General features: G+C 46.0%; 1 protein-coding gene across 1 annotated transcript; it reads left to right on the top strand.

The window, feature by feature from the left end:
* The first annotated feature begins 19,786 nt into the window (after positions 1-19,786).
* ADRA1D (adrenoceptor alpha 1D) lies at positions 19,787-71,579 on the top strand. The gene is made up of 2 exons (XM_054825490.1): positions 19,787-21,331; positions 67,130-71,579. The coding sequence occupies exons 1-2, from the start codon at positions 20,365-20,367 to the stop codon at positions 67,696-67,698; spliced, it is 1,536 nt and encodes a 511-aa protein (XP_054681465.1). The 5' UTR covers positions 19,787-20,364; the 3' UTR covers positions 67,699-71,579.
* Positions 71,580-72,089: the final 510 nt, after the last annotated feature.

Raw genomic sequence — 72,089 nt, 5'->3', positions numbered from 1 at the left:
CCTCTCCAGCCTGTCCACATCTTTTTTGTACAGTGGGGACCAAAACTGAACACAGTATTCCAGGTATGGCCTGACAAGCACTGAGTGGGATAATGACTTCTTTACCTCTGTTGGTGATGCCCTTGTTGATGCAGCCCCACATCCTGTTGGCTTTCTTTGCTGCCGCAGCACACTCTTCACTCATATTGAGCTTGTTGTCCACCAGGACCCCTAGGTCCCTTTCCACGGAGCTGCTTTCCATCCAGGTGGATCCCAGTCTGTGCTGCGCTCCTGGATTAGTTTTTCCCAGGTCCAAGATGTTATTGTCCTTCATAAGGTTCTTGTTAGCCCACTCTTCCAGCCTATCCAGGTCTTTCTGTAGGGTGGCTCTCCCTTCCAAAGTGTCTACTTCCCCACTCAGTTTGGTATCATCTGCAAACTTCATCAGGGTGCGCTTCACTTGATCCCATCATCCAGATGACTTATGAAGATATTAAACAGCATTGGGCCCAATATCGATTCCTGGAGGGCCCCACTTGTGACAGGTTGCCAGTTTGAAAAGGAGCTATTTACCAGCACCGTCTGGGTGCAGCCTGTCAGCCAGTTCCCCATGCACCGCATGGACCACTTGTCTAGACCATAAAGCATCAGTTTCTCAAGGAGGATACTGTGGGAAACCATATCAAAAGCCTTGGAGAAATCCAGGTAGACAATGTCCAGTGCTCACCCCACATCAATCGAGCAGGTTACTTTGTCATAGAAGGCGATCAGGTTTGTCAAGCACAATTTGCCCTTGGTGAATCCCTGCTGGCGTTTCCCAATCATGTGCTTTATTTGACTTGTGATAGCCCCCAGGAGAATTCATCTTCCTTACCATCTCTCTTGGTTTTCAGTTACATGAATGATATCTACAAAGATGATAATTTTATTTATAACTTATAAAGGACCCAACAATGTAAGGCAGACTACAGTAAAGGAAGAAGCTTGTTCTCACGTTTTATTCTCCATCCTTTTGTTTAGTGCAGGATCAAGCATGTTTTTGCAGCTCTCTTGAATTTTCCAGACTGTTAACTGCCCACAATAATTTTTTCGAAGTGCATCTTGTAACTTCTTTCGAAAAAAATCCACTATAACTTCTTTTACATGTCCAAAGACTTTTTTTTTTCCCCCCTCACAGAAAATATCCTAAATGGTGCAAATATGGGTGGCCAGATATGAGAGACACTCTGTGACTGCCCTCACCTTTTTCTTCACCAGCAAAGCAAGAAGTTGGTCTCCTCTCCTGCCTCCTCCCATCTCTTCAGCTATATCAATGCAACCACAGCATCAAGTTCTCCTGTGTTTGTTTTTCATACCCTCTGCCTTTCCCTGACACTCTCTATCCAGACTGCGGGCTAAGAGGTGCTAACATTTCTTGATGCTTTCAAAGCGCTTTTTTTAACCCATGTTCTTATTGTCTTATTGCCAGTATGGAAACCTAGATTCTCACCTTTTATTTTTTCCTTGGCTTTACCTTCTCCACCACCACCCTGCTTTGTTTTCAGCAGGCTACAAAGGCAATATCTTCTGCGACCAGCACTAAAAATGCCCCCCATGGCCAGCTATGGGGTAAAGCATAAAACCCTCAAGGAAAGTTGTGCTTCATTTTCTTGTTTGCTCTGACTTTAATGCCGTAAAATGTTTCAGCATGACCCACGTCTGGAAGGCATTTTACCGAACAGAAGTGTTTTGCTGCAGTAACTCGATCAGCTGGTTATTCCTGGTGCTATTGCAAGTTCTGTCAATGTCGGTGCAGTATGGCTTGCATTGGGTGATTATGCAAATATAATCCATAATTATTAAATTGTAATCACAGTGCAAACACTATTAACACCTGATTCATCGATCACTACCTTATTAACCATTCTGATTAGCATGAGCTGTGAGAAAACCCTCTGGGTACCGATGCAGTGATCTACATCTAAATATAGCCATAATTTTGGCAGTCCAATATTGAAACCACACAGTTCAAACAATCACTTCATAAGTAAAAGAAAAAGGCAGCATGTCATCTCCTGCAGCATTAGCCAGGTTAGAGATATATCACAAAACAAACGGGCTAAGATACCTGTTTTTATCACTGCCATTGTTTGGGAAAGCTTTCCTCTACTATTAGATATATCTACTGCAAATGTAAGCTGGGTGACACATCCCAGAAATGAGCTGATCTTTGTCCCGGAAATCTTTAGTATTTCCAAAATGCCATGTGGACACTACAGTTCTTGGCCTCAGTGAATTCCAGTTGCTCTTTTGCCATTTTTTCCCAGTTTCACAAAAAATTATTTTGCTTAATGCAATTTATTGTAAATCAATCCAAAGCGAAAATATATATACTTTTAATGCATACATAAATAAATATATATAGGTATGTACATAAATTCTTATATGCTTTGCTGGGATTTTCAACATGGCGGTGGGGAGCAAGAATGACTCTTCCTGAATTCAGGTTCTGCCAAGTTATTGTGATATTTTCTGGATTCCTGGATTAGAAGTGGATTCTTGACAAACTCTCTCTGAACAACTCTCAGGTATTCCAGACACGACACAAAGTTTTTTAATAACTATGGAAAAACACGTACAAAAAACAAGGGAAAAAAAAGCATTTCAAACATTTGTAAATTGTTTGTGGATCAAAAAATATTTCAGGCAACTCAGGTTACTTCCTCTCTTTAAAAATCCAGAGAGTTTTTATTCATTTACGCATAGCATTCTTTTTTCCCTGCTAGACAGCTGATGTATATGATTTGTGTATTTAGGGTAAGTTGGTTTATCTGAGAATTTTAGAGGGAATCAAAGGGCAAAATGTGTTCTGACGCTTAATTTTACAAGTACATTTGTTCTGCCAAATAATTAATTCTTTAAATTCTTCCAAATGGGAAATCATGCTTTCTGGCCCATAAGCAGACTTGTTATTCCTAACCATAGAGTCTGAAAAATAACAGCCTTTTTTGCAGATATCAGTCTACGTGGCACCTACAATTTACAGCATTTGTAAATACAAATGGAATTAATGCCAGGTAAGGTTTCCAAAGGGCCTGGGAATCGGATATGCTTTTGAAAGACTGTTGACCAAGGATCACAGACTAATCTGTTTAAGGGACATGCCTGGCACACTGTCTTGAAAACTTTTCTTCACTGAAGTAGCGGTGTTGAACTCGGCCGTTTAACATGTCTGGGTAAGTGCTGGCAGGATTCACCGCTCCTTAAGTTTCTACATTTCTACAGAGCTGTCTGGACATGTAGGAACAAGCTCTAACTATAGCTGACTTATTTATGTTGTTCATGCCAATCAAAATATTAAAGGACTTGAGACATTAGCACCCTGTTATCTCTTTGTCTGTACATATTGCAATCCATACAAAAGAAGAATTAACTCTTTCCCCCTTCCCTCCCATCCTTTCTCTTTCTTTGCTTAAATTATTTTACAGTTGCAGTTCATTCTTTTCAGCGTCTTCAGCTTGTAGCATTTGAATTTTGGCTTTCAGAATTATCATAGGATTGAAACTACCTTCATTTTCACCCCTTCAGTCCCTCTGAGAAACACTGAAGAACCAGAGGTACAGGTGATAAAAGCAATACTCCGTCTTTGGAGGTGTTCCAGAGTCAGCTGGGCATGGTCCTGAGCAACGTGATCTAGTGAAACCTGTTTTGAGCAGGGTGTTGGACTAGATGACCTCTGGAGGACTCTTCCAACCTAAAATTTGATGATACAGTTCTATGAAATTCCAGTTGAACTACATTTCCCATGATGACCAATATCAGTATACTGGACAGACTTCATCATTCCACCAATGCTGTAACCCTGTCGTAGAAGGCCACCAAATCTCTCAGGCACGATTTGCCCTTAGCGAAGCCATGTTGGCTGTCACCAATCATCTCCTTATTTTCCATATGCCTTAGCATAGTTTCCTGGAGGATCTGCTCCATGATCTTGCCGGGCACAGAGATGAGAACTGGCTGACCTATAGTTCCCTGGATCTTCCTTTTTTCCCTTTTAAAAATGGGGGTTACGTTTCCCCTTTTCCAGTCAGTGGGAATTTCACCAGGCTGCCAGGACTTCTCAAATATGATGGACAGTGGCTTAGCAACTTCATCTGCCAGTTCTCTCAGGACCTGCAGATGCATCTTATCAGGTCCCATGGACTTGTGCACCTTCAGGTTCCTCAGATATACTTGAACCTGATCTTCTCCTACAGTGGGTGGTTCTTCATTCTCCCAGTCCCTGCCTTTGCCTTCTGCAGCTTGGACAGCGTGGCTAGAGCACTTGCCAGTGAAGACTGAGGCAAAAAAGTTGCTGAGTACCTCAGCCTTCTGCATATCCTGGGTAACCAGGTCTCCCATTTCCTTCCAGAGACGGTCCACGTTTTCCCTGGTCTTCCTTTTATCACTGACGTACCTACAGAAGTTTTCTCTATCTTCCTGTCCCTTGAGTTGAGAAACAACTGTGTCATGAACGTTCATCTCATTCTTCATATACTTATCAGATGTTTTTTGTTATTCTGTCTATCTGATTTTTGTGCCTATATATTTGTGCTTGTCTAATAAACTTGTCCATAGTGCTTTGAAGTTGCTGAACCCTTCATGTTTTCTACCTGTCTCTTAGATCCCTAACGTTCTGTTTAGCCAAGTAAGTTTCTTTTACAATTTTCTCAAGCCTTTTTTTTCATGTTGATATAGTGTGTATGCCTTCCTTTAACAGAAATTTCTTAAGGCATTACCAGTTCTCCACAATTTTTCCCCTTAAAATAGTTCCCTCATGGGTCTTAACTGCTTCCATTTGAGGAAATGCATTTTTCTGAAGACCTTTATCACTATCTTTTCTTCTTTTCCTAAGACTCATCCATACTGTTTCAGTTTCATCCAAGCTGTCCTCTACCTTCATGTTCTCAGTCCATTCCTAATTATTCTATTAAAAGTCATAACATCTCCTTTCCTCTTTGGTTGGGTGTTCCGAGGTTTTTCTAGTTGCTCATCAAAAATTTATGCTTATTAATGTCTAGAGTTTTTTGGGTTCTTTACATGCCCTGCTTTACTCTTCTTTCCAAAACATCTATGTCAAGGAATTCCTTTCTTACATCTCCACTTGCTACCAATAGATATTGCTGTGACTAATTCTGTTAATCTTCCAGAAATGGATTCAAAGTTGTAACGTGAATCTTTCACACTGAGAGCTGGAAAATGCTTGTGGCACATGACCAAGATATAATCAGTGTTTAGCAAAGGAGTGAATTGTTGCTATACAAGAGGCCTTTCTACGAGCATATCGGTTATGGCATCTCTCATAAACACTAAAATGAAATGAAACATCAAATAAAGCCAACTGGCGCACACAGCAGAAAAGACTGCTTTCCACAGCGCTGGGCCATTGCTGGAGTGTTGGGATCATTCTCATCCTAGCTTTATAGGAAACCCAAAGACTGTTCCAACTCCAGGCATCAACTCTGATTGTGGTTCTTGGAAACATGGCTTTACATAGACTGTGGCCAAGCTCCATGGAGAAGAGCTTTTTCCCAGTTTATTGGCTGGATTATTTATATTCCTTACGGTTTATTTGTCTACTTAATTAGTGCTTGAATCTCTTTGCATTGTATTTCCTCTAGAAGCTGATTCTAGGGTATTTTAATATCCTCTAGGAAATTTCTTGCAATGCTTCAATTAGAAGCTTTCTTACACTTATTTTAATTTAGGGCTCTGCGTTCAACTGATAGAGGAACAATAAAAGGAAAATTGGTTGGATCCTGCTATTTTGATAGGTTTAAAAGGTGAACATTACTGATTGCATGGGTTATCTCTTTGGTTTCTTCTTCTATTCTATATGCTCATCTGTATCATGCACATTTCTGTTGTGTCTGAGCACTTCTTGGTAATGCATTAAGCTATGTGACTTACACACATTATTTATATGGTTTACATTATTTATATGGTTTACATTTTTTATATGGTTTACATTATTTACATTACTGTTCTCATCTTTCCCCTTCCACTGTGTGCATGGAATCTTTTCCTAGTTTATTAACTTATTTACTAAATATACCATTTGTATGAGACATATCACTATGCATTGATGTTTAAAATGTCAGGACTAAGGAAAAGAAAGACGGTGGTTCTTAGCTCAACAGCCTCACTGATAGCTTTTTGCTATGAACAAGAGGAGCTTTACCCGGTTCAAGGAAAGTTCATTGCGTGAGAAGAGTGAATTAGCCAGAATTCTCATTTGATGGATATTGTTGATCTCCTACATATTTCAGCCCAAAGCCATCTTCATCTCAGAATCCATTCACTAATTACCCCTTTGTATGATATAATTAATCATAAATGTAAACCTCCTTTTGAAGCTTCCAGTTTACATTCTGCTAGGGAAAGCGTTACTGCCTGTGAATTTTGTTAAAATCTTGCAACTTCATGAGTTTGCTAGGTGAGCCATGCTTATATCTTCTCCTTGATTTGAATGCATCTGGCTGACAAAAAGTAGTTTGAGTGGGGTGTCTATGATGATTCATGGTTGTGATTGCCAAGAGTTAGAGGCAAGCATACAATGCAAAAGTACAAAATAAATCAGCAAGTATTGGGCTGGTCAGCGTGCTCAACATCATTTGGACGAATGTCCCAGAAACCTAGATACATATCACACCCTGCACAGGGCTTGCCAAGCCTGCCCTGCTTCGGCTACGCATCTCAATTAAATGACCATCACTGTGATTTTCTACTGTGGAGTTGACCCAGTTTCTGGAGAGAAGCTCCAATTAAGCAAATACCTCAGCTCTGTAGTTTTTCTTAATAGGAACATGTTGCTTTGAGTACATTGTTTTGAAGGATATGGCATTGCTTTGGGAAAATCACTACTGCAAAGAATCCACTCAAGCTGTCCAGCAGATACTTAGGAATTAAGTATATCATATGAGAAGGAAACAACACATTTTCTAATCTTTGCCAGCCACATGGAGATTCATCTCTTTTACGTTTCATGTCCTGAGATAATGACCACGATAAGAATTGACTTAAATCCCCCAGACCTTGCTTTTGCTTGCAAATTGGCTTAAGCTCATCTCCTAATCAGGTAGTTGAACCATTTATGTTTCTTGGCTGAATTCCAGTTTGGGTTCATCTCTTATGAAATTGTTCCACTGCATTAACCAGTCTGGTGATCCTGAACTAGTCATTATGCGAAAATACAACACTTACAGCCAGAAAAGGGAAGATGACCAAGGCAGATTTCGGATAAGAATTTTAGACCCTTGTCTTGTGACAGATCTGGAAGGCTGCTTCCCAGCAGAGTGTCCCAGATCCTACCCACCTCCTTCAGCTTGGCATATAGAGCTGAGCACCCAATGACCCTGTCATGGCGTCATGAGTGATACCAGTACGATGGTCCACCTTCCTTCTTGCCAGTGCTGGCACCCACAGCCTCAGAGCACTGTGTCCATCGCTCTTGCCTCAGACTATTATTTGGGGTAGATCAGGGGATGGATGCGGCAACACAGTTTAGTGAGGCACACCAGTCCTAACAGGGCACCACTGAGGGTAACAACTTGGTTCCCCAATGTGACAGAGAGGCATCAAAGGTGTGTCTTTGGGAAGGACTGTCTGTTGGTGATGTTCCTGGAGCTGGCTTTAAAATTACCAAAGCAGCACACGGTTTTCAGTCAGTCTTGTACAGAGGGTCAGAGTATGGCACAAAACCATGACGCTTCCCTTGTGCATTCCCTCGCCTACTGTTACTTCCAGCTCAGAAGATTTCCTGAATCTGATGCAATTTTCTCATTTTGTAATCTATTTTTTCAAACACTTGTGCAATCCCTCAATTGAACCATATAAACTCCCTGTACTACAACATCCTCTGGCAGGGAAGCCAGTTGCATAAATGGCCACCTCCTCTTGTCTTTTTCTTAATCTGACATGCACCAGTTTCATAAAATGGCCCCTAGTTCTTACTTCGGGAGAGACCAGGAATAGTTGGTTCTTCTCCACCACCTCTATTCCCCTGGATTTTTTAACCTCAGCTTAAGTGTCTCTTTCCCAGACTGAGGAATCATAACCTACTTAATCAGACTTCATAGAAAAACTGTGGCTAACAGCTGCATGGATTTGTTGCCCTCCTCTGTAGTTCTCTTATAACTCCTTTGAGATAAGGGTGCCAAACTCACACATAGTATTTGAGATGTGGGAAAATCCAAATATTAAGGATTTATGCAGTGTCATAATGTTCTGTGTTTTCTTTTCCACTGCTAACTTTTGTGGTGCTTCTTGTTTTACTCTATTGAGCTTTGGGCTGTTTTATAGAAATCTTAGGTATTTATGGAAGTATCTAGCATAATCCCAAGAGCTCACCACATTTTTCGGTATCTGCTGTGAAAGCAGATAATTCCTGCAGTTCCTGCAGCTGACACCTGAAGGCATTCCTTCAGCTGAATGTATCACACTATTCTCACCACATTCAACTTCAGCTCTTCCAGTATGCTGTAAAAAGAACAAAATTAGTTTTGCCAAGGAGGTTTTCTTAATCTGAATCCAGCTAGTTACTTTTAAAGAATTAGGTGATGCCCATAGAAATATTCAAAAACAGTTACATGGACTATAAACATAAAGAGCTTTTTTACACAAAATTGTTCCATCAGCTCCCTTCTTTATCAGCTTTATATATTTTAAGTTTCATTGCATAAATACAATGAAAAGAAGATGAAGTCTCTTGGAAACTCAGGAGACCAGAAGTCTGTTCTAAGTGTTACCAGAGTCCTGCTGCCTGGCCTGTGGCACGTTGTTTTATCTCTGGTTTCTCTCCAATTATTTCTTGATTCTGTTTTCACGGGAAATCCTTGGGGGAAGAGGTTAGCATATCTTCTCATGCAGTGGACTTGCTTCTCCTCTTTCCCCAGTACAAACATGAAGAGTGGCTTTGCAGTGACAAGAAAAAGATCTAGAGTCTTTGACAGTAGCAGGCTGCCTAGGAAAGAGAGTAACAGCAGAGCAGGTAGGTAGTAATACACCTACGTGCTGCCTAGGCTATACAGGTGTATTACTCTTTCTCCAACCAGAGGCAGAGGTGATATCTCTGTGTTTGGTAACTGTAACAATCCTTTTCCCCTCCTTTAGTTAATTTCTTGGCAATTTTGGCTGCATTTTAACAACTAATCTGCAGCCAAGAGGATATCCATCCTCAGATACTCACAATCTGGTGGTTGTGCCACAACCATCGCTGCCAAGGTGTAGCCATTGTGCAAGCAAACCCAGAATTTCTCACTAGTACAGTACTGCACCCAGCTATTTCATAAATTAAGAAGTGATCAGAGGTGGGTCACTGTTATACAAAGGGATTTTCATACATGGTCGTGCTGAAAATACAGGATGGGTGCTAAGAGCTCTCCTAGACAAAATATTTTCCTAGCATTCAACAAGCTATTAGCGTCCTTGCTCACATTCACCCTCTCTCCTGGCCCCTCTCTGCTGTGTTATGGTACTTCTGTTGCATGGAATTATTTGGATTTAGTAGGCACCCCTGGATGGTGAGGACCTGAGTTTTGGTCTTTGTTGGCTCTACCAATTGACTGTTACATTCTTCATACACAAATATAACCTAAGGCAAACATTTTCTTCTCACACTTTCTCCAGCAAATATGGCTTTAAATGTTGGGGGGGGGGGACACAACATGACACAGGACAAACTCTAAGACCACCTCTCAGCTTCTGATAACTTCTGCATTCATTTTTCATGTTTTGCTTTCCCTCATCCTGGAAGTAAAAGTGAAGCAGTAGAAAGCATTAATCTCTAACCACAGTAATTTCCTGAATACCAGAGAACTGCTGTCAAAAATGAGGATTCACTTACTGCTGAAACATCTGTATTAGATTACTGCACTTTCCTTTTTGCTCCTGCATCATGGCCTGCCATCAGCCACTGCTCCAAACCAGAAGCTGGAAGCAGCTGCGGACTTCAAAACCGTTCCAGGCTTCCCCTAAGTGTTGCAATGTAATTTTTACAGCAAAGGCATCTCTTTGGATTTTATGGATGCTTCTTTATCCAAATGCTGAACAGCAAATAGTAAATCTTGTTTCCTTCCTGGAACAGAGCTGGAAAATATCTGCATTGGGTTCCTATCAGTTTTTAATGTGGCCTTACTAAGTTCTGTCTGCCTCATTTTCCAGATTGCTGCCTCTAATCTGTACCATTTTTTCCCACTGACTGTCAAGCTGCTCATAACACACACTTTTCTGGAAGTGGATTTTTCTTCTTTTCCTCTCTGTGTATTTATATTCTAATGCCTGCTAAAAATAATGATGACAGTTTTAATAATGACTGATCTTCCTTGACCTGATTTAGCTCTTTAGCTAGCTGATGCAAGATTATTCATTGTCTTCTCCGAAGTAATTTCCATAAGTCTTTGGGAGTCATGTCTTCTCTCTGATTGACTCATTAGATTTCAAGATCCCAAATAGCCAAGATCAGAAAGATTGATTTGGATAGCACCTTCTGGGAGTTTGCTCCTGACTTGCATGCCAGATCTGGATTTCTCTTGAGAGGTAGCAATGCATACAGACCCCACAGATTTATCACCAGAAGAAAGCATGACCCTACCAAGTGCCCTGAGATATTTATTTTGACACCTGACATGTTGCTGGCATGTTGTGTGACAACCACCTTCTGCCAGTGTCCCATCAGCAAGGACTCTCTAACTTCCCAGAAAATGCTCAAAAAGGAAAAAGGAAGGAGGTACATGTTACAGCCCCAAGCAAAGACAGTGTCTGTAAAATGGTGGCTGTTTGCACACTGAACGTTGCCAAGATGTCCTCAGACTGAAGTTCAACTCTCTCAGCTTTTGCAGCCTGCAGCCTTGTGGGGCGACTGAGTCTGCTTCACCAGGGACCACGGTGATCCAGGAAATCTAACAGTGGAGACAGAAAATTTGGCTCCTTTCCCTGAAGGATCTTAGTTAATACCTTTGTTTCTTTATCTTTAACTGGGGAATAATATGTAAAATATTTCTGAAATTTATCTCTAACCCCTTCCTTCCAATTGGGATGTGTAATTTGAAATACGCACTCAGTAAATGAGGCTCTGTTCACCAGAGTGAACAGAGATCTAATCACACATTTGGGGTTTGGATCTCCCACCCTCCTCCCTGGGAGATCAGGAAATAGGGTATATGCTACAGTTACCAGGTGGTTTCTTGAAAAGTTTCAGCTTCAGAAATACCCTGGTAAAAAAGTTCACCCAACAGTGCTGTCTAAAGCACCTTGGAGCAGCACAGCAGAAGAGATGACTACCTCCCCTTCTCTAGAGCAGCCAGGTGTCACAGCCACCAGTAAGGATTCTGAACTTCCATGGGGTTTGGGAACCACATGGAAGATTTCCAAACCCCATGGAAGTTCATTTGCAGAAACAGGGCTCGTACTGAGATGTAAAGCCACCAGTGAAGAAATTTGGGAACCGCAGCTCGGTACCATTTCCCATCTGACGAGACATCCTTACAGTGGACAACAGGTAAGTCTGATTTAAGGCATCTCATCAAAGCCTAGCAAGCGCATCTCAGTTAAGCCTAGCAAGGGCATCATATGGGTTACAACCCGGGATGGGCATTCACCTGGTATATATACATCTGCATATGGTCACTGGCTCCCGAAGCAGTTGCTATTTCAAGCCCTGGAGTCCCAGATAGTGTTTATCTATCGCTGCCCATTCTCCTCCCTGGCTCTGCTTGCTAACAGAAAGCCCTGCCCTGGAAGGCCAAGTTCACTGACTGAGATGACAAAGCAGCACAGAATCACTTGGGAACAACTAATAAGAAAATGATGCTGGCATCCAACTAGCCTGGCCATTGCAGTAAGGTCATTCCTTTAGCAAAACTCATTTTAATGGGGCTATTCTGACCTAGTTCACCTCCGAACTAGTGAGCTATCAGCAATGTTTTCTCGCTTTTGCTAGCCAAGATGAAGCTGATTTTCCCTTCTGGCCTCTAAATGAGAATGCAGTCATGCAGTCACTTTAGAGGCAGGGGGAAGAGAACCAGCCTATCCTGCATGTGTCATGCTAAAAGCAAACATCTGGTTAATGCTTTTACATGCCCATTGCTATGCCTGCTGCTAAATTTATTACCACTTTTAACTCTGTAGGTTGCACCAGGTTGCAATACTTGGACTAGCAGCTAGAGATATTATTCTCCTTTTCATCAATAACTTTGGATATTTGTATGTGTGTGATGTCTTAATTGGATATAATATTCCCAGGCTAGGAGACTGTCAGGTTACCATCACTGATGGAGACACTCTTTGTTGGGCTAATGGGGAAACTGCAGGACCCAAGCTGAACCACGTGAAGGTCCAAAAAAAAGGACCCAAAAATGCATTTCCTACCTTTCATGGAGAGGTCAGGGAAGGCTAAGCTGATCGACAAAGTGTTAAAACAAGGATAAGGAGGTGTCCTCCTCCTGCTCTCAGTGCTGCTATAGGCTTCCACTTTGCAATGGGCTACATTTTAGCAGAAGGAAAAAGTGAGGCATAGAGAAGAGCTGTAACTCTCTGAGACCCTATTTACCCATGCCATAGACATAAAAAGGTCCTCGAGATTTTGAAGCAAAGAGGTGGCCGAGGCCAGTCCAGCCTTTGCACACTCACAGGTAGCACGCAGGTTCCCAAAACAGCCACGTTTGGAGCACAAGCTCGGGGTAAGCAAGCAAAGCCCCAGCTGGCTGGCGTTGCCTGTCACCAGAACCAGCAAGACAAACCTCTGCCAGGAGGGATTTTGTTTGACCTGGATGAAGAAGAAAGCCAGCTGGACAGCCTGTTGGTATATTGGGCCAAATTTCTCAGAAGATGTAAAACAGGCTGGTGCCATTATTTCTGTGGGGGAAAAGGTGTCCAGATTTATTCCCAGAGTGCTGGTAAATGCCCTTATTTGTACTGAGACAGACTACAGGAACAAGCCTCTGGTAGGCATTGCCACTCGCTGTTGGCATTAAAAGCAAGAAAAAGAACGATGTATTGGGGTTGGTTTTTTTCCCCACGCCCCCTTTGCTTTGCAAACATTTCATGGAGACAAGACACTCGTGTACTCTTATCTAAGTACAAGCCCAACTTGCATTGTTAAAAATTTGATCTCTGTAATATGTATGGCATTAAATTGAAAAGGGAACAAAAAAACATCACCAGCAAATAGGAGACAAACAAAGCTGGTGACTGAGGATATTAATGCAAGACACATTTTCTTCCAGGTGAGGTTTTCACAGCGAGCCACCCTCAGGTCATGGCTGTACCTAGGCCGTGTGCCCTTGCCCACAGGAAGCCACCTTCAAGCACACATGTGGTCGACACACTGGAGGGAAGGGATGCCATCCAGAGGGACCTTGACAGGCTGGAGAGGTGGGTCCATGTGAACTGCATGAAGTTCAACAAGGCCAAGTGCAAGGTCCTGCACATGGGTTGGCACAATCCCAAGCACAACTACAGGCTGGGCAGAGAATGGATTGAGTGCAGCCCTGAGGAGAAGGACTTGGGGGTGTTGGGGGATGAGAAGCTCAACATGACCCAGCAATGTGCATTTGCAGCCCAGAAAGCCACCCGTGTCCTGGGCTGCGTGTCCACCAGCGTGACCAGCAGGTCGAGGGAGGGGATTCTGCCCCTCTACTCCACTCTCATGAGACCCCCCTGCAGTGCTGCATCCAGCTCTGGGGTTCCCAGCACAAGAAGGACATGGAGCTGTTGGAGCGAGTCCAGAGGAGGCCACGAAGATGATCAGATGATGCGAGGGCTGGAGCACCTCTGCTATGGAGACAGGCTGAGAGAGTTGGGGTTGTTCAGCCTGGAGAAGAGAAGGCTCCGCGGAGACCTTAGAGCCCCTTCCAGTCCCTACAGGGGCTCCAGGAAAGCTGGAGAGGGGCTGGTGACAAGGGCAGGGAGTGACAGGCCAAGGGGAATGGCCTGAAGCTGCAGGAGGGCAGATGGAGATGAGATGTGAGGCAGAAATCCTTCCCTGTGAGGGTGCTGAGGCCCTGGCCCAGGTCGCCCAGAGAAGCTGTGGCTGCCCCTGGCTCCCTGGCAGTGTTCAAGGCCAGGTTGGATGGGGCTTTGGGCAACGTGGGCTAGTGGAGGGTGTCCCTGCCCATGGCAGGGGGTGGAACTACATGGGCTTTAAGGTGTCTTCCAAACCAAACCAGTCTATGATTCTATGATTTTATTGACTCCTACCTCAAGGTGGACATGAGGTAAGGAAGCCAGTCAGGGGGTGAACTTGCTTAATGCCACAGAAATAAATGAGCCCGACGTTTACTCCTCATCCTCTAATATTTTAGGTGTCTTATAAAAAAAAAAAAGCCAAGCCTCACACACATTGAACCCAGATCTTTTTAATCTGTCACAAGGTAGCTGCTAAAGTATCTATGGTTATTTCTAACTGAAGGCAAAGTTGAGGAACAGCACCCAGTTTGCAGAGTTTAATTTTAGTCCGAGCCTATGCCACTCATTTTCATGCCATGTATTTATACTTGTTTGTACTTACCTGTGCTAAATCAGACGGTGGAAGCCTGGCAGGCCCCTGTGTTCCCTTAAAAAGAAAACAAGCTACTGGGATAAATTACAGTGTGACTTAAATTTATAGAAATAGTATATATTTATTTGTATTTTTATATTTATATTATATTTATATTTTTTATAGGACAATGACTTTCTCAAGTTTTATGGTTATCTTATGGTTGCTGGGATGGAACAGCATCATGACAAATTTCTTTGTGGGCAAAGTCCTAGTCTGGCCTCCTTTTCCAAAAGCTACTTCTCAGGACTTTTATTTATGAGCAAAAGAGTCAACCATGAGAGGGGGACCTTCACAAATCAGAGGGGCTTTGGTTCAGGGCTCTAACCGTACCTGCCATTTGCGACAGCTGATGGTCTGAATTTCTAACTGTTAGGAAAAAATACAGTAATGGCAAATAAATGCTGACATTTGGGAGAAGGGAAATTTCTCAAAGAAACAAAACTGCCAACAGAAATATTTTTCTGTGATAATAGAGAAACCCTTCACTGCAATTCTGACCTTTTGTAGCATTTTTATTTATATATTTAGTTCTGCTGTGATTTATCTTTTATGCTATTATTTATTTTATTCTATAGATCAGTGACTGCTCTTTTTACATCATCATTAGCAATTGTTCTGCTAATTACTAATTCTGTTAGTAATTTCTGAAGTAATTGGCCTTATGATTTGCTCATCCCCCCCCCCCCCAAAAAAAAAAAAAAAGTGTTTAGAAATGCAGGTCTAAAATATTCTGCATGGTATTGAAGTTTTTTATTATATGGCTCTTAAAAGAGAAAAAGACAAAAAAAGCACATCCCTGTGGAACGCTTCATTTTGAACACATCAACATTCCCACTGAAATAACAAACACGTCCAACCAGCCCTATAAACCACACTTATCTGCTGGTTCTATGGACCCATCCCACCCGCCTTGGCTGCCCAGGTACCAGCATGGCACTCAGGGCTGTTCTCCTTGCACACAAAAAAATCTGCCCTCTTTCCTTGGCTCCCGTCCACTGTACTAGGCTGTGTCTGAGATTTGGGGTGGAGGCTTGCTCCTCCTGAAATACCCGTAGCCCACGCGTGTCGACAGGCACTGAGTGCAGACGGCCTGAAAGATGCTTTTCCACCTTTTATGCCACCTCTCGCCCTGAGTTCGGAGGGGCTCCCGTTAGCTTCGGCCTCGTTCCCCCACTTGCTGTGTCAGCTCTTGCACCCGGGAAGCCAAAATAATTTCTGCTCCTGAGAGTCTTCACTGTTAATCACAGCCAGGGTCTGTAAAAGCACCTTCATTGCACTAAGAAGCTGGCCAGAAATAAGGAGTTAATTTGCTTAGTAACCCTTTTCCTTTCCTTATTTTTTTTCCCCCTTTACTTTGCCTTTTTCTATTCATTTGCCCCAAAATTAAATTAAAACCCATAAGAGGAAGGTAATAAATTACTCTCCGCATTAGCTGGCAACAAGCCATGAAATAACAGTAAAGAAAGTTTTGGCTAGACCTGGGGAGACTTTCTAACCGAGAGGATCGGGGCCAGATCCCCACTGTCCTTCCCACGTGTGGTCTGGGGACGACTGATGGCCACCACAACTGCAGGAGGGTAGCGAACAGTTAAAAACCAAACCCAAAGCAGATGCATTCGCAAAGGAGAAAAATAGCAAATGTAGTAAACATAGTAATGGTGTCGATGTGGTAGCGGCTGGGATGGTTTGGGGGACGGGGAAGGCAAGTGGAAAGGGAAGGTATCATACCTGTCTGGGCAATTTTAGGTAGGTGTTACAAGACGATTGTCTGCTTTTCTTTTCCCCCATCTTTATTAGTCAGCTAATAAAAGCTATTATTTCCTCTCCTTATCCTTCTTGCCTCATTAATTAAGACATAAACATTCATTTTTCCTAGACTTCAACAAAAATTGCAACAATATAACAATATCATTAAAATATACATTCATCACACAATCTTCACAAAGCTCACTTACATCAACAAAAAGAATTCCCACGCCAAAGTCAAAATAACACCATCACAACACCGACAAAGGTGGAAAATTTACGCACACTCCACCCTTCGTCCCTTAACCACAATCAAACGAAAAATTCCCCACAATTGTAAAGCTCTCTGGCGATGTCCAGTCTATCTTTTGCCCGTTACATCTCCCAATTACTGTCCTTATCTGGAATTTCTCCAGAGCCCCATGTTGGGTGCTGCAAAGGACAGGTTTGAATCATCTCTTGGAATCACTTCTATCATACTTTTAACGTTTGAAGACCGTGGGTCAGCCGGACATAGGAGCCAGCAGAACTAACCGACCTGCAGCTGGATACGGCCTCAGAGGGACGTGCAGCAAAGACTGATCCCATCTTCCCAGAGGATCGTTGAACCGCCTGCCCACGGCAAGGCAAGCCCATCTTTACAATCACTTAAATATTATCATTTCAGCACTACTCTGCACTGAATGTGAGCAGGATCCATCTCGCCCAGCTCTGGATCCAGGAGATGCTGCAGGCAGCTGCACCTCGGCTTTGGAGAGCAAGGGTGCACCCGGGACATGACTCGCCTTGGTGTGCCTTGTATAAACCTGGAGTACACGCAAATGTTGATCAAAATCCTGTAAGCTGTGGTCTTTTGCACCAAATAGCGCTCTCCCTTTTGCAGACTCAGGCGTAGCATGTAATTACAGTGCGACAAACACTGTTCATCATCTTTTTATTTAAAAAGTCCTGTTCACATCACTACATGGCACTACCCAAGTCTTAGAACAAACTCTGTCCCAGAAGGGTAAAAAAGGGTAAAAAAGGGGGAGGAAAGAGATGTTAAAGGAGAAGGAGCTGTACCTCCTTCCAGCTCGAGCCCGACAGATTGGCAAGGTCCCAGGTGCTCGTAGATCTCCGTGTCTGTTTACTTCAAGCCCTTCAGTTCCTCCATGCAGACCTACCCGAACACTTTTATTTGAGTTTAAGTGCGTTAGTATAAACCTGTTCTTCATTAGCTTAAATTAACCGTAACAGCCCTGGTTTAGACTGAAACAAGGAGACAGATGGAAAGCAATGAGATAACTGGATCTTAATGAGCTGATGTTCGTTAGCGGAGCTGCGGTGACGGCACGGGACGTGCTCCCTCCCTGCCATGGTTGGGAGGGGAAAGGCATCGGTGTGACCCCAAAGGTTCTGTGCATCCTTGGGGCAGGTCCATCAGTTCTGAGCAGCACACGAGGTGGCAGCCTCCAGCCTTACCCCCACCAAAGGGTACAGCTTCAGCTCGGCTCTCCCATCCCTGTGTCCCATTCGAGCCCTGCGGTCCAAGCCAGCTCCAACCTCTCAGCAACGTGAGCAAGTTGTCTTTGGAGAGGTCAGGAGAGGAGAACTCACCCAGGGAGGGCAAGCTGCAGGGCAGATGCACATTTCACCCTAATGGCATTTCCTATCATGTCATTTGGGAGAAACCTTTCTTTTCTGACCAAAAAGGTGGTTAAAATCCCCCCGTACATGAGAAGCTCAGTCCAGCCTGAACTTTGCAGAAAAGCACGTGTTTTCTTTATCTCTGTATGTCACTGGATAGATTAGAGGAGATATATTTATCCAGACAGCAATCTGTGTAGCTGCAAAGATACAGCTACAAAATTCCATGGGTTGAGATCATCCCATGCTGAGTTTAGCATCCCAGTAAGAAACAATACTTCATTTTGGTGGTTGACATGTTTTCATCACAACATAAGGAAAATGACTAATTTGACCTCAAGTGTTGGGTGTTTGGTCTTTTTTTTAAAAATTTACATTAAAAAAAAAATTAAAGGCTTTTTTTGGGTGGGTTTTTTGCTTTTTTTTAAGCAAAACCATCCTTTTGAACAATTTTCTTTTACAGTATTTGCTCCTGTTTGCTTGTGTTTTCCAGTTGCTCTACTTCGCTTGTTCCCACCAGCGTCAAAAACCCGGCTCTAGGAAGGAGTGTGAAATCTTAAGGAAAAGAAAAGTGCATGAAAGAAATAAGGAAAATCAAAAAATGCACCATTTCCTGCAATGACTGTCAAGGAAAATAAGGGAATAAATATATTATTATATTTTTTTGTCCAGTCTCATATCCAGTGAATCAACAGATCTCCCATGCTCTGACAGAACAGCAGTTAAATCACCTCACTGTCCACTTGGACTGCCCTTTAAAGTCATTTTTTAAGAATGAAAAGTTGAAAAATCATGGATAAACACACTCCAAGGAAATATTTCCTGTGTACAGTAGAAAGGAGCCAAGGGAGAGCCCCTGTTCAACACTGGGGTCAGTCCCCATTGCAATGTATGGAGGCAGGAGGGTAGGGTCACCGGGAGGAAACCAGTGTAAACAGGATCTGCTTTTATCAGTGGGAAAAAAAAAACAAACAAACCAGCCCTGTTTATATTAGCCAGAAATATGTGCCTATATGTTTTAATCACAGGATGCTGTTTCAAAGTCTTGCAGCAGGATTAAGTCACAGACGTGGAGCTGCCAATCACACGCTGTCCCTCAATGGAAGATCCTGATTGTCCCTTCTGCTTTTGGAAGGACCTGGTGAGGGGCAGCCCATACTCGCAGCCCGAGCAGGATGCCTGGGCAAGACAGAAAAGAGATCTGCCAGCCTTGCAGAGCATCCCTCCTGGTGTGAGGCTTCACCTGGGGGGTGACCTGCCTGCTTTGCAGAGCATCCCTCCGGGTGGGACACAGGGGCTGGGGGGTGACCTGCCACCCTTGCAGAGCATCCTTCCGGGTGGGACATAGGGGCTGGGGGGTGACCTGCCACCCTTGCAGAGCATCCCTCCGGGTGGGACACAGGGGCTGGGGGGTGACCTGCCACCCTTGCAGAGCATCCCTCCGGGTGGGATGCTGGGCCCGCAGCACGGCCGGTCTGCAGCAGGCGGTGCCTCCCCCCCCCCAGCGCAGCGCCAGGACCCCGGGCCGGGGGGACCCGCCGGGCCGCGCGCGCCGCGGGGCAAACCCTGCGCTCTGCTGCCCCCTGGCGGCGGCGAGAGAGACGGCTGCACCCCCGGGGTCCCCCCCCCACCCCCCCCCCAGGGTGTCTGCACCCCAGTGCTGCGTGCCCCCCCACCAGTGGGTGCCTGTCCGTCCCTGGGGGTGCCTGCTTCCCCCGAGTGGGTGCCTGCCCCCTCCGTCTCTTCCTGGGCGCCCCGGTGGTGCGTCCCCCGCCGAGGGGTGCCTGCCCCCCAAGTGCGTGCCTGCTCCCCCCCCCACCCGCCGTTTGCCTCCCCCAGCCGCCGTTTGCAAGCGCCCGGCGCTGCTGCCGGCTTCACCCTGCCCCGGGGCTCTCCTCGTCCCGCAGCCCAACGCTGCTGCCGCCGCCTCCTCCTCCTCACCCTCCTCCTCCTCCTCCTCCTCCGGCGGCACCTGACGCGCGGGGCTCCCGACACCCCCCCACCCCCGGCCCGGCCCACCCCTCCCTCCCTCCCCTCGCCCCTCCCGGAGCTCTCCCGTGCGAGCGGGAAGGCGAGCGGAGCCGCCGAGCGCTGCCGGCCGCTGCCCAGCACAGACCCCCGGAGCATGCGAGGGCAGCGGGGGGGCACCCACCTCGCTGCCCCCCCGGGCGGGCCGGCGGCGGGGCTGAGCGGCGGCGAGAGCCGGTGGCGGGGAGGGGGGCAGCGCGGCCGGCCGGCGTGAAGAGGACTGGGGGCGGGGGGGTGGCGAGGAGCAGCGCATCCCGCCTGCCCTCCATCCCTCCATCCCGGCTGGGGGGACCGAGCCTTGGCCCGGGGCGGGAGAGGGAGCGAGGTGCTGAGCGAGTCTCGGAGGGGGCTGCGGGGATCATGCCGGGGGGGCTGCGCCTCGGCATCGCTTTCTCCTCGCCCTCCATGGAGCCCGGACCTTTTCTACAATGACTTTCCCTGAGCTGAGCAATGGCAGCTTGAGTGGGAACCGGACGGGACAGGGCAGCCAGAGCGGTGCCAACCGGTCCTGGGGGCTGCAAGGTGAGGAGATCCCCGAGGGCAACGGCACCACGCTGACTTTCGTCTTGGACGTGCAGGCAGTGGGCGTCGGGGTCTTCCTGGCCGTCTTCATCCTCTCAGCCATCGTGGGGAACATCCTCGTCATCCTCTCGGTGGCTTGCAACCGGCACCTGCAGACAGTCACCAACTACTTCATCGTCAACCTGGCCATCGCTGACCTGCTGCTCAGCACTACCGTGCTGCCCTTCTCAGCCACCTTGGAGGTGCTGGGTTTCTGGGTGTTTGGGCGCATCTTCTGCAACATCTGGGCAGCAGTGGACGTGCTGTGCTGCTCCGCCTCCATCATGAGCCTGTGTATCATCTCTGTGGACAGGTACATCGGTGTCAAGTACTCCCTCAAGTACCCCACAATCATGACCGAGAGGAAGGCAGGGGTCATCCTCGTGGTGGTCTGGCTCTCATCCATGGTCATCTCCATCGGGCCACTGCTGGGATGGAAGGAGCCGCCACCGCCAGATGAGAGCATCTGTAGCATCACAGAGGAGCCGGGCTATGCCCTGTTCTCCTCTCTCTTCTCCTTCTACCTGCCCCTCATGGTCATCCTGGTGATGTACTTCAGGATCTACGTAGTGGCCAGGCGGACCACCCGGAGCTTGGAGGCAGGGGTCAAGAAGGAGAGGAACAAATCCATGGAAGTGGTACTGCGCATCCACTGTCGCAGCGTGCTGGAGGAGCCTCTCTCCAGCACCCGGAGCAAGGGGCACAACTTCAGGAGCTCCCTCTCCGTGCGGCTCCTCAAGTTCTCCCGTGAGAAAAAAGCAGCCAAGACTCTCGCCATTGTCGTTGGTGTTTTCATCCTCTGCTGGTTCCCCTTCTTCTTTGTCCTGCCTTTTGGTAAGTGATCCTGTCCCCCATCCCAGCCCCGCTGCCTGTGGCTGAGCCCCTGGGGACCTGCTCCTTGGGACAAACAGTCAGGACACAACTCATGCATGGAGGGGAGGGATAGGTAACTGATAGGTGAATAAACCAGCAATGCATTAATTCAATTAATTAACACTTATTCAATATTTATTAATCAGAGTCATATAATCAATCAAAGTAAATAGCAAATGAATAAAATAGCATAATAATTGGTTTAATTAATTCATTCTGCATTCAGCAGTTTAATTAGAAGTTCAGGCTGAGGAGGAAACAGCTCTGTTTCAAACAGGGTGTAATTACGGCACAGTGGTCTCCAAACAGCTTTGCCATCCCTGCCCCCAGCCTCCCTTCCTCCCAGTTTGGGGGAGGGCACCTGGACCTGCCTCCGTGGGCTGAGGGCTCCCACCCCTGAACTGGTGATGATGCTGGAGATGAGTGAGGTTTGATCTAAGGAGCGTGTCAGAGTCTGAAACACAAGTCCCACCAACTTCCTGGGATGCCAATGTTGTGCAGGGACCTGGGGCAGGACCAGGTCTTACCTACAAGGGTGATGGTCCTGTGTGATTTCCCATTACTGATCCAGCTCCTGTAGGAGTTGTGCCCTCAGCTCCTGGTCCTGCTGTGGTGTCCGTGTCACTGGGCGCTCATTTGGGGCTGTCTGATGGGTTGTCCTCTCAAGTTTTGGCAAGTTGTTTGCCTGGGAGAAAAAGCTGCAGCCCCCCTGCGTGCAGAGGAGGCTAAGTGGGCACAGAGCCCACCGGGCAGGGGGCTACGTGATGTCCAAAGCAACGTCCCTCTCCAGCACCAGTGCCACCCGTGGCCCATGAAGTGCAGAAAAGCCAGAGCTCCTCATCTCCACCTCATCTAACAACAGGCACCCAGTTCAGGGGACCGGATTAACCCTCTGGAGTGGTGTAGCTAAACCTAGGGAGGGGAAAAAGATTAAAATAACTTCTGAACAATGGCCTTTGTGCACAGCTCAGCAAAGCAGAGAGGTCTGTCACTCCATCTGCTGGGTGGGACCCACACGTCCCACAGCCTGCCGGGGACTTGTGTTCAAGTAACCCTGCAGCCAGGGAAACATTATAGTTAGTTCTGCACTTTTTCTCAGGATTTTTCAAAGCCTCTTGCTCAAAGCTGCCTCCCAAGTCGATGGAAACAGAGCATTGTGACCACAGGACTGATTTTGACTTGCTGAGGTGTTGATCCCCCTCCAGCATTGTGGCTCTGCACCTGGGGACAGCTGGAACCCAAGGCTTAGACACCGAACCGAGGCCACTCAGTCCCCACCTGCCCTCCAGTGGGATAATTCACCAGGACCAACGTGCCTTGGGTGCTGAGGTGTCCCTAGGGTGGTGGGTCAGGGTTGTGGGTGTCTGGTCTCACCATGCTGCTGCACCGTCTTGTACTTCGCTTCATTTTCTCTCTCTAGGTAAGGGTGGTATTTGGTGAATTTACCTCAGCTCTCCATAAGGGTGAAGTTGCTGCTGTGAAGAGTTTTCACCCTATGTGAGCAGAGGAGTTTGGGGTATAACTCAGGCAGGGAGCAGTAAGGCTGCAGTGAACTTCTCTCAGTACAAGACCCGAGGTTAACTATCCTGTCTGACCGTTCCTCAGTTTCCCTTTCATTGATCAGGTGCTTTGGGGGATTTTTGTAGCCTGCAAATAAATAGTTTGGGACTTGTGGGACTCAGGGAGATGTCAATACCTGAAGGGTGAGCTCCCTGGGCAGCTTGACATTTGCCTCCTTGGCTGATCAGAAGGACAGGAACCAGCTCCGAACCTCATTCACACCTTTACACCTTACAGCTAATGAAGCTGGGAATCGGGATCCTGTTCCTCTAGGTCGTTCCCAATACTTGGAAGTAGACAACAAACAATAGGCAAATACTTTTCAGTAGAAAAAAATATCTCACTTTGTTTTACCGTATCTGTCCTCCCTTGAAGCCAACTTCTCCACTGATGTAAATCACTACCCTTGCACTGGAGTCAAAGGAGATACGCTGATTTACAGCAGCTAAAAATCCAAATTTCATTCTTTAAGTACCTCCCATGAACCCATTTGCTTCCTCCAAGCACACAACTTGCCAAGTTCTTTATAAACATGGTTTTGATCTTTACTTCCTGCTGTATTATACATATAATATAAACACAGCAAAAGTTCATTTATTTTATGATTATGAAATATGCTGCCTTTGATTTCACTCCCTTTTTATTAATTGCAATTTCCTATTCAAATCTGAGAATCATTCAATGCTACCTAGAAGGAGAACAGAAACTTCTGCAAGGTCTGATCTCTGATTTTACAGCTCGGGAGACAGGTCTGAAAGTCAGAGAAATAGCAAAGTTCACTGTAAATCCACAAACTGAAACATTCTGGGACCAATTCTTCTTGAAAAGAAGATTGTAAATGGTTAAGTAGAATGGCTTTTTTTATTTGCTTGTTAGACAAACTTATGTGAAATAATTTGGGGCCAACTGAAATTATATTCACGTTCATTTTAAATTAAAATGAAACACTGGTGAGAAACAAAAATCACTTTCAATTGAAGTGAAACGTATTGTTTCAATTTAAGAAAAGAGTGAATGGAAGTTTATTTAAAAACGAATACTCAGATACATTTCAAAATGAACTGTCACATTAAAATGAAATGAATAAGTGATCTATTTTATTCTGAAAATATTGAAATGTTTTGACTTTTTTTTCTGATTTGACATGAATTTGCAAGAAGTTGTAATTGGGTGACTTACACTGTTGACTGACTGTTGTCTGATTATACTTTTTAGGGATAAGTAAATTTGTCAACTGAAAATAGATTCCCAGCTCTACTTAGCGTGGACTTAGCAATCAGAAACTTCTGTACTGGCTCTGTCACCGACGTCTGTGTGAGTCTGCACAGATCTTTGCAACTCTCTTCAAAATAGCTCCTACGTTAGTTACGCGGGAGTAATACTTATCCCATCAGCGCTGAGAAGCTGAAATAATCAAATTTTTAAAAAACAGGACCCATGTATGTGCTGAGTGTTGTCAGTCATTTCTCCGTGCTTGAATCATCTACAAAGATGCTTTTTTAAATCAGCTTTAAATCAGCTCAAATTCCCCAATACCTCCACAGACTATTTATCAGCTGAGTAATTTAGCTCACTCTTGGGTTTGTGATACATGTCCCCAAGCGCAGGATGCCATCACCAGGAGTTTTGACACAATTAACAATTTCTGTGGCTAATGAGACTCTTTAAGTAGCTGATTGTTCAACAAGAGATGAAATCCTAATTACCCAGATAATTCTTGTCTGGGTTGTATCTTTTGCCAGCTGTAGAGCTGTACCAAGCTGCTTTGTCTGGGGATCCTGGGTGGTGGTTGTGTGGTTTATGCCTGGGTGCCTCTTCCCTTAGCAAAGACCTGTCAAGAGAACATAGCTGGAGGCTTCTCAGAGATGTGCGCCAGGAGTTTAAGGGTGTTTTTTGTAGGATAGGATTCATCTCCCTTTGGTTGTCTCAGATGTCTGTGCCTTCATCTCAGCTAGTCATAGCATCATGGAGATGCTAGTTGGAAGGGACCTCTGAAGGTCCAACTCCCTCTCTGAGCAACACTAGTACCAGATCAATCAGTCATATTATAAAATCACAGACTGGTTTGGGTTGGAAGGGACCTCAAAGCCTGTGTAGTTCCAACCCCCCTGCCATGGGCAGGGACACCCTCCACTAGCCCAGGTTGCCCAAAGCCCCATCCAACCTGGCCTTGAACACTGCCAGGGAGCCAGGGGCAGCCACAGCTTCTCTGGGCAACCTGGGCCAGGGCCTCACCACCCTCACAGGGAAGAATTTCTGCCTCACATCTCATCTCCATCTGCCCTCCTGCAGCTTCAGGCCATTCCCCTTGGCCTGTCACTCCCTGCCCTTGTCACCAGTCCCTCTCCAGCTTTCCTGGAGCCCCTGTAGGGACTGGGAGGTGCTCTAAGGTCTCCCTGGAGCCTTCTCTTCTCCAGGCTGAACACCCCCAACTCTCTCAGCCTGTCTCCATAGCAGAGGTGCTCCAGCCTTCGGATCATCTCCATGGCCTCCTGTGGACTTGCTCCAACAGATCAATGTCTTTCTTGTATTCACCCAAAGCTCACTTTATCTTTCCGAGGGGAGTGCCTGAAGGTGTGACTCACCTGACCTATTTTGGAAATCGTTCTTAGGATGAGATGAATTGTGGTGTCAATCTTCCTCTTCCTCTCCCTTGACTACAAAAGCAGCCAGGGGCAACTAACCAGCTGATGGTGTCTGCAGTGCTGGTATTTGCAGAGAGGTGGGGTATATCCTAGTCTGGATCTTTTTAAGTCTAGTGGAAGTGAGATGCCCAGGTGAGAGAAAGCTCAATCCTGTGTCAGCTCAAGCCTTTATTGGAGAGAGAAAATAGAGAAACTCTCTTATGTTACACAACCACAGAGGCTTCACTGGCTCTTCTACTAATGGAAAACCCTGCTAAAAGTTAGGTGCTGGATTCGTCCTCGCAGTAGAACATCTATGCAATGGGTCAAAGTACCAGAAGGCCTATACAACACCTATAGATAGATAGTCACCTGCTTTCTCAAACCTGATCCAGGAGGAAGTAAGAACAGGAGGAGGGATGGAGCCCTGCTCCCCATCTACTCTTCAGTGGCTGGGGAGAATGCAAAGACAATGTGGGACCCCAAATTGGGACGATCTCAGGCATGCAGGCAAAGACCTTCTCCGTCACCATCCCAGAAGCATCTAAGACAAAACGACCATCCCTTGGGATCAAGGATGGACTAGCTAGTGCCCAGGATGGCGATTTACATACCTCAATGGCCTTTGTTTTTTAGGAAGCATAGTGTAGTCTGGGTGCTGGGCTCCCATGTTCATTATTCTTTGGAATGGGTTAAAAACCAAGACCAGTGTGAGAAAGGCACAGCAGAACCCATAGCTGGTGCCACACAAGGGTGAAGGCCACAACCCAAGACTCCCTTCACTCTGTCCCTCCACAAGCAGCAGGTTATTGATACAAGAAATGAGTTAAGAGATCCCTCAGTATGAGCAAAACCCTCCATATTTATGGTCCCATGTTTGCCTTGGGATGGTGACTTGCCTGTGTTTGCAGTGGAAGCTGCAACTCATTTCCAGCTGTGATTCAGAAAAACAGTGCACTGGCTTTTTACCTGCATCCTGAAGGAAAGGCAGGTGCTGCACAAACCAGGCTCAGAAAGGTCTCCTTCAAGCCAAAACAAAAATATTTTTGTAGATGCTGTTTTTCACAGGGCAGAAGTCCTTTCGTAAAACATTTTGGAGAAGACAGATTCACGGAGGCATAGCAGTGCTCAAGCTTCGGTAACTGTCACTTGTAAAATAAATGACGAGGAAGACAATGCAGGTAGAAGCACATTTCAGATGAGACCAAGTCTGTTCTGGTAGAAGTGAAAAATCTAATTCTATTCTGGTAGAAGACCATTTAGCATGGTTTCCTTAGAAAAAAATGGCTTACGTCATCACTCTGTGCCTGTGTGCAGGTAAGCTCTTCCCCGCTACCTGATGAATTCTTTCATCAATGTCAATCATATCTGAGAAAGTGCTAAAAGTCCTCAATATACCAAGTCCCTATAAAAATGGGCAGATTGGTAAAGGAGTGGGAACTTTTATACTCTCCCTCATAGAAAGAATGTTGCAGAGTGAGCTCAGCCCCTGGCTAGAAATCAGAAAATCCACTGAAAATCCATCACAAGACACAATTCCACAGAAAACCAAACATCTTTAGTTTTCTTGTGTACAGGAGGACCTGACCAAAAGTGTGATTTAAAAGGAGGAGGTTGAAAGATAGACCATTCGATTACTTTGATTGTCAGGGCAATCTCTTGTATCTCCTGAAATTTTCTGAGTCATGGTGGAAGTGGCAAAATTGGCATGGAAAAAGGAATGGGCAATTGCTTTGGAATAATTATCTATGGCCCAGAGCATCAAATCAAACTGGAACAAGAGCAGTTGCAATGAACTATTCCATCTGCAACACATCCCCCATTGATCCTGGCCCACAGGAACCATACATTCATTAAAAATGCCAGCAAAGACAGAGACACAGAGTCTCAAAAGCTGCTAGGTACCAGGCTCCACTTTGATTTACTGGACATCATCCAGGCAAGAGGCAAGATTTTTCTCATCTGTTTTGCACCACAGGATGTTTCTATCAAATGGGCTCATGTCAAACTAGTATAAATTTATTAAATCATATGGGATGGATGGGTCTTCCAGCCCATCTCCCTTTCTCAGGGAAAGATCACTTGGCCCCAAACCATTCCTGACCTGTTTTTCAAGACTATTCTTAAAGCATTGCAGCGAGGGCAAATCCATTGCTATCCCAGGCAAATTATACTGTTGGTTAAGCAGCCCTCAAATGTGATTTCTGCTTTTCTTTTCCAGTTCAGAGTATCTGCAATAACATTAGGGCTGTGTTGCAGCCTATCAGAATGTCATTCCTAGGGCATGATAGCAGGGATGCATGTGGTCGGCATGGCACAGGGACACAGGGGGGTGTACATCTGCTGGGATAGCACTGGAGGAATAGTCCAGGCACAGGGGACCCGGCTGGGAGTCATCTGCATTGATTGTGTCTGTCTAGAGATAATACTGTGGAAAATCAATCTGTGAGCTGGGTTTCTGTCCAGGGAGAACATGTTGACATCCTGCAGAAGGGCTCAGGAGAGAATTACAAGTAGGCACATGGGTAACGAGCCTGTGAGTAAATTATATAGCTAAAGCATTTGACGGTGTTGATTCACTCCTCATGTCCTAGTGCAGAAGCCACAAGAGTGCAGAACAACAGGGAAACAGTCAATGTATGTTTGGAAATACACAGCAAAAAATTATTATTTGGAGCCCAAACGAGCGTGCGTGGTTACCTTCCTGCCCATTACCCCACGTAGAAAGACAGAGACAGATGGAGGGGTTTAGTGCAGTTTTTGCTGTTACAAAAGATGCAGCGTTCTGGACACCAAATAACGATTTGGACACCCAAGTTTGAACGTATGCTTTGCCTCTGCCTGGCCAAAGGAACGCAGTGATTCATTGAAGTCACTGGGAATAGGACCCAGATCTCCCATGACCTATGTACGGGATTGCTCTGCTTCCAGTCCACCCACCGCACTACCACATAAAACTATTTAAAGCCAAATGTCTTGTTTTTATATCGCAGTGTCTTGACGCATCTGGAGGGAGTTGCTATAACGGATTTACCACAAACAGGAAAAAAATAGATCTTGAAAAATTTAAAATGTTATAAAATCTCTCAGCAGGAGTTTTGGAACCAATACCAAAATACACCATATAACATTAAATGCATCTATGTTAGGCTGGGTCTGATGGTTTTGTTATATTTGCACATACGAAGCTTTGTCCTGGATATTCTGGGAAGGAGCCTTTAATTAGCCTGATCTATCTTCATTAATTTATATTTGGATAAATATTTGCTCACTAATTCTGATAATCTGGTTAATGAGATGTAACAAAGATTGAGTGGAAGGGTGGGGATGCTTTTGGTACCATCGCACAAGGTGTTTGTTTAATCCCTTGCTACCAGCTGGTTTTTAATTGGTTTTGCCACAACAAACAGCATGAACTAGGTACTAGCAATAGTGCCACGTTAGCAAGTAACAGTGTAAAACTTTATGCTACCTGTAGGGTTTTAATTAGAAGTTTGCTCACTTTAGTGAGTACATAAAGCACTTTTGCTCAAGGCCGTTCAGAAAATGAGTATATTACCTTCTGATTGATAGATCGTGATTTTTACTTGATCTGATTACTGTGCTGTGTTCTAGGTAGGGTTGATAGTACCTATTAACATTACAGGACCCTTCTGGAATAAAGCCCCAGTTTCTGGTGCCAATCATTATCTATTAGGTAAAGTTTTTCTATTCCATGTCTTTATAACAGGCTGAATTTGTTCTGCCAAATGCGAGACAAAATGACATAGCTGTATCTGAGAAAGATGACAGGAAAAACCCCTGTGTTCAGTTCCTGTGTTATGGGGACAGCCTTGAGTTTAAAAGGCTCTGACAGTAATATGTGTCAGAGCAGAAACTGGACATTTTACTCCATCGGGGATGAGGGTGCTTTATGTCAGGACAGGGCAGGAATCAGACAAAGCTGGCCCAATATGGCCAACTTCTGTGAAGAAAGCACATTTCTGAGGTGTTGGCAAGGATGGACAGATTGGCAAGACTGGAGCTTGCTGAGGAAGGGTTTTTACGAGCAATGACCTGATGGTGTCTGATGGGCATTTCTGCTCCTCTGCAGTCCTCTGTACTGCTCATTCCCACATCGTTCCCATCTTCTCTAGTGTCAAAACAGTCCCTGGCATTGGATGCCAACAGTGGTCTTCAGCCAATTGCTCTTCAGCTTTCTACATAACTGTGGTGGGTTGACCCTGGCTGGAGGCCAGATGCCCACCAGAGCCGCTCTCTCACTCCCCTCCTTCACTAAACAGGGGAGAAAAGGTATAACGAAATGCTTGTGGGTCGAGATAAGGACAGGGAGAGATCACTCACTAATTGTTGTCACGAGCAAAACAGACTGAACGTAGAGAGGAGATTCCTCTCATTTATCACTAGGCAACACAGAGTAGAGCAATGAGAAATACAATCAAGTCTTAAAACACCTCCCCCCACCCCTCCCATCTTCCCGGGCTCAACTTCACCCCCGGCTTCAACCTCCTCCCCCCCTCAGTGGCACAGGGGGACGGGGAATGGGGGTTGCGGTCAGTTCATCTCACGGTGTTTCTGCCGCTTCTTCATCCTCAGGGGGAGGACTCCTCTCATCGTTCCCCTGCTCCAACATGGAGTCTCTCCCACGGGCTACAGTCCTTCATGAACTGCTCCAGCGTGGGGTCTCTCCCACGGGGTCACAAGTCCTGCCAGCAAACCTGCCCTGGCGTGGGCTCCCCTCTTCACGGGTCCACCGGTCCAGCCAGGAACTTGCTCCAGCGTGGGCTTCCCACGGGCCACAGCCTCCTTCAGGTGCCTCCACCTGCTCCAGCATGGGGTCCTCCACGGGCTGCAGGTGGAATCTCTACACCCCCTCATCCTTCCTCCATGGGCTGCAGGGGGACAGCCTGCCTCACCATGACCTTCACCACGGGCTGCAGGGGGATCTCTGCTCCGGTGTCTGGAGCACCTCCTCCCCCTCCTTCCTCACTGACCTTGGTGTCTGCAGAGTTTCTTACATCTCCTCACTCCTCTCTCCAGCTGCAAAAGCTCTCTCTAACTTGTTTTTTTTTCCTTCTTAAATATGTTATCACAGAGGCGCTGATGGGCTTGGCCTTGGCCAGTGGTGGGTCCATCTTGGAGCCAGCTGGCATTGGCTCTATCAGACACAGGGGAAGCTTCTAGCAGCTTCACACAGAAACCACCCCTGTAGCCACCCCCCCCACCCCCGCTACCAAAACCTTGCCATGCAAACCCAACACAATAACCAACAATGAAAAATAGATATTTTGAGGCTGCAGTTCATCTCATCCTAATATTACTATCTAAACAGGCAGATGAGTCACACCTCAAAAGTATCAGTGTCTCCTCAGTGCCTCTGAGGAAGACCAAAGATCACTGTCTCCAAGGTGCACAGTACAAATCTAAACTAGCTGAGATGAAGCTCACTGTGAAGCCGAATACGGGATTAGTTTTGTCAAAGTCCGACACACTTCCAGCTGGATCTGGAGCTGATAGGAGTTACACTTTGAGGATGTGAAATGCTCCATAACATCAAGGGCTCAGGAATCCACACTCAAAATATAGACATATTGGGGTATTGCTCTGTAGATGGGATGGTAAAATGGCTCTAAAGCACCCTTTTCTCCTTGGAGAGCTGTGAAAAGAAAAATATATTTGTTTGCAAAATGTTTGGCCATAAGTGAGCTAAGCACCTTCAGATATCCATGAGGAAACAAGTAATTCTGTCATCAGAGCTGAGCTGAGCAGGGTGAATTTGTAAACTGTGGAGCCACATACCGACCAGTGAGGAGATACTGAATAGCTCAACCAAGCTATTATTTAATTGAGCACCCACCTTTCCATGCAACTGGTGTCGCAGGGACACCGCAGAGACAATAGGGCATGATCCTGAAATTAAACTCTTTAAATGTAAGAAACTAAAGTTTTCCAAATTGGATTTTCACTTTGACTTTGTCAATCTTTTAAGTTCGTAACTCTGCAACTTCCTTAGTGTTCATTTAGCAGTTTTATTGTATAGGATACAGTATAACTTGTCTGCAGGCTATTGTTCATGTGTTCAGTAGAAACCAGTGTTCACCATAGTGGTAGAGTTAAACAAGACAATTTTTAACACATAACCCAATTGCAAAGCAAAGAATGTGAAAATCTCTTAAAATATTTGTTCTATGTACGAGAAAATAGAACTTTACAACAGCTGAAGCCCAGAATCGGCAGTTACAAAGGTTGTGGTTTATACACTGCATTTTCAGCAATCATCTTTCCGTGGACACTGGTGGGATTTTGAGTGGTGCCTGCAGCAAAGTCTACTTTTTAATATAAACTCCTAAATTCAAGTGGCTGATGAGGACAGGAGCTGCCTGAGAAAACAGAGTTTTTCTTTGCAATTTCTCTTTCCACATAAATTCAATGCAGGAAAATACAGCTCTACCCCTGGATATTTCCATACGGTGCATGACACCATTGGATATATATTTTCCCTCTCTCTTACTCTTCTTGCCCTTTACATGCTGATCCTCCTAACTGGTCTACATTTCCTGGTATACCCCACTGTGTCCCACTTAGCCAAGATACAAGTGATAGCCTATGTTGCATCACAGGTTACACCATCCTCCAGAGAAGTAGTAATAGGAAAGTGACTGAACCGCAACTCTCAGAAGAGTGACATTGTCGTTGACAAAAGAAAATATTTCAGGGTTTGTTTAGTGTTTGGGCACAACAAGGCTGTAAAAAGCTTCTGGTATGAAACATACATTGTGAAAAATCCAGTTTTCCAACTAATAGATGTTTAGAAGTTTTTGACCACCCCAAGTTGTTCCATCTCCTTATTCTTTTTACATGCAAAATTTTGAAGTCGTCTTAAGGTATCTAGCTTTGAAGGTACAAAGCAGGTTTTTTCATCCATCATTCCTTACAGAATAACTTGACCCTTCTTCTGTTGAGTGGGTTCTCTGGAGGTTGTGAATCAGCTTTGTTCTCTGAGCAGACCTTTTCCCAGGAAAGCCTGGTGCTAACTACACTTTGTAAATGTGGTTTTCTGCTCTGCATTGTGAACTAATTACCTCCTTTCCTTGTCATGTGATAATGAGGCAAGTCTAAGTGTGGTTTCATAACACTGAGACTGTCATTTGCTTTCTCTTGGGTTGACATCAAGGTAGATCTGTTGCATGCACCAACCCAAAAGAACTCTTCTGAGGATAACCAGTGCTTTATTCTTCTGTACATTGGCTCTTAAATGGTGGTGCAGGCATCGGCGACTTTTGCTGATGGTCCAGGCCCTAGAGGAGGATGGCTGAAATAAAGTTCAGGGTGCTGTTTTTTTGTTCTTCACAGCAGGTGCTACATTGGGTTTATCACTATGGCTACATCAACTAGATAAATGCACCCGTTCCAGGAAGCAAATCCTGCACTTTCCCCAGCAAAGCAGTGCAGAGCGACTCACAGATATAACTCAGGGCTAGTCCTCTCTGGAGGAGACTTGCACATCCACATCGACACAAGGTCTTCTCCAGATTTCACAAGGTATCTCAGTGGCTCTAGGACTTAATTACTATTTTGAGCTATTTTTAATGCAAAAGGGTCTCCAATAACATACAAGTTGTTGGAAACCTGTCAAAGAAGGATTTAGGTAATCCAAGTGCCCTATCTTTCAGGAGAACCTCATGTATGGGGCCCATCCAACCCTCTGTCCCATCAGGTTACCATGCAGCACCTGTTGGGTGGTAACTCCCTGTGAGCAAGGTCTTCTCTGTGGAGTATGTGAGAGCACTTATCTCTCTGTCACAAGAGACCTCTTGAATGTGGCCATGGGGTCAGACACAGACAACCCCCTGTAGCTATGGTGGAGCCCCTCATCCATCATAGCTTGTTTCTATGCAAGATCTTGATGGGGGGCAAGGAGAGGAGGTGGAGATCTGGAAAGCACAGTAGGAGGTGAGGAGGAAGAGGAGGAGACTTGGGCTGCAGTGAGGTTAGCAAGGTGCTGGGAAGGCTGAACTAGGAATTCTTCTTGTCTCCAGCAGCCCTGAAGTGGCAGAGCTTCAAGGTTCCCTGAGGTGACCACACAACAGAGGGTTTGCTGAGCCCCAAAACAGAACTGTCCCCTCTCTCTCCTAATGCTCATATTCACAAGAGTGTTTCCAAGGGCCAAACATGTTTTATGGTCTGTTTTTTTTTTCTCCCCACCTGCTCTTAATTTGGTTGTGGCTGAAAGGGCTGGGGATTTGGGAGTGAGGGTAGTTCATGAGGAATAACTTCAGTATCAAAGTTCAGCAGCTGGCTGCTTTCACAGGAGAACTGCTTTCCGATTTGGCAGCTAATTGCCATTCTTCTTCGCTATAAATATTTCCTTTAAAATTCTCTTAGGAACACTGAGTGACGAGGTCTTCCTTCTGAAGGCTTTGCCTTTATGAGCACTTCCCACCCAGAGATCTCTGTCCTTTTCACCTGTACCTGAACACACATCCCCAAATATCCTCATCCTCCTCCTTCCTCCAAAGCAAATTCCAGCTACCGCTATGCAAAAAATGAAGCCTCTGGCAGGTATTGATTTGTTGCATTGACTCTCTGCTGTCCAGGCTGGTGAGGAAACCTGCCTGAGTGGCAGAGGTAACATTCATGTCTTCCCACACAACATGTGCTGGGGACAAACTTATCCCAGTGGTACCAGGTCCATAGTTCAAAGGACTAAATAGGAGGAAGGGGAACACACACAAGTGTCATCAGGGCAGGAAACAACCTATCTGTTTCAACACTGCTTATCATCACTTTTGGCTAGGGAAACTGAGGCACCACTACATACCTGTGGTCTCCAGTATTGCTAACACACCAGCTACTTCTGCCTGTCCTGCTTTCTCTGTTTTGGTGCTGTATAAAACTGTCACATGGAAACAGAAGACTGTACTTATCCCTCCACCATAATTTATGGGTGCCATTAGCCCAAGGATGGATTTACTGGAGTGGCTGGGACAGGATATAGCTTTTTAGCTACTCCTAATGAATAGCCTTTCTCTAAGAAGGCTCCTTAGCTAATGCATTTGGAGTGGAGCCAGAGAACCACCAGGTCTGGTGGCAGAAAACCAACTGCCGGCTCGCTAAAGAGAGGGCATTTCCTCCTCCCGGGAAGTTTCCAACCCGAGGCAATTCACAACTCGGTCATTAAGGCCCCTGAAATGCAACTTATATTTTTACCCGCTCCAGTAGCTGAAAAAAACCCAAACCCAAAACCAAAAAAACCCCAAACATTTCCAAGAGATTCCTGCTGGGAGAAATCCCTGCCCCAGACAAGTCCAAGCTGCCTTTCCCATTGCTCACAGTGAGTACACTGGTAGCAGTCAGTAAAGGAAGACGGGCAGGAGATAGCAAGTACTGGACTGGCCCCAGCCAGCTCTCTCCAACACAAATCTGCCCAAGAAGTGTGACTGGAGCAGTATGAACATGAGGTGGTTGGTGCCACTTGGATTCAGGACCTGGAATCAGACCTGCCCCTCTTCTGTTCAGCAGTTCGTTTATCACAGTTAATGGAATCTGTATTTCCCCCAGAGAGTCGAAGTCATGAGCAAATCACAGGAGTTATCTCGCCTGATCTCCTGAATTAAAGAACTCCAGGCTTCATTCCCCCGCAAGACTGCTGCAATGCAAGGTTGCAAGTGCTGAGAAGCCCAAGACAAGAGCCAGGCTGCAAATCCTCCAAAAGAGGTCCATGATGGGAAAAAAAAAATACAGAAGGAAGCCCTGCAAGAGATCTCCCATGCAAGGATCAATTATGCAAACACTGAGCGGGGGACAGCCCCCACTGCAAAAGAAAGCTGCCCCAGCCTTTGCTGGAACAGCTCTTCTGGATCTTGGTCCAAGTCTTCTGCCATGGACAAGACCTTTGTGAAAAAATTTAGATGGGGAAAAGATAACAAAGAAATTTGTTTAGATGGAAATTCATATCCTAAGACTAAAACTGGTGAGTTGTAGTACAGAAACAGTGAGGAATAAGGATATCTTCATGGCATGGTGCTTTTTTCTTGTGGTAATGAGCCAAGAGGGCAAGATGACCGGGAAAGGGACAGGAACCCTCCCTGCAGCAGGAGGATGGTCTGGAGCCAGAGATTGCCACCCGGGACGGGCCGAGGGGAGGAGGTAACAAGCACAGTGGGCTCATGGCACAACTCATCCCTGGCTGTTTTCCAGCTGCAGATTTCTTCAGACCAGCCTCACAGATCGCTGAGAAACAACCCATGGGTAATGACAGGGATTCTGGAGGCTACTGGCCCCAAAATCCAGAGACTCAGAGACATTTTCAAGCCCGTAGGTCACCAGATGAAGCTGGTGCTATTTCTTGCACTAGGGAGAGCCCTCTCACCCGTGTCCCAGGAAGGGGACCTGACGTGCTTTTCCACCCCACAAGCGATTTCAGAAATGCAGTTTGGAAGGGCATGGGGCAGACATACATGCACAACACAACAGTGAAGCTACCATCAGCTGCTCACAAACCCATTCTGAGCACAGACAGCAAAGGCCTTGGGTTCAGAGCAGCTGCCAGCTCTTGAACCTCTGCCTTTAAAGCTAAGTTCTTTAAGACAGACTTGTCAAACTGCGCCAGAAAAGTTTTTCAGTCACGGGCTATTTCTGTTCCCGGGGTCTCTTCCATAGGAATTATCTGTGAGGATGCGTTGTGAAGTTGAGCTGGCGGCCAGCCACAGGCTTGTCTGCCTCACTCGGTATTGCACTCAGGCTGGGGATTTGGGGAAACAGAACAGAACGACTTCACGTCGCAGGGTTTGCTTTCTGTGTATTCCTTGCTCAGGGAGCACGCAGAGACAGGGGAGGAAGGAGCAAGGCGCAGAGAGTTTTCCAAATATTGCATGTCTCCCCCTCTTCTGCCTTGCAAAAGGCAGAGTTATTTGGAATTAATCACACTTTTTCACTTCCAGTGATGCCACAGGGTTACAGCACTTCAGGGCTCTCTGCAGGCTGGTCTATCCAAGATCCTTAACGATGCACAAGCCCTTTAGTCATAGGCTTCAGCCCCTCATGTGTCAGGTGCTGTACAAGCAGTTGTGCTATTTCTAGCCCAGAAGAGCTCAAAGTGGTGGATCCAGATGGATGTGGGAGGCAGGAGGGCACCCAGTGGTATGTGCACGCAGGCAGTCTGCAGTGTTCCCAGCATCCAGGCAAAGGGGTAGGGAATAGTGGTCTAACTATTGGCGGGTAGCTTCTGCTAGCCTAGAAAAGCAAGCGAGGAGAAGGCCCCACTCCCATTGCATCCGATCACCTCCGTGGCCACTGCCCTCCCTCCCTGAGTCCCCGTCCCCGAATACCTCCTTACCAGTGCTCCCCTTCTCATCCATGCCTCTCTGATAAACGAGGCACGTCATTGTTTCCGGTTTGCAGGTAGGCAAAGAGGTTAGGGGTAGGATGGGACTCACAAGTGAAAACTTCTACATATAGTCTTCTTTGGGTAGATGTCTGCATGTCAGGTAGCTGGATGTCTCAGCTCCCATTATTGTCCATGTTTAGAGAGCTAGATTGCTAAGCAGATTTGGAGAGCAATTTACTTCCCTAAGTGATGCCCAGTGCTGTCCAAGATCCCCTAAGGCAGATGAGGCAATCATGTGAGGCTTTTGGTTGCAAGACAGGACCTAGAGAAGCCCTGTGCTCTTCTAGAGGAACATTCAGAGACTAGGAGGGACATCCCAGGGCATTTCTCTCCAGCGGTAGAAGACATGTAGGTAACCTCTGTGTCTACTTTAGGATGACCTGGATTGCACCCTGGATTACTTTCCCAAGAAATTAAAAAAAAAAACAAAAAACAAAAAACAGACACCCTCATGGAAAATACTTCTGGTAACCTGCCCACACAAACATTTCTTTCTCTCTCCCATAAAGTGGAGTGTAGGTTGTGTCCTGACGCTTGCTATCTTGGTGTGTCAATACCTTCCCCTCAGATGCACCCTTCCACAGGCCAGTTCTGAAGCTGTGTCCTGAAAATAAAAATAAAGGGGTCACTGCTGCTTTCTCAGATGGCTTATGAGGATTCAATCTGGCTTCCTTTATATTGCTGCCAAACATTATAAAACACACCTAATATTTCAAGGCAGGAGTAGTAGGAAATATATAGAAAAGTCTTTGAAGGAAGGACTTAATCTTTGCTGACCGGCAGGGATAGAGAAGAAAAGCCATCTAAGTGACTTTACTGGGCTGACCTGTCTGTTTCTCCTGTAGACTCCATCACCTGGCACGTTTATCCGCGCAAGTAGGACCCAGCTGGACAAACAGATGGAAAACATGGAGTTACCTGCCAGTGGTGGGTTTGGCCTCTCCATTTAGGACATGCAGTGACAGTAAGGCTGTTGGATAGGGCGGTGGTATGGACGAAGCTTGTTCCATCGCAACTTTAGGTCTTTGCCCATGTGCTAGTACTGAGGTGTAAGAACCAGCTCAGAAACACACAGCAGGACAGAGGTGATGCACAGGCTCTTCCTGGGCTTCATTAGCATCTCTTGATGACCCCAGTGGGCAGCATGGTTACTGCTGTCCTCCAGGATGGGTCCATGAACTTCCCCCAAAGGTCAGGGGAATCAGAATGTGGGTGGTTTCATCTTCCTGCTGCAATGACAGGGCAAGGGAAAGTATTTGCATTCCAAACAGAATTTTCCCAGTGTCTGAGGCTGTTTGAGTCAAAGACAGTCAGGGTAGGGGGCTGAGTGGAGATTGTTTACATTGAATCTAGCCATCAGCCTGTCAGGATTTGTTCCTCACATTCAGCTGGAAAAGGTCTGTTCCTTCTCTCTGCGTACTCTCGCTGCACACCCATCAGCATGCACTTAGAGAAACAGCAGGTGATTAAATTAGCAGCCTAATGTATGGAACAAAAATAATTTGCTCCAAATACAAGCATTTGCCGCTCAAAGTAGAACTGGGTGACTCATAGCAGAATTCAGATAAGCCATTTGAGAGCAACATAGCCAGAAATGTGATCACATCTGCCATCCCACCAAGTGCATTGGCAATTCCTCAAGTGCCTTCTTCCTTCGTAGCTAGCTCTTCATCTTTTTCTTCCTCTCCTTGTTTGTCCTCTGATCTGTACCCCTCTGTGTCTCTGGTGTGCAAATACTACAGGCACCTGTCCCCATTTTGAGAAAGGGATGACTGCCGCTGTAGATCACCATGTTGCGTGATCCCGTTCAAAATCACTTGAGCTTCATGTGTGTCCCAGTTCCTGACCCTCTGCTGCCTGTGCCTTTGGGGAGGCCGTTCGGGGTCTTATTGCATCCAACTCCTAGAAACTTTGTACGCAGCCAGAACATACCCATGCCTCATTTGCAATCATTCAGTTTTGTATCCATATCATCTTCTTCCTTAAGCAGTTATATTCTTTCTTTGGCTTTCACCCTTCTGGCAGACAGATGGTCAGATGTCTTCTTCCCCTGTAGCCTCTTTATGCTGCATTGAACATGCAAAAATTCATCCTACCTAATGAATTCCCTTTTGCCTTTATCATCCATATTCCTCCATTTGTCCATCTGGATTTATTCCCCTTTAGGAGAAGATCACTGATGGTTTGGGTGCTTTGGGAGACCAACCTTGTACTTTACACTCAAACTCTCGAAGGTGCACCAGACGAATGGGTGTCTGGGCAAGCAGTCCTTTGTGGTAATCCTGATGTCCTTCTGCTAGCAACAGTAGTGGCAGGTAACACCTCCCAGCTAGAGAAGAGACAGAGAAAACAACCACCTGCGCTGTGTTGGTGGATGTCACCTGTGATTGCCACCATGCAACCTATGCAGCTTGGTGCTCTGGCTGTTAAGTCAGCACTGGGTTTGGACTCTTCTGAGTCATGCCACAGAGATCTCCAAGGAAGAGTGTCTAAAAAAATAAATGGACGCTAACTGCCATATCCAAGTACATTCTCAGGATTGTACCAGAGGGTTTATTTCATAAGCCCATGTTTTTCACTGCCATTTTGCTCCATAAGGGACTCTCCAAAGGACCCTCCTTCCAAACTCATCTGGAAAGAGCTCCCCAGGTCACTGGAGGGGTACACCTCGAAGCCGCGAGGTCCCATTCAGCCAGTGCTGAAATGTGGATGAAGAAATGCTGTTCCGCTGCCAGAGATGAGTCATCCTGCCTCTCAAACACTTGCTTATGGTCACCATGGTGACCGGGTCAAGCACCTCAGAAAAATGATCTGGCAAAGTCCATTTTTCTTTCTCCCTGTTTATTTCTTGTCACTTCCAAATGCCTGCCTCGTACCCTTCTCTTTCTCCAGCCCAGGAGTGACCTGGACTTCAAGGATAAAGCAGTTCGCAGGGGACCAGGGAGACTTTATTTTATTCCAAACTGAATTTATCAAGGAGGAAGTTCCACCACATGCATTTGAAAAAGGTGTCACAGTCCATGAGAAATCACTTTGCTTGTGAAGAGAGAGACAGAGGGACTGGGCCAGCCATAGGTGGTATCAGAACCTGGTTTCCCCACTCTTTTCCCATCAAATACTCTGTCAGTGAGGTTCTCAGGTGGACAGGCATTGGAAGTTAGCCTGGGCTGCAATAAAGCAGGCTCTCTTCAGTACAGATCATGCATCATGCCTCCACCAGCTCTCAGCACCCAGCACCCAAGAAAAAGAAAACACCTTTACACCAGTCACAGGAGCAAAGGATCTCAGTTAGAAGTCTCCCTTGGATGGAAAATTTAGGAACTTCTCTCCTTGCTAGCCCTTTGTTTATGATTAGCCATGCTGTCCCATCCTCTCCCATCTACGCTGCCCAAAATGCCCATTGGGACCCACGTCTGTCTGCAAGCACCTCCCAGCCCCTCAGGTGGGGGCTTTGCTTTTCTCCCTCCTCCCCTCCTCATAGCAATGGACACTTCTATCTCTTGGTGTCAGAAAAAATCCTATTCAGGGGTCTGACAGGCACCCAGGCAATGGCCTGGGCATTTTTAATGGCCCTGCAAAGTAAGACAGTGAATTTAGGTGTCTGCACTGGGGTCACCACTATCATCACCCTGATACCTGCACAGATCCTTGTACCCAGAGCTTGTTTCCTTCCTTCACAAGGTTGAATCTTTCCTCATTTAGTGTCTGTTGGTCTCCATCCCACTCTGAATGTCTCTTTTAACCAACTCTGCTGGTGCTAGGTTGGTCACTCAGAAAAGTTTCAGCACTAGCAGGTTTTCCCTTGATTTCGTCCTCTCCTAGGTTATCATATTGCATCTTGCTGCGTTTCATCCCCTACGCAAAACAGAAACAGTGTGGCAGGTTTTGACAGGTAAACGGGAGTTTGGGTCCTGCAGATTTTGGCAGAACCCGCCAAGACTGACATCAGTGCTAAGCAGTAGCTGTGCCTCTATTACCCCTGATACTGGCAAGGAGCAAAAAGGATCCCGCTAGACAGACGTTTCTAATAAATGTGGGAATGCCTACAAAACCATGCAGAAAAGGCCTACAAACGAAAAGCAAACTGAGCTGTTTATTGCCATTACTAAACAGCAAAAAAATAAAAATAAAAATATAAAAGAAACAACAACAAAACAACAGAGAATGCAAGAATGTGACCATTAGGGAACAATTCATTATTTGTTATTCCTACTAATAAAATCTATTTGTTCTGCAGTTACATCCAGGAGCACGCATGTAGGAGCTGGAACTCCCATAGCAAAATGGTAATTCCTCACCCTAAAGACTTTATTGCCTCAGTTTTTTTGAGCTTAACTGTGAAAATGGTTGACATCTGGGCCCCATTAAATTGTGGGACTATCACAAGTGGTCCACAGCCGATGCACAGCATTAAAGCATTAAAAAATGTATGTTTTCAGTGAAAAGTTAGATAATGAGGTTGTTGAATCACCCAAGGGAGATTCTGAAGGCTAGTAATGGTCTTTTATCAGCAGGTTTAGGATCTAGTGAAGGAAGAGAGAGAATTGTTAGGTCAACAAAAGAAAATTAAACTCTCTTTTTCAAAATGACCCATAATGTCCCAGTTTCCCTCTGTGTTTTGATTAGGTTTGGTTTGTAAACTTAAATGTAAGCAAATTGTAATACAAAGTACTTTGGCGTGCCTGTTCCTCCCTACCCCAAAAGAAAAGTTTTGTTTAGAAAAGTTTCAAGATTGAAACTTTGCATTTGTTTTTCAGATGCTCTCTTTCTCTCTCATCTGCTTTAGCCAAAACAATTTGATGTTTTTCCTATAGGAATATTTGTGTTTGTCTCCTCCAATCTTCATGCTTTGCAGTGAGTGAAATAGCCATCCAATATATTTTTGACCTGATATCATCAGATGTCTTTTTTTCTGGCAGGATGCATGAGAGTGGCGTCAGGAGAGATATCCTGGCACAGCCTGGAAAGCTCTCGGGAATCTCTGTGTGTAAAATGATTAAGAAGGTGGGATAATAAAGCAGATATGTTATTGCTGTGAACAACCATGACATTTCTTGGTTGCACTCATTTTTTGGTTTCTGTTTGCAGAACAAGTCCCAGACTGAAATACCCCTTTGTTGCAATCCCATAAGCCATTTTAGGAGACCAAGTGTCCTCTTTCAAAGGAGAGTCAAGGATGGTTAGTAGTGGTAGAGATTGAGAAAGGATGTCAGCCAGCCTTTAAAAAAATAATCATCCTTGAGCTATTCCAAAATCCAGGCAGGATGGGTCAGTTTGACATTGTTGGCCTTCAAGTTGTCAGTGCATTTGGCCATGGGAGCAGAATTGAGGGCCAAGCACCAGGTCAGGCTCAGCCAGAGAGCCAGATTCTTCCCAGGATTACCTTGAAATCCCTCTTTGGGGCTCTGGGCATAGATGGCATCACCCACACCTCCTCAGGTGGGCTACAGCTGGGACACCTGTGGCACAGGAGATGAGGAACAAGGGCAGATTCGTGACCATGGAGGTTTCCAGGCTAAGTACCAAGAGAACCCTGACAATCTGCAGAGCCAGCCCATAAATTGGACCATTTCCTCTCTCTCAAAGGGAGCATCCAGGGATTTCTCTGTGCCAGGACATCAAAGAGAAGATTATAACCAGATGTCTCATGCAGCTAATTGATACCAGGCCTCTTTATTCCTCAGGGAGGTCTCTGAGGGAACCAAGCCAAGGGAGGTTGAAAGAAACGAACAAAGGAGCACAGATGTCCCAGAGTGCGAGGAGGGAAGAGACCACCTTCATCCGGGGGTGTCCTCAGGGGAGCAATCTCCCAGGCAGTCCAACGCCGCCCCGCCTTTCCCTGAGGACAGAGTCCATCAGTGGAATCTGGACAGATTTGTCACCCAGCACACAGGGGAATATCTCATGTCACCCAATTTCTTCCTCTTCTTGTTTAAATAGCCTAGTGCAAGGGCAGGAGAGAATGTCAGTACAAGCTGAGGGATGAATGAATTGAGAGTAGCCTTGTGGAGAAGGACTTGGGGATACTGGTGGATGAAGAATTGGACATGAGCCGGCAACGTGCGCTCACAGCACAGAAAGTCAGCTGTATCCTGGGCTACATCAAAAGAAGTGTGGCCAACCAGCTGAGGGAGGTGATTCTGCCCCTCTACTCTACTCTACTCTCGTGAGACCCCACCTGGAGTTCTGCATCCAGCTCTGGGGTCCCCAGTACAAGAAAAACATGTTCCTGTTAGAGTGGATCCAGAGGAGGTCCATGAAAATGATCCCAGGGCTAAAACACCTCTCCTATGAAGACAGGCTGAGAGAGTCGAGGTTGTTCAGCCTGGAGAAGAGAAGGTTCTGGGAACACCTTATTGCAGCCTGTTGATACTTGAAGGGGGCTTATAAGAAAGGAGGGGATTTTTTACCAGGGCCTGTAGTGACAGGCCAAGGGGAATGGCCTGAAGCTGCAGGAGGGCAGATGGAGATGAGATGTGAGGCAGAAATTCTTCCCTGTGAGGGTGCTGAGGCCCTGGCCCAGGTTGCCCAGAGAAGCTGTGGCTGCCCCTGGCTCCCTGGCAGTGTTCAAGGCCAGGTTGGATGGGGCTTTGGGCAGCCTGGGCTAGTGGAGGATTTCCTTGCCCATGGCAGGGAGGTTGGAACTAGATGGGCTTTCAGATCCCTTCCAACCCAAACCTTTCATGATTCTATGTCATCCCGGTAACTGGGAGTCATCTGGAGACTGTGGCTTAGAGAGGCAGCCATGTTCCCTTCCCTGTCTCCTCCACAGAGTCACCGTAAGATTCTGCAACTCAGCAGAATGCCTCTGTGCTTTGATTTTGCAGAGAAGCAAAAGTTACCTTTTTAGAGAGCTCAAAAGGGAAATCCCCCCTGGGACAATCTGAAAGTCAGCATCCATTTGTCAAGGCATGTTTTGATCTTCTCCAGTAAGTGGAAGGACTTTCTACAAAAAGAAAGTGAATTTGTCTGAGCAGAAGCATCCAACCTCATCAGCATCCAACGTCATCATCTTCTCATCAGCAACCAAAAGAATGATACCTCTTTTTCCCATTGCTTGCATCACTTCTGTGCTTCCAAATCAGCAGCTTAATTTTGTGCCCAGTTCAGCATGACTGGGGATGGACATATTGCTTTTACAGCAGTCAGTGGTCCAGGGCTGAAATGTCTGATGACATCCATGTTGCTGCAAAGCACAAGCATTGTTGTGCAATCCTGTATGTATTTGCATCTGCAAACCTGAAAATGGCTATTCCAGATACAAAATTGGCAGTTTAACTGCCTGCAGAATATTGCTTGTCATCTTTTGCATGAAATTGCTGGGAAATATTGGGGTACCTAAGTGAGGAAGGAAGAATTAGAAATAAAATAAGAAAATCATTAGGCAGAGGCTAAAATGGGGATGGAAAAAAGATCTGTGCAACCTCTCTCCTTCTCCTTCATTTATGCAGTCGTGATAGAAGGCCCTGTGCTCTCCAGTGCCAATCCAGAATCAGCAGCAAATGCAATTCAGTCTCATTTGACCTTCTCGTTGCAGTGTCTGGAGCATGGATTCAGCCTCCTGCACATCTGCAAAGCACTTGTCATCCTCCTGGGTGCAATGATCCAAAGTAAGTGAAGCATTTGAGCAGATGTTGAACTCACACGATTCCCAAGTATCAGGTCTGGACACTGGCCAGTGAAGGAGGATTTCATTGGAAAATGCCAGTTGGAAAGCCAAACGGAAATCTCCCAGGTTTAACAAGCTCTACTTCAACTACTACACATAGCTCCAGGGCAGCCCATGCATGCCAAGTTTCCATGGCTTTCTTACCATGCAACCAGCAGAGTGAAAACCTTGGCAGCTCTGCGCTGACCCGGGGTTGACTCCCGGATCCAATGCAAGTAACCTGGAAGCCCTGATCACCCTGGCTCCAGAAAGAGTTTTCTCATGCTTCAAGGCTTCCCACTGCAAGTATGTTAATTTTGGAGACTTTAAGACATTCTAGATTCCCAGATTCATAAATTCCAAGGACTGCAGGACTTCCATTGTCTGATCTCCTGTGTTGCTCAGCCCAAGGAAAGCCCAGGGAACATAGCTGGCCAAGGACTTTGCATCTTCTGTACCCTGTGGTTGGGAAGGCTTGAGAAGGGGGAGACTGCCCCATGGTGCAGATCTGTCTAGTGGTGGTTGATTGTTGGCATGGCTGTCTTCATGGATTAACAGGTGTTTCCACGTCAGCTGGTAGTTGTCAGGTTTCCAGGGATACATCCCTTTTAGACAACAGCGTGCACTGGAGGTTCTTAGAATTATTTTTTCTGAATGTATAGTTCCTCAGAAATTTTCATTAATTATTTTATTGCATTCTGGTTTTGAAAGAAAACAAATAATAAGCACTGAAATTTCCCATAAACCAGGCATCTGGATTTCCAGACAGCTCTGTTCCCAAGTGCCTATTGACACACTGAAAAAATTGAATCTTAACAATTCCACCTTGTCACATTAAAATCATGGTGATTTGGATCACTGGTTTTGTAGAAATACAGATGATTGGGGCTGGAAATTGTATTAAGAGATGATCTAGTCCCTCCCTTGACCTCAGGTCAGTGAAAATGGATCTGGCCTATATAATGAGTATATAATAAAAGATTTCCATTACATGGGAATTTCTGTTTTCCCTGGTGCTATGAAACTGGTTCCAGTGTGCAGGTCTGGTTTTGCTGCTTCATGTAATTCAGGCAGTATCTGCATCACTGCAAGTCTGTTCTGTATGGGTTATCAATGAGGAAAAAACTCTACCATCCAACAGCAGTGCAAGTGTAAACTGTGTGACATAAATTGACTCTAAATCCAACCCCTGATTAATAGCTTCAGCCTTTGCAAAGCTTGCCTCCTCTTTCCCAATAGCTCCATTGCCCCAGTCTCTTGTAACTGGTTTTCTTTATCCTGAGACTCCCCTACACACAGCACACACATCAGCACCCTTTCCCTGCAGTTGAGGTGATTGTCCTATGGTGTGAGTTGGCTGAGAGTATGATTTACCAGCAGGTGTTTCCATGCAGCAGAGCTTTCAAAGGAGTGCAGATTATCTCATGTGTAGGTTAATGCATGAAAACATGGTATCTGTTATTCAGAAGTAATTACTTATCTCTAAAACAGATCAAAACCTGATTCGATACTACTTTTTTGGTACAACTAGTGAATGTATTCACTTGTTAAAAATATACCCTCATTCATCTGATGCTGGAATTTTGCCACCCTCAACCATGGCAAGATCTGCTGCGCTTTGGTTGATTTAGCGACTTAGAAAAATCTCCAAATTTCTGAACAGACACTTGGGGCCCAATGGGAGAGATGGGCACTAACACCATGCTCTTTGCTGTTTGCACAGAAAACCGGGTTGGCCATGGTTTTAGTAGAGGTTGGACCAGATACCTCCAGAGATCCCTTCCAAACCCACTTATTCTGTGTGTCTCAAATCAGATGCAACAGGAGAGCCATATAAGTCAGTAAAGTTATAATTAACCCAGTTTGTTATACTCCACTTATTCTACTCTTGGCCTTTTGCTTTAGTCTGTTAGGCCCATATTATTAGATAGCTGATGCCCACCTATGTCTCAAAATTTCAAACAAGTAAGCTGCATCTATACCAGCAAACTAAATCCCTGGGAAATTCCTAGACTGAGGCCAGCTGGCAGATGACAGCCTTCATCTCAACTAGTGAACTCTCTTAGCCATCAAAACAGAGTACCTGTGTGCAAGCCTGCTGTTGGCAGTGGACCTTGGGAGGTTCCTGTCCCACACCATGCCTTGTGCTGGTAGCATGGGCCAATGTTGTTCCTTTGTACTTTCATGGATGTGTTTGTTCCCGTGGTGGGGATGTTTATAGGCAAGCTTAAAATCATCAATGAATATGCAACCGTGTCAAACTGACTGGCATAGTAATGCTCCAGAAGATAGGTGCACACGTCCAGGCATTACAAGGCAGTTAGATACCTAAACTCTCATTACCATGCAGGGTAGTATGGGGTGTCATGCTGTTTCCAGTGAAGATGTACTAGGATGTCCCAACTAGCCTCCAATTTCTACTCCAGAAAGCAGCACATCTCCTGTAGGTTCTGTGTCACAGTTGCCAGTCCTATGTGAAAGTTTTGGATGTCCTGTGTCAAGCCCAACAGCATGAGTCACCTCTGCATGAGCATCCAAATTGAGCCTTTCACTCATATACGGATAACTCAATTTAGGTGTCAGTTTGTGAGATGAATCCTACCCTTGAAGACCCCTGATAATCTGGGTCCCAGCTGTCTGGCTCATTGAAACCATCTCTCTTATGCTTCCTCTCTGTCATTTGGTGCTTCTCCTTTTTAAACAGTTTGTTGCAGTCCAGCCATGAAGACTAACAAAGTCTAGTATTGTACAAATATTTTGTCTGCTTCCTCCATATCGTTACCTGTATTTATTCCACCAGCTCCACCTTCAAGTGAAACTTGACTGCATGTGTACATCTGGGTGAACATTGTGCAGGTCTCTTGATTCTCCTGCTCCTTCCTACAGCATCCACCACCTCCAGAGGTAGCTGGGATCCATTGAGCCTATCCTTGTTTTAAATGGATGTGCCACTATCAAGGAAGGACTCTGAGCTAACATTCCCATTTCTTTACTGAAGCAGAGCTCAGGAGTGTCAATCTTTTCACCTGTCCATGTTTTGCCCTAAGCATGGAGTAAGGGCACATCTGCTGACCATCCTTCTGCTTTGTGGATTCTGATCTTTGGCTCCTTCATGTTTGCTTTACTGGCACAAAGGGGATGAAATCCAGAGGAGTCCACCCCAGTCCCCTTCCCCGTTAGCAAACAGCTGGGGGAATGATCTGACGGCCCTAATGGGACAAACTTCCTACTGCCTGCTGAGCCTGCAATGAAACTTGTGGTTGCTCTGAGCTGCCGTTCAGGTCTATGAGAGAACTTCATGGTAGAAGTTTTTTAGAGAAACAGCAAAGTTTTGGGGACTGCACTTTTTCAGAAACAACCTGAGCAACATAACAGCTTGAAAGGTCTATTACAAGCTGGCCTTTTATCTTCAAGGGAATTATGGCGGTACACAGGACCCTCTAACTCACTTTCTGCAATCTAATTGTCTTTGCTGTTGCTACTGTCTCTTCTACTACTGATGCACCTCAGACCAGTCCTGGTTATCTATTCCTGCATCAATATAGCATCTGTCACACGATATTGTGTGCGGAAATGTGTCAGAAAATCTGAAATGGGTTTACTTGGATCCAGGATCAGTTCAGACTCTGCTCTGTGCCTGGAAAGGAGCTCCTTCTTTTCTGCTCAGACATGGACTTAATGGTATTAGTAATGACAGTGTATTGATGTTTTGTAGTTACTTCTAAGAGGTATTAAACAGGTTATCAGACCAGGGCAAGCACAGCGGAGCTAATCTGAGCATTCAAGCTTGGAGGACGGTAGGAAAAAAAAATACACTTGAAAAGACTTAACCCTAGAAATTAGACATTGGGCAGCCACATGGCTGTGTGCAGTTTTGGAACTAAATAAGACCTACTTTAATGGAAAATTCATCTGTGGAGTGCAGTGATTTGGGCTTTCCAAGTGTAATGGGAGGATCCAAAAATGCTCAGGGGTGCTAGGGAAGGGCTCACCTCCCGATATCCAAGGTTGAAGGCAGAAGTGCCAAGCCTCATATACTCTCTCTGTTTTGGGCCCCATATACAGGAATGGCAGCCCAAACACCTTTTTCTTCATACTCATACCCCAACAAACCCACCCTCACAAACACACATCAAGATTTTAAGTAAGTGCTTGGTTCAGTTAGAAAAGCAATTATTTTTTTTTAAACAGCAAAGGAGTTGTCTGGCTGCAAACAGTAATTACTGTCCCATTCCCTGCTATCTTGGGTCATGCACTCTGGAAGTCAGACACATATGCTGAAAAGACCAGGGCATCTGAGTGATGCTACGTGGCCTGATGCATAATTGGGAGATAGCATCCGTTGGCATACACAGTGTTGGAAGAGCTGGGATCAGGGGATTTATCTGCTTTCCTCTAGAGACAAATGCCAGGAGGTCACTCTCTGTGCCATCAGGCTTAGCCCAACAGCTAGCATCCAAGGTACACTTGGAATAAGCCGTATTTATTAAGGCACTCATCAGCAGTGATTGCTTGGCAGTCAGTAGAGACACAAGGCCAGGACAGGCTCTGCAAAGCCTCTTAGAGCTGCAGCTGGCTCCTCAGCACAAGTCTGCTCCTCCCAAAAATCAGGCACGGTGGTGAGAGAGAGATCTGAAGTCCCAGGTGGACCTGCAGATCTGACTCCTAGAAACAAGGAATGTTGAGACACAAGTGTGATTTTTCATAGCCTTGTGTATCCTCCCTTTCTAGCCATCCAGGACAAGTCCAGCACTGTAGCTCCAGCTGGAGATCTAGCACTGAGGAGAAGATGTTTGTTGGCCTGCAGTGGTTTTCAAGATATTTGCTGAAAAAAAGCCATCCCTTTCTCTCATAGTCTTATGCTGACGTGCTTCCTAGGGACATGAGTCTCAGGTCCCAGCCACTACTCTTCCACATTCACATTCAGGCTTTCAGCCTATCACTTCTATATCCCAAAAAGCATCCTGGCCAATCCATCAGAGATTTTTTTTGTTTTATTATTTTCTTAATATTCATTTCATTTTAGAAAGTGGACCAGCTTTAGCTGCCCAATCTGACCCAGAAGAGCAGTCAGGTTTTGAAAGTACCATCCCTCAAGGATTTCCCTCAGCACTTTGCAGCGAGAGGTCTGGGTGACATTCACCCCAAGTCACTGAGGAGAACAGCCCCATCTCCTCTGGGCCAGCAGGAGGTAAGGGGACCTCTCAAACGCAGAAGTAGGGTGGTGATTACTGAAGACTCACACCTGCAGGAAGGATAAAATATCCCAAATGCTATAGTGATGCGATTTGAGATCTTTTTATGAGAAAGCCTGTATCTCCTACAAGGTATTTCACATGTGGAGTCAAAGGACTCAACTAAGGTGAAAAAAGCCACAGTAACAACCTTCTTTTGCACAGCTCTACATGGGCAGGCATGCAAGGGACAGATGCACTCACCCTGAGAGACATTTGAGGACAACTTCCTTGCTGTCTCCCTGACCTATCTTCATGGGGCTGAGGCATTGTCCTTGAGGGAAACCAGTATATTCCTGGGAAAATATGAGAGCGGCTGTGATGCTATCCCATCACATGCTTTTGTCCCTGTGTCTTATCTTGACTAGTTGGTCTGGTTTCTGCCATGGCTAACCATTTCTGAGGCTCTCAGCAGATGTCTACCTCACTCCTTATGGGTGGCAGGGGCATGGCAAAGGAAAAGGCCACAGGCAGCCAGCATTGAACAGGATAGCCAAGGAAATCAGGTGGAAACCTTAGCAATGAGCCAAGGAAATAAGGTGGAAACATCTTAGGGAGAGAAATCAGGGGAAATGGAGAAACAAGGCAGTCACCTACCCACCACAGAGAGAAGAAGCAATGCAGGGTGATGGGAGCCGGGACGCAAAGCCTCCCAACTCCTAGTGCTGATGCTGTGCAGGACTCAGTGCCACTGAGCAACTGGCAGAGCTTGCCAAGTGTTTGCAGGCAGGACTGCCCCGGGTTTGATTTTCCTCATTTGGGCATGGCCAGGAACGAGCGTGTGTCCTTTGGCACCTGTCCCTGCAAGAGTGAGACGCAACCGCCGAGAGAAAAGCACAGGAGAGAGACCGTTTGCTTGCCCTGACAGGGAGCAGGGGATATTTGATGGGGGCCTTAGGATGATCCCCCCAGAGAAAACACTAGGTCTAGGAAGGAGAAGGGCGATATTTTTTTAATAAGCCATTTTGGTTGTTTGGGGTTTTTTTCTTCTCTTGATTATACATTTTCTGCTGGGCTGAGAGGGGAAAGCTCACAGGTCAGGAGAAAGGGGTTGTTATTAGCAAAGCTCTTTTTCATGGACTTTTACATGAATACATCTGCTTTTCCAGCTCCTTTGGGGGTCTTTAGAACCAGTCCCAGGTGGGCTGCGGGCCCCACAGAGACAAGGCAGGGCAGGCAGGCAGGCAGCAAGCAGCACAGCACAAGGATGCCCCAGGCTGCTCCCACCAGCTGTCCTCTGCAAAGCAGTATTAGCACATCATGCATTGATTTCTTCAGCAGCACGAAAAATGCAGCTTTAGTGCTGCTGGGACCTGAACGACTGTTCATGGCTGTCTCAGGTCTCCACTCACAGCATCCACAGGTCCCCGCAGACCTTGCCATCACTGCCAGCAAGAAGCAACAGCTTGCTTTGAGAGGAAGGACCCAGAAAGCCCTCTGCGGTGCTTATTTATTCCCAGCTTTGTTTGCTCTGGGTAATTACTAGCACACCAAAGGATATTAGCTCTGGATGTGAGAGTGCGGAGAGACTAACTGGTCTCAGATACCAACATTGTAGCTCATTGTAATTAATTAAATGTTGACATGATCCCCAACAAGCAAAACCTTCATTATACTCCATTAAACCCCTTGACACAGATGCTTGACTCATTGTCAGTCCCTCTAATTAAGAGCAAATGCATAGAAATGTAGACATCACAGCGTACGTGTGTCAAACCCGGGGAAATATCTTGCAGCAGGGAATAAAGGTCCACTGCTATTTTCAATTAAAGCAGTTTCTGGAACAGATCAACTGTTTCCCAAACAGTTCTTGCACTTATTGTGTCTGCAGACCCTCTGTGACATGATGATTTTTACAAGTCTTCTATATTCAGGATCCACCACATTTTGGAATAGAGTTTGCTAATCGTAGTCATAGTTTGCAAGGCTAGAAGGAACTGCTCTGAATATCTGCTGTGATTTACAGATGACTATAACCCTAAGCACCTTGTTCAATAATTTCTAAAACTCCCCCATTACTCAAAAGCAGTTTTATCCTTAGAAAGACACTCAGCATTAACTCAGGACTGCAAATAGTGGAACCCATGTCTCTAGTTATGCTTTTTCCAGTTGCTTTATATCCTTGCTATTAAAAATGATTGCTTTCTTTCCAGGGAAAATTTATCTAGCTATAACTTCAAGCCATTAAATTTTTCTAGCATTCTTGGCTAGATTAAAGATATGTTTGCTATCAGAAACAGCTTCCCCTATATTTCACTGCAATGCATGAGCAAGTCACTTCAATTTCTCTTGGATAATGCCAATAGATCAAGATCCTTTAATTTCATACTCTAAGTCAGTTTTCCAGACCTTTGTGTTGTCTTGTAGAGCTCCTCAGAGCATTTTCTGTCTCATTGGCTTCTTTTCTGCACTGTGGGCACTGAAATGGGACATGATTTTCCATATGAGCAGCCTCCATTTTTCAGTCTTCCTTGGTCTGGTTCATCTGTTCCTGTTCTTACCTTTTTTATGATCTGAGCTTGTGTTATTATTACTAACGCTCTGTGGAACGCTACTGCTAGGTGGATCACACATGCCTTTTCACCCACAGCCTTGGCAGCCTTTCTGTGAGAGAGGTAGCTGTAAGAGCAAGTCATCAACTGTTACTAGAAGGAAAGATATCTCTAGGGGTATGTAAAAGACATGTAGACATGGCACTTAGGGACATGTTTTAGTGGTGGACTTGGCAGTGTTAACTTAACAGTTAGAGATGATGATCTTAAGGGTCTTTTCCAACCTAAATGATTCTGTGATTCTATGATATTCCTCTAAAGAACCATTTCATCAAAATGTGCTACTATTCAGGACGGGCATAAATGCTGATCCAGAACTGACAGTATAGTTAAGATTTGCAACACTGGGATTGACACTGGGAACCCATACATTCAGAAGATATTTTCATGCGTGATACCCATGAGTTTAATGAGAGTTCAATGTGTAGCTGCCTTTAAAATCTGTGTCATAACATTTTTGTTAGGGATCATCAGATGTGTTAGCTTCACCCAGTATTACAAGATACTTGTCTCTAGGTACAAACAATTTGATAGCCTTGAAGAAATATATCACTAGTGTTTTCTGAGACAGATGGTTTCAGTTGCCAGAAAAATTGCTTTTTTCAGCTTTTTTAATATCTGGAGGCAATTTGTGATCTGCATTGTAGGGAAGTTGAGTTCTGTCTCACAGCAAATGTAGAGTCTCTCTACCCAGCCATAGATTCGTTGCACAAGACAAGACAGACCACCTCTGTTTGCAGACCTACTGACTGAGGTATCCTGGGGACCCACTGAGAGCCCCCCGTTGGACCCCCAGACTCCCCACCTTTAGACAACACTGTTGGTGGAAGAGCACAAGCACATTTTACAAAGCATGTTTTTTTGTTCCCTTGACATAAGGGCCCATCAAAGTCTCTTAAGAAGGAGGTGGCAAGTCAGAAACTACCTGGTGAAGATGGAAGTAGAGGAGATAATAATTACCCGGGATGACACTAGTCTTGACAGGGGCTCTTCTCAAAAGCAGCACTTTCCTAAGAAGGGGTGGAAAGTCCACTTAGGGTCACTTCCCTGCAACAAGAAGTGAATATGCAAAATTAGCATATGCAAAAGTTAATTAGGAGTCAAGGCCACATCAAGACAGGGATTGCACCCAAGATCCCATGGCTATTACTTCTGAGCAGTGAGTGAAGAGCACAGGAGGCAAAAAGTCTTGTTTATCTAATGAAAAGGCGAGAGAGACAGGCAGATATCTCATGGGAGGTACTCAAATTGCCATGAAAATTGAATGCAAATTTGCATCCTTTCCCTTCAGGATTAGAGATTAAAAAAGAAATAGAGATAGGGCAGCAATGGAGCAGGAAGCACGTCAGTGGAGAATGAGCCTCATCACCGTAATGAGGCACTTTGAGACACTCATCTCTTCTCAGCAGAGATCCCGTTGCCCTGTGCAGGCATTTAAACCAGGCAATGCAGCAAGTTTCTTGCATTCTCGCTCCTGAAATGTCTCCTTAAAACTCCGTGTGGCTGTAAAGCTGAAACAAAACCACCATGATTTGATTGTTAGTCTGCTGCTACATTTCTTGGTCCTTCCCAGCATCTCTTTGTGCTTGTCCCAGGCTCAGCTCTGTCTTGAAGACAATCAGATACCCATTTTTTGCCTCTCATGTCATTTTGCTTTCTATTCAGCCATGACATCCAGGTGGATTGCTCAGGTAACAAGAATTAGCAATAGTCTGGGTTTTCTGGGCTTGTCACCCCTTCCCACTGACAGGTCCTGACACCACTGTGTGTGGTTATATCATGCCACTGGCTCTGCTGGAGACTGCTCTAGTCCGGGACTCACAAGCTCTCTCCTCCCTTGATGATAGAACCCATGCAGTTACTCCGATCCACACTGCCAGACGTATTGTTGGGTCACAAATCCTGGGGTATGAACCTTGTGTATGCTGTGGGCATGCAGGAAACCTCTGCTCAGTATAGGGTAGCAAACACCGCCTTCAGAAACCGGTTTTCCCACCACTCTGTGTTTGTACAGCACCTAGCACAAAGTGTGGTCCCCCAATCACACCGATGCTACCAAATAAAAGACACCGGGGTCAATTTGTTAGCTATGTGCCACTGCACCGTGTCCATGCCAAAGTAATGCCAGGGTCCATGCTAACAGCCTGGGTGCCCCCGGGTCGAAATCTGGTCCCTTATCCTGTCACTCTTCGCCCTCAGAGATATGGCTTAAATGCATTGCCATTGAATAACCAGATAAGACATGTACAGCTGGTTGCATCTGACAGATGACATGACCCTCCCTGTGGAGACGGGGAAAATGACGAAGAGTGATCCTTCACAGCCAACCGATGCGGCATTGAACAGGACACTTTATCCCTTCAAGTGAAGGGCTTCGGGAACTGTTGGGAGCAATGAGGATGTTGTTATCTCACCATTCCTGTTATATTTTTGGAGCTCTGTTACACTGACCCATTGTTTTCTGAGAGGGGGGGATACATGTCTTTTTGAAGGGCAATGTGTTTAGAGCTTGATATCAACTGAAAGCTGGCTTTCAGGGCTGGGGCGAGAAAAAGCAACGCTTTGCTATCTACCCTGAATAATTCCAGATTGAGAGAAAAGAAGGAAATATGATTTTTTGTTTGTTTGTTTCCCTTCTTGTCACCGAAAAAACAACCAATCAAACAAACAAAAAAAAAAAAAAAAGAAAAAAGAAAGAAAGAAAGGCAAGCCATGAGAAACTCTGCAGATTTTTCCATGCAAGCGAATGCCAGAAGAGCTGTGCCTTGGAGCTGGGTGCGGAAACAGGGCAGGCGTTGGAGGATTTTCCCCTCCAAGCCTGAAAAGAAACAAGAAGTTGGCTGACTGGTCTTGAATCAGCCCCTCCTGAGCCTGCAAAGCCAGTCCCGATTTTTCATCAGAGCTGAAAATATCAACCTCCCCCATCCTTTCTTCCCCACCCTTTCCTCTGCGACGTCACAGCGCCTGGGTCCGGCGGTGCAGCTCTCTGGAGGATGCTGTTCAGCATCCTTCAGTCGGCGATGCTGGGAGGGGGGTACAGGCTGCGAGTGCTGTGGTGCCAGGCTCCACGGCCGGTGACGTGCTGTCTGCCCAATTCTGATATAAACAGAATGTCCTTGGGACCGGCACGGTGGAAACGCGCTGAGGAAGCTCCCACACCTCCCTTGATAGCGTGTTTTCCAAACGCTGGCGTCCCGCCACTAGAAAGTTCTCCTGACTTGGGGCCACCAGCATTGCCAGCAATCAGCTTAAGTAAACCTTCCACTGTAGCATCCTTCTAGATCAATGGTCTTATCTCTGTTTGGGTCCTGGTGATGCTCACCCACCCAAGGTGTGTTCTGCTCACCCCGCGCTATAAATTAAAGTCAGGACTCACGCATTCTAGTCTTGGGGCGAATTTTTTCCTGGGTTGGGCCCAATGAAAAATTGCCTTTTTCTTTTGTGCAGCTCAGATCTGGGCTCACTGTACACAAAATGCCATGTGTTCCCAGCAGGATCAGCCCTTCCAAGGCCTACCCCACAGCCAAATCAGATCTACATATTTACGAGCTTGTAAACAGGATGGGGCGGGTGAGTTCACATTCTTAGAAAACCAAGTGCAGAGAAAAGAACTTCTGAGTTGGAAAAACAAAGAGTAGTCTTGGGTCCGACCCAGCAAACACAGTGGTTTTTCCAAGACTTGGATGACTTGCTTGAGAATCATTCCCCTCCACTCCTTTCCTACAGGATTTCCCAAGCTTGCTCTGTAGTTGGAAAAAACACACATTCTCAATTTTTCTGACCAGAGTGGAGGAGACAGCTTGATAGAAAGGGACGTTTTATCTTGGAGGTGAGTTGAAGCCAGGCTTCTGTTTGCAGTAGCCACAGAGGAACAGCAGTTGCTTGTGAAGAGGGGTTTAAGGAAGCTATTAAAAGGAGTTGCACAGAAGCAGCCAGTTGGAGTGCTCACCGCAAATTGCCATTGTGTCTGCCAATAAATGCAAGAACCAGTAGTCTAGAACAGTGGTTCCCAAACTATGGTCCCCAGATCCTGATGGTCCATGAAGGCTTGGTAAATGGTTCACAGAAAACCAGAGTATAAAGGAGCCAGCCAGTCTGCAAAAAATTATGAGAATTAACAGCTTTTAGTTCAGAGAAGTTGGAGAACCACTGGTCTAAAGCCCTGTGCTATGTCCATTCACTATTTATAGATACAGAAGCAGAGAGCTCTTTGTGGCAAGGGCTGAAGAAATATTTTCGCTATCTTCTTGCAAAAAAAGCTTTGATGACATTTCATGAAATAGATGTGTCAAAGGAGTTATCACAAGGCTAAGTCACAGCAGTGCTTCTACTAACTTACCCACCTTGCTGGGAAGTTTGTCATTGCTTCTCTCATCATAATACCTAGGGTTTTCTCAAGTAGATTATTGTGGTGAACCTTCAACTGACTCTCCAGAGTCCTTTTTGGTACCTCTCTTCCTGGGTAGTTGGGGATTATTCTTAGTTCAGTATGTATTTAATTAAGACCTCTGCCCTCTATTTACAATATTTTCATCTCTCTAAATAGTAATGCTGATGATCATGAAGTTCTTGTTGATTTTTTTAGAGTAGTCCATGAAAGGAACATTTAACAAGGTCATGAAATATTTCCTAAGTAGTAGACCAAGATACATCTGGTCTAAAAATATGTCTAAAATGGCGCTAGCCTCCAATGTTTAATGAACCAAGTCACACCAGTGAGACAGCAATGCAAGCATCAGGAAGCTCAGGACATAGCCTCCTACTGCAAAGAGTAACGGTCACCAAAAGAGATCATTATGCAAGCCATTAGTTAAGGACAAAGTTATCCATGGCTGAGAACTTACGCGGTTTGCCATCATGCTGTCAGAGTCACAGGGCTTGAATAAGCAGTATCTTTGCTTATTATTATTATTATTATTTACAACCTATGCCTATGGTTGGATATTTTCCCATGACACATTCTACCTACGGCTTACTCCTGCTACAGATGGCAGCCAGTCAGCTTGTCCATAAATGCTTCCCTTCCCCGAGGGCTGGCCGTACTGGCTGCGTTACCCAGAAGTGTGCCCGAGATGCCGTCATGCAGAGAAGAGACTCCCAGGCGCAGATGCAGCAAGACCTTCACGCTCAGGATGCTCCCACATTTGCTTAATGGAGAGCCGCGGGAGTGCTCCTCTCTTGAATGACACGCTGATTTTTGCATTGCCCTGGAGGGAACCTAGCAACCCCGCATGGCCATTATGTTCATTCAGATCCTGAGCCAGATGGAAATTTTCTTTTCAAAGACCACCCCAAGCCTATTTCCTCTGTTTAACCATCCAGGCAAGAATCTCAGTGTGGTCTGTGCCATGCTCACTCTAAGATCAGCACGCGGATTCCAGTCTTCTTCCTGCTCAGACAGCAAGACAAGAGCTCTTGACATGCAACTCAGTTACCCTGACCTTTTCCTCCTCTCAGGAGACTTTTTTTTCTTCATTTGCATCTGGCAAATAAGAACCTTCCTGATATCTCACTTTGGATTTGCCAGATTGGCAAATCTTCCAGACTTTTTTTTTTCCTAATTTTATTTCTGTCTTTTTGCTGAGTCTCATGATTTTAAAGTTTGTTTTAAAGTCCCCTTTGGGGCTGGAGTCAGGCTATTATCTGTGAACCATTAAAGAGTAGGCAGTTAGATACACATATGTCTTTCCCAAGCATAAGAAACTGGAAAAATATTGCCTTTAAGGGAGTCTATACTAGAAGCCAGGTGAAAAAAAGCCTACATCTTTGTCTTCTTTTTAATTTCGTGACTCAGTTTCAAAGCCTGTCTTCCTACTGACCCTGCTGTGTTCAGCATTGCCTGTGGCCCTGAATCTACAGCCCACCCCTTCTTAGAGGATGAACCATGCAGCTAAAAAGGCTACTCCTGGGCAGGACATTGTTGAGGTGAGTTAATGGACAGCTTGGTTTGAGGGCATGGAAAGGACAATGTCTCAGACCAAACTTGGGGCTGTCAGGCCCTCTGTACAGTCCCCTTTCAATGCCAAACCAGCCATGGTGTTCACCACAGAGCAAGCAAAGAACTCATGATGATGAGCTCATCAGGTGGCCCAGGATTAATAGTCAGCAGCAGTCCTCAGACAGAGCCCAAGTCCTGGCTTCACCACAGATGTGAGAAAGCTGATGGGCTAACATTGCCTTCCACAACATGTAAAGGAGATGTTTGGTCCTGCTCTTCATTCCCTCATGAAAGCATTGCCTTAACCATTTTAAAGGCTTTGTTACAGAGTGAGCTTGGTTTGCAGCATCCAAGCCCAGGCGTGGTTTCAAAATCTCTCTCCCCTTCCTCTGCCTGATCCTGCCTGAGTAGGGTCCACAGAGCTCCTGTTAAAAATCAAGAAGCAGAGGAAAAGCTCTCAATCCTCTCCTGCTGACATACATTCCTCAAAAGGATGGTTTTGTCATCATGCCACAGGGCTACAGAGTTGGAAAACAAGGGAGTCCTTTCTCAGCCCTTCTACAGACCCAGAGCTCCATATATCTATCCATCAACCCTTGTGCAGTGGCAGAACACAATCTCTTAATTATTCTTTTATTATCTTGAGCACGACTTTCTTCTTTATAGATCCCTAGTGAAAGATGGAAGGCAGTATATTCAGTTCAGGGCAATGAAACTTAGTGCATAGTGCTAGCTTGGCACATCCAGGTCCTTGGAAGGAGATTGCAAGGAATGTGATGGCTTTCTGGGGATTTTCTGGTGCTGCTTTCAGCTGCGTGTCCCTGAATGAAGGAAAACAAGCAACTTGGCATATTGGATCTTCTTTGGGCCCCCTTGCCTGTCACACAGGTATCTAGCAAGTGACAAGTTTAGCTACAACTTTCTCAGGAACCAAGCTAACTAAAAAGGGTTATCTATTCTGCTAAAAAAAAAAAAAAAAAAAGTAAAAATTATTAATAACAATAATAATAATAAAAAAAACAGATCATGGTCCCAAGCCCCCCCAAGCAAGGGTTGTAGAGCAGACTGGAGCACTTTATAGCACCTGGCCCAAAGCCTCTCCTGGGCCCCGTGCAATGCCCCAGTGGTCCCGTGACATAACTCTCTTGTGGGAGTTTTGAATCTCTGGAAGAGCAAGAGATGTTGTGTGGCAGCCCACCAGAGTGGATCTTCAGTCTGAAACATATGCTTTGCATTGTATGCACTGTGATGTGGCAGGAGGGCATATGGAGGCAATTAAGGGTGCAGAGCCTGCTAGGACAATATTAGAGGACTGCATAGTCAAGTCCTTATGGCCTTTTGGGAATGGTCTCTGGAGCAAATTTGTCTGAAGAGGTCTAGCTGGACCATGCTAAGCAAATTAGGACTTGAACACTTGAAATTACTCATTAGCTTTCTGTTAGGTAACAGTGTAGATGTACCTGTGTGGCTCTTCACTTTGCCATCCTTCACCGCTATGGGAGGCTCGCTGGTGAAATTCTTTCAGTGATGAAAGTCCTGTCCTGCACAGGAGAGAAACTAATGCATGGGAGGTTTTGGAGAATCCTCCTAAGAGAGGAGGAGACCATCAGATGCCAATGACATTATGGGTGAGATCCATCAGAAGTAACCTTGGATGTCCATGAGCCAGGAGTCTGGGTCCATATCTGAGACCTTGTGTGATCCACCTGCTGTACAGGCTTATGCTTTAGGATGAGACATATCACTGCCTCCTCTGCACAGAGTCTCCTGACTAAACCATTGACTGTAAAAGGAGCCCAGGGACCTGCTCAGATACCTAAATTCAGTTAGGTGACTCACAGAAGATACCCACAATTTTCAGGAAATTTGATGCCTTGGAAACATCCTAATGGCAATGACTCCCATCAGTGGTCCAGATTGATGGGATTACTTTGAGAAAAGCCTTGATGTGAGCTCTGAGGGGAATGCAGGGCAATTTCAGCCAATGTCCTACTGATGTGCTGCAACTTAGAGAAAAACTTTGGAGACATCACTAGGACCATACTGCCTAGAGGTTAGGGGACAGGTTTGGGCACTGTGAATTAGAACAGTCAATTATCAGAACAAGGCTCTGCTGCATTTTCCTTCTCTCGCTGACAGGCAAACAGCACTCACTCCTCAAATTTGAGATCCTGCTTGAGAGTGTCAGTGCTTTCCAGAGTCCTCAACCCCCCCAGGCTGGCCTCTCCTGCCTTTACAACCTCCCCACCACCCCAAGCCTAAACCGTGCTTCCCTGAGCCCCAGCACACCACAGGCTGCCTTGCCTCCCCATGGGGACCTCACAGGCCAGATACGCACACCCAACCATGGGCTTTGGCATTGCTAGGGCCTCTCCGGGAAGGCCTCTCCAGCCATCAACTGGGGACAACACAATGCTGCCAAGAAGGTCAGCAATAGGCAGGGGAGGGGTGGCTTCTCCCTGCTTTTCTTCCTGGTCAGCTCAGGGTGCAGAAGTTGGAGCAAGCAGTCATGCCTACACACAGAGAGGCACGCAGACAGCTCACTGGGGTTTTCGTTGGCGTGACAGAAGCTGTTGCTTATCTGTGACAGTGTTTATGCGGTCAGCTGGAAGGCTCACAGGCCTGAGGAATTCCACCCGATATCCCAAAGCCATCGTCCTCCAGGGAAAACGCCGGAGTCACTGCGAACATGCTGTCCTCCTCCCTACGCCAAGCAGCTCTTGGATCCGTCGTAGGAGGGCAGTGAACTCCCCCATCACTCCACCAGCTGCAAGGAGGTGTTAACCCTCTAGGGACCCTGAAACACCTACAGACGCCCAGCAGAGGTGGTCAAGGGGAAGGTGGTGGAGGGGAAGGTCGGGAAAGGCTGGTCAGAAGCTGAGACTCCCAGTCCCGCATATAGGCAGAAATCCTTGCCGATATCCAGCCCGTTCTCCCATAGCTTGGCAGCCTCATCAGGGACGTTATCCATCATGGGGGCCCAAGAAGGAGCTGGCAAGGAGGGATGTAAGCTAGGTAATGAGCAGAAAGTGGCAGCTCATGATTGCTTTGGACCAGATTTAATTAATATAGTTTGTGAGAGCCAAAAATAAAATAAGGAAGAGACTTTGACTCTTTCTTTGGCCACAGTGAGCTTTGGCAGCTATGGTACCTCCTGCACTGGGGTTTTTCTATACTAGCTGCAATTCTCTTGACTTGCTGCTCTGACACATCCTGAGGGAGTTCTCAGACCCCTCTTGACCTTTGAGGCAACGTTCAGGAGAAGTTTAGGTGATAGGTCACGTCCCCACCATGGGCCTAATCTTATTTATGGATTTCTGGATCTTCCTAACTCAGGAAGAGAATGGTTTGAGCCTTGGTAGATTTTTTTCTTTTCCATGAGTTTGGCTAATCATTTTTTAGCATCCACAGCCTCCTGCTGCAGAGATGTCCACAGCTAAGCAACATGCTGTGAGATGAATTGTCTCCTGTTCTTTGCTTTTAACCTATCACCCACTAGTCTCCATCTCCCGTGATGCTCCTTGTATTGGTAAAGGCAGTGAATAGTAGCACCCTATTTACCTTCTGCATGGCATTCCACCAACACCTGCAAGGTCCAGCTCTCCATAAGTTATTTTCATCCAGGGTCATTCCTCACACAAAGCCCACACCAAGAAAGAGTAAGGGCCCTTGTCAGCATGAACAATCCTGCTGGTCCTTGCATTTCCCGTTCATGGTGGGACGGCACTGGGGCATGACTTTGTTTTAACCACCTGCTATCACGTCTGCAGCGTTTTTGTGCCATGGACTATTCAGGACACGCTGCAAAGCAGGGACCTTTTAAAACAAAGATGCCCTTGCCAGCTGCAGCAGAAAGCAAGCCTGCTCACAGATTCTGACTGCGTACTGGGAGCCGGGGCCAGCATTTAGATTGGACTGGGTCCATTTTCATTTGTGCATTTGTCTTTTTTCTTGTTTTGCTTTATTTTTTTGAGCACTGAACACTGGGACCAACAACTCTCCAAACAATCCAGTGATATCACCTTCGAGTGAGTCATGGGGAGGGCAGGGTGGAAAAGTGCAGACAAGGAAAGATCATGAGATTGTGCTAGCTCAATCAAACTAAAAAAAATGAGATGTGTGTTTGGATATGTGGAGGGGAGATTACATCCACTAGCCACCCAACACAGAGTGTCACAGCATTGGGGAGCATGCCCATGCCTTCAGAGATTTGTACCTGGCTGTTTTTTCCCCAGATATGAGCAGGGAGATATTACCTAGGAAAAAAAAAAACCACACACAGAGCATACAAACACATATGGATGTCCTGCACAAACACACATACACACATGCTGTAAGAACATGAAATAAATTACTCTTTTGCTTTCACTTCAGAGTTCATACCATATTGGGTCAACTTTTGCACCACCAAAAAAATGAAATTCAATCTTCAGATCATGTTTAGACTGAGTCCAGTCACTTTGCATGGTAGGGGTAGCTTCCTCTGAGCTCACCTGCAGCTTTCTTAATTTCTTAATGATCCTGAAGACAATTATCTAGGGTTACAACAGGACCTGCAGGCCTTGCTCAGACCCAGCTCTATCACTAGAATGCAGACTCCGCAACATGTGGACTGACCTTTTATAAAATGCTGAAAGGAACAAAACCCCAAAAGGACTTTCAAGCCCCCCAGCAGTATTATTATTCTAAAATTTTTATTTATTAGGAGAAGACAAAGTCCTCAGCAGGATCTCCATAAGTCAACATGGAGCCTTCTCAACAAGGCAGTGGAAAGTATGAAGGACAAGGCTCTGCATCCCACCCTACCTGGGAGCATCCTACACTGAGATATAACCAGGATCCTCCGCCCATCAGGAGAGTGGGCATCACTGGGTAGGCAGTCAGGGTGAAGAAGGAGCACCTCAGAGGTCTGTCCCTACTCTCCAGGCTGTCTGTTTCACATGGGGATTTGGTTAGGTTGGATGGACGCTTCCCTGCTTGGAGCACTACCTCAAAAGCAGCAGTCCCATTCAAGCAGACCAAGGGCAAGCCAAGTCTCCATTGTCCTCTCCCTGTGAGGGCTCTGGGGTCCCATGGCAGGGGGTTGCTGGATCTCAGCACACATACTGCACACAATGTCAGTGCTCACCACACAAAGACCACCCGACGGGAGGATGTCCCCAAGGTGGATGTCAGCACCTCCCCCCCTTGGAAAGTACACCAAGCTTTGCCATGACGTATTGAGCTGGATGCCCGAGAGAGGTGTCCAGAGGGCTGATTTTGAGCGAGTAGGAACAGTTCCTCTTTGAAACAAGACCAGGTTTCACAAACTTGTACTGTGACACAAGGCCTACAACACTCAGGCTACCTGTTCTTTCTTTGATATTGACCCATTCTGGCTTTTATGCTTTTGGGCCCAGATCATCAAAAAGTGCTCTTACACTGAGATATTAGGCTAAAGTGCTGGTGCATCAGTCTGTGTTGCTATACCTGATGTTTTACTCCCATTTTCTATTTCTGGAACTTGGAAGTATCCTACCGTGTTTCCTGAGCTCTTCAAGTGTCCATTACTCAGTACTGTCTCCCAGGCATCTTAACAACTTTCATGCTTCTGCACAGTAACTGCTACAAAGCCCAGTTCAAAAACCCTCCCACTCTCAAAATGTTGTTGCATATTTGTGTGTATGAAAGTAATTTCTCTCATACTTTACTCATTCCCTAAATAAGACCTTGCAACTCTTCCTCACGTGCAGCCTCCCAGTGCCTATCAAGAGCGTGTGATGCTCCAGCAAGTACAAAGTTACCAGCCAAGGACCTGTTCTGGGAACTCCCTGCCTAGTTCTGTTCATCCCAGTCTGATCAAATGAGGAAACTATGGATGCACTCAGTACACGTCTCTTGCAAGGGGCACGCTTATTTGCATGGTAATGAGGATGGTAATGAGCCCCTTGTCTTCAGATGTACACAAGGTTCTAGCGGGTGAAAACCAGCCAAAGTTGAAATTCAGGGAATTCATAGCTTTATTTTCTTTTCAGTTTGTATTTTTTATCTGGATGCAAAAAACAAAGTGTGTAGTACCGAAACTGCATTGTGCAGTGAACACTAGATATAAATTATTATTTTAACAGCCATCAGGCTGTTTAAGCGAGCACCAATCTCTCAAGTAGCCTGGCTCAAGCAGTAATTACTAGTCTCATTTCTAAAGAGACCCTTCTTTTATTTGCTTTGTTACCATAGCTTTTTGTTTTCTTTTCCTCTCTCTTAAAGTTAAAAAATGCTACATAAAGCTGCAGCTCCTCTGAGAACCCAGCGCGCACTGCAGACGGGGTTCACAACAACACTGTGAAAGACATTATGGTAATTAGCCCCATTATCTGGTGGGGAAACTGAGGCACGGAACCTCTCACCACCAAGGGTATGAGCAGGGTTACATGCTTAATGAGCTCCTTCACCTGTATTAGACCCAAATGTTCACACTGAGCTATGGCAGGGTCATGCTGGGACAACGCAACGTCTAAGGGTTGAGAGCCAGGGATCCCCTTGCAGAGAGCACAGGGCTCTGGGAGGAGGCTGGTCCCCGGGCAGGATGTAGGGATGGGGGAGACAGTGGAGAGGAATCTGGGCAGGAAAACAGACCCAGCCAATATTGCCAAACCTGAGGCTGAGGAGAGGAAAATTGATGCCAGGCTTGGAAACCCACTGCTGGTCCACATTGCCCAAAGCATTGGATGGTGCCTACAGGTCCAGGGTGGTGGGTTGGGGGCAGTGCAAGAAAGGGGGAAGGCTCAAAGCCATGGTCAGATGGAGAACGGAGGAGATGCTACGTGCAATGCAAAGGGGGACTATCCTCAGCACCACCGAGGTATTTAAAAGCTCCTGGCTAAACACCCAGGGGTGATGTTTCTGCTGTGGTTAGAAATGAATGTGGTCATTCAAGCAGCCTAGCACCAACCTATAAAGCTCACCATTGTCCTAGAAGGAATAAACCCCTTTAATAAAAAACCACCCCTAACCCCGGTGCCCATGGTTCAAAGCCACGGACTACAACACCAGTGGCTGCTCATTAAACTGCAAGTGGTTGCTCATTAAATTGCAAATGCCATTAGCTCCATGAAGGCCCCAGGTCTTCCCAGCAGAGATGTCAATCCTGCTTATTGTCCTTATTCCATGCCTCCTTCAGCACGTATTGACAGCCAGCGTGTACCCCAGCCCCACGACTCGGGTTGGCCTTCGGCAGATATTTAAGCTGCATGGCTGCGTCTGTGCTTTCCCTGCCTAACCATCAGAAAATGCTGAGATCTGTTTTTATTCTCCCACGTCCCCATGATGGAGTAGCCCACATACCTAATGCTGAGTCTGGCTGGAATTTCTGGACTTCTTAGGGATGGGTGTAAGAAAGCTTTGCTGGAACCAGTGCTCTGGGTTTCCTGGATGATGTTTTTTCCCCAGAAAACAGCTTGAGGAGCTTTTATGTAGTGTCAGTCCCAAATTTCTGGCTCCTGGCACCTGTTTTGACACCAGGCTTTTGAGCACAGGGAAAATAATAATGATATCCAGAGCTAATGTTATTTACTAAAATACAAATTAACGCTCAGTCACATGGTGGCATGATTTGTCATTCAGAGCTAAAATTAAAAGAAATTAAGGCTGAGTCAGAAAGTTATTTCAGATCTGAGTGGGGAATGCAAAGTGATGGGGCCATGTGGAAGCAACACTGACATCTTCTGGCTGCAGAAAAAATCTCCAGCTTTTTCACCAAGAAAACCACGGGGAACCCGCAGCACAAAAGCATAAATAGGAGTTGGAGTGAACAAAATAGTATTCAAGTAACAGGTACAAGCTTGGGGTGGTGGATATGATCTGAGCCCACTTTAAGAGTCCACCTTAGCATCACTGCAAGATTTGAACAGAGGGTGTGTGGCGTTGGTGACCCAAAATACATGAGTGTAGGACGTGAAGGGTTGCTGCTCTTCCATCAGTGCAGGTGACAGGGCTGTAGAAGACCTTTTATGTTGCAGTGGTGAACTGTGCAGTGCAACACGTAGGGAGAGACAGGAACCAAGAACTGATCCCTGCAAACCAGCCAAGCAACAATTTTCTCTGTCTGATCTGGAATGGGACAGGGCCTGGCTGCCTTGTGTTGATAAACCAGGCAAGCATGGGGACTACTGAACCTGTTCCCCCAAATTATGCCCTCAGCTTCTGCTATAGGGTCTCAGAAAGCAGCCTGGCCCCCAGATATGGAAGATACCTCTTGGGTGCAAGTCTCCTGCATTAATTCAGAGCAGGATGTCTGAACTCACAGTGAAGGAAACAGGTTTGACCATAGGGCTCTTGGGTCCTGCAGCAGTCTATCCTCTGGAGTGGATCCCCTTCAAAACATAGTGCATGCTGGACTGGGGGGGGTTAGCTGGGTGGTGGTCTGGAGACAGTTGTGAGAAAAATCCTCCATCCCCCGCCACCCCTCATGCTCGTGTAGCTGCTGCAACAATTAACAGCATCTGTCCAAGCTGTGTGGGCTTGCCATGATGGCTCACAGCTGCATTTGAGGGGGCTGAGTCCATTGCTAGGAGCCCTTCCGCAGTGGGAGCTAGGTTCTGCCAAAGATATAGTATTATCCATTATTATCACTTTAGGGTAGATGCCTTGCTGTCCTGCAGTGGCCAGATCTTCACTCTGGTGGCAACAGCATTGCTAGCCAAGGACCTAATAGCAGAATCACACCTTCAGCCTTTTCTGCAGGTCTTGCCTCTTCAGACTGGGCTGACCACCACCCTTCCTACCCTGCGCTGCCATACCTTTCCTCTAACCATATTTCTTATAATCTCTTCCAAGGTTCTTTCTTCCCATCTCTGAAGCCCTCCGAAATGGTCTTCAAGGTCATCTTCTGGCTGGGATACTTCAACAGCTGCGTGAATCCCATCATCTACCCTTGCTCCAGCAAAGAGTTCAAGCGAGCTTTCATTAGGCTGCTGAAGTGCCAATGCCACCGGAGAAGACGGCCCATCTGGCGCATCTACGACCACCACTGGCGAGGGGCCTCCATGAACAGCTCAGTGCAAGACTCTGAGACGGACATGAGGCCCAGGATTAGCACCCTGAACAGCTCGTTCATATTTAACTCCTCCTTGCAAGAGAGAGCCAGTAAGAGGCGAACACTCAGCTTCAAGGGCTGGAAAATGCTCACTCCTTTCCAGAAACCAGCATCCACCCAGCTGAAGGAGAAGATGAACAGCCTTTCTAACAAAATCCGGGGTGGCTCCAGCAAAGCGGGGGTGACAGCCACCTACAAAACAGAGGTGGAGTCTGTCTCTATTGGGATCCCTCATGACTTTGCGGAAGCCATTGACTATCAAACCTATGATTTAACAGACTGCTGTGGGCTGCGAGAAACAGATATTTGAAGCCACTAGGACAGCTGTCAATTGTTTCTTTAGATGTATCTAGCAGAAACATGAAGGGATACCATCTGTGGGTCTGTCAGGCAGACTGGAAGCAGCGATCGGGTGTAAAATGCAGTGGCCCAAAGGTTATACAAGCATCCCCCACATGGAGGTCAGCCCATTCTCTGGGATTATGGGTTCCTCAAATAAGAGCCAATGGCATATCCCATTTTAATGAGCCTCAGCAGGAGGGGAAGATGTGGGGTGGATATGGCCTTAGAACAAGAGCTGTTTCCTCCAGTGGATGGTTATCTTTGACTTTGAAGGAAGCTGTGCAATTAAGGGAAAACAGGATGTCTCCTTTGCCTTAAAAACACCACCACAAAATCTAACAGCAAGATCAATCCCCAAAAGATGCCAACCCTGCCTTAGTACATGTGATCATGTTTCCATCCAGAGGCAGCACCCAGAAAGGACGCTGCTGAGCAGTAGCTGGCAGCTGATCCATTAGATAATGGGTTGTAAGCTTGTAGGTCTACAGGGCTGGACAGGACCTCTAGCCGTGCCTTTGCTTTGGAGGGTGAGCAGACTGTGGTATTCCCAAGCAGGGTGGGAGGATCCTGGCTCTCAGCCATCATGTCTGCAGCGACCACAGCTTTGCCCCTTCCGTGTAACCTCATTTTAGGCCAGAAGAGCAGTACAGATGTATACGCTAACGCCAATGGATGTGTGGGTCTCTCCTCTCTAAGTCCAACCTGTGATGCATTTCTCATTTTGTTTTCCAGTGAAATACTTGCAACCCACCTTGCTCTAGTGTGCATCCCTCTGTGATAAAGAGAGAAAGCAACTCCTTTTGGTGTTGGTCATCCTTGACCTTTTCCTCTCCTTTTCTTGCTCTTGTTGTCTCTCTCAAACAACATGGAATAAAGATGCATCCTAGGGGCTTCGCTCAGGTCCACACTCAACCTGTGCTGTGACTCAGGAAAGGTGGGATGGCAAAGTTTGGGGCCATAGGGTCAAAGCTAAAAAGGAGCTGATGTGCAGTTGGAGATCCCTCCTGTAGATACATCTTCTCCTCAGTCAGGGTCATGCCCATGACTCTTCTCCCAAGTGGCTTCCCATATGCCTGATATATCAAGGCCTTTGGTGGCTATCAACAATTGCCTTTGGTTATGTCCACTAGCATGGTCAAAAGCAATGTTGATAAAGGGGTTTTTTGCCCTTCTCATAGCCCCAGAGTGTGAGGTCCTCTCAGGAGGGCACTATGGCCTCCTCTGGGACCACATGGAGGTTGGACACATTGACAGACCCGCCTTGGCCAGGCTCACACAAATCGTGCTTTGCAACTCAGAAAAATGGTCGCCCAAACTCTGCTTGGCCATGTATTTCAGGCACTCGTTTTATCAAATTTCAGGCAGTCAATGAACCACAAAGACATATCATTAGATTTAGCCGCGGACAGAGGCATGAGACACGTAGGTGATAGAGGCGAAGTCTGGATCTGAGGCTCAGTGTCTCAAGCCAGGTGAATAAAGAACAGGAACGTGAAGTAGAAGGGTGGAAACATGACACTGAATGTCCCCCAAACCCATCAAGAGTCTTTCATGGATGTGCCTACAGCACGTCTAGCTAATCCTCTTAAGGGTGGCTTTCAAAGGAAATGAAAGACTCCTAGACAAATCAAAGAGAATGTCACCTTTCTTTCTGCTGTTCATTTGCTTTAAAGGAAATCAAAACAGAGGAAAAATTGGACTTCTTTTATTTTTTACTTTTTTGTATAATGCATATGGAGACATGATCTCTGGAGTTGGTCCTATCTCAACACCCTTAACACCCTTCTGCCCTTTACTCAGTGCAAGATTCTGAACTGGACAAATTACTGCACAAAGACCTGCAGATCTTGTCCAAATATTTTCCTCCCAGCAGCAAATCCCACCAAGGCACGTGGGCAGCACTGCACTTACACTGAACCGAGACTCATTACTGTCTGTATTTTCACAGGCGACAAGTGTCTGCAAAATCAGCAAGAGGTTACCAGCTTGAGAGGTTCAGCAAGGGCCCAATACACCATGGGAACCACTGTAGGGAAATGCATCTTTTTTTCCTGCGTTTCTGTGGCCTTCAAGGGAAGTGAGACCCTACAGTGATGGTGGGGTGACACAGAAAGTCATTGTGCAGTGTAAGGACTGCAGCTGGCGCTGGCCTCCTGAGCATTTTGGGGCTCCTGATGGAAGAGCACACTGCTGGCACGGGGACGTAGCATAGAATGCATCAGGGAGAGGGCAGTCGCTGAAGAGCAGAGATGCCTGGAAGGTCAAGGTGAAAGGATTAATCCTCTTACCTTCTGCCCACCTCACGGGATGCGTGTGCACACGTGCTACTCTCGGAGGGACTAAATTCACCCAGATCTGCATTTTTGGCCCCTGTTCTGGTGACATTGCTTTGCAGGTCTAACCATTGCAAGTGCATAATGTAAGCGATTTGGGGGCACAGTTTAGGATGACCTGATACAGATATCATCAGAAGTGAAAGTCTACTCAAGGGGAAGATGGGCATTTGCCATTAAATGCTCTCTGATGCTCAGGAGCAGATTTATCTGGTGTCTCTCCACATCCAGAGATCCATAGCACATGGTAACGTGTGCATCCATGACCATACAGATACACATACACACTTTACTACATTTATATATAAATGTCATCTCCAAAATGGCAGATGTTCTCCTATAAATGGAGACTTTGCAGGGGCTTTTAGCAATTGCTGGCAAGCACTTTCATTCCCAAGAATGAGTTGAAATCATTGCCTAGACTTCTCCCTAATCTTTTAAATATACTTCTTTCTTTTTTCCAATTTCAAAATACTTACTTTTATAACCCCCAGCCCCTTAAAAGCATCTAGAAGGGAAAGAAAGATTATTCTAGGGGTTTTACTGCCTTGCCATCCCAATTCTTTACAGACCTACAAGGGAGAAAATGAGGATAAAGTCTGTTTAAGCACACATAAGCCCGAACTCTGGCTCATTTACTTTCCTCCATTGCAGCTGTGCCTGCATTTGATCAGTCCCTCAGAGATACCCTAGAAGGTGCTGTAGAAAAGCCTTGAGCTCTGCTGTGCTACATTTAGGCAAAATGCTTGTTTCTCACCTAAGCCAGGGCCCCCCTTTTCATTTAGCATCTTGCATCAGAAGACACAATGCAGGACTGGCCTCTGAGGCTGTTCATGGTGAGCTTCATCTAAAGTAGATAGAGCTGTCTTTGCTGGCAGGGGAGGAAGCACAATGTTGTATGAAATATGACCTATCTAAAATTGAGCATTTCCCTCTGATTCCCTTAATCTCCAAGCTCTCCCAAGTTTGGAAAAACAGGCTCAAATCTTCAGGAGGTGAATTTGGTCTGATCCCACTGACTTCTCTGGACCCACAAGGGTGTGACCAGCTGAGGGTATGGCCCCGTTTCTCCAAATCTGCCAAGCTGGCAATTTCCCAAAGCACCTGTACCTTGGTTGTCCCGCAACTCTCACCTCATCGTGCTGGCTTTATGTGACTATTGCATTGTCAGACCTTGCTGCTTCAATGAACCGAGTGTGCAGGATGGTGAACAGCAGCTTTTATGTCAGTAGACTCTCACGAGTCCTATTTAAGGGGGAAGGAAGGTGCCTGCCAGCCTGAGCTGGACTGCAGTTGGGTTGCGTTACTATTGTTTACAGCGTGTATATAAGTGTACATTTTCTTTAGCAGACATTGGAATTTTTTATGTATAGATTTTTATTTTTCATCCCCAGATGTATTTATTAGCCAGAGTATTTCTGTTTTGTGATTCAAGTTCTGTCGGATTGATGTAAGCTCTATGAAACAGAATGCACATATTTTTGTTTTGTTTGTACCAAATACATGCACAAACCAGTCTAAAACGTTGCTGTGAATTGTTGCTGTGTCTGATTTTTAAAACAGGGGTTGTAGGGGATGAGAGAAGGAGGAAGAAAAACCTGCAAATTATCAGCCATTGTTTTTTCTCAAAGACTTTTTTGTAATTTCACAAGGATAATCGTTCCCACATGCAAGAATTTATTATAAAAACAAGTCAGAAGAGGACACTCTCAGCTTTGTTCTATGCAGGGATGCAGGGGTTGCACCAGCCATGTCTTCTCTCAGATGCTCCCCGGAGCAGGAGGAATCTAGATGCAGCCATGACCTATGGGTGTGAAGAAGGACAGGCGGAGGGAAAGTTGTAGTGAAGTTAGTCATCAGGAACAAGCTCTGGTGAAAGAATGTCTATCAGAGTAGGGTTTTTTAATGAAAACTGAAAATTCAGCTCATTGAAGATTTCTCTGGGAAAAAATCGTTTTTCTTCCAAAGTTAAAATTTCAACCTCACTCACAAAACCACTACCCGTGGTGAAATGGAAATAGCATTT

The sequence above is a fragment of the Grus americana genome, chromosome 4, assembly GCF_028858705.1.
Source record: "Grus americana isolate bGruAme1 chromosome 4, bGruAme1.mat, whole genome shotgun sequence".
Classification (NCBI taxonomy): Eukaryota; Metazoa; Chordata; class Aves; order Gruiformes; family Gruidae; genus Grus; species Grus americana.
Note: the sequence above shows the minus strand (reverse complement) of the source record. Positions and strands in the feature narration are given on the sequence as shown.

Coding starts and splice junctions, on each gene's coding strand:
- ADRA1D (XM_054825490.1), top strand. CDS start 20,365: ATGACTTTCCCTGAGCTGAGCAATGGCAGCTTGAGTGGGAACCGGACG. Junction 21,332..67,129: donor CTTCTTTGTCCTGCCTTTTG/GTAAGTGATCCT, acceptor ATCTCTTCCAAG/GTTCTTTCTTCCCATCTCTG.